General features: G+C 41.3%; 1 protein-coding gene and 3 long non-coding RNA genes across 7 annotated transcripts; all 4 read right to left on the reverse strand.

Moving 5' to 3' along the window:
- Nucleotides 1-1,381: 1,381 nt before the first annotated feature.
- On the reverse strand, nt 1,382-4,398 carry LOC311253711. The gene is made up of 8 exons (XR_014621827.1): nt 4,351-4,398; nt 4,096-4,223; nt 3,856-3,951; nt 3,632-3,729; nt 2,304-2,379; nt 1,935-2,089; nt 1,593-1,703; nt 1,382-1,455 (listed from the first exon to the last, which is right to left on the reverse strand). It is a non-coding gene; the product is annotated as an uncharacterized lncRNA (long non-coding RNA).
- A 274-nt stretch (nt 4,399-4,672) lies between these two features.
- Nucleotides 4,673-10,094, reverse strand: LOC311253706 (uncharacterized protein; the record flags this gene model as incomplete). Its single annotated transcript, XM_084384198.1, has 11 exons — nt 4,673-4,780; nt 4,885-5,001; nt 5,124-5,226; nt 5,325-5,389; nt 6,114-6,188; nt 6,285-6,377; nt 6,487-6,531; nt 6,712-6,870; nt 7,006-7,124; nt 9,756-9,956; nt 10,049-10,094. The coding sequence occupies 11 exons, from the start codon at nt 10,092-10,094 to the stop codon at nt 4,673-4,675; spliced, it is 1,131 nt and encodes a 376-aa protein (XP_084240324.1).
- Nucleotides 10,095-10,751: 657 nt separating this feature from the next.
- On the reverse strand, nt 10,752-12,425 carry LOC311253709. Its single transcript, XR_014621825.1, has 3 exons — nt 12,255-12,425; nt 12,010-12,126; nt 10,752-10,923 (listed from the first exon to the last, which is right to left on the reverse strand). It is a non-coding gene; the product is annotated as an uncharacterized lncRNA (long non-coding RNA).
- A 4,405-nt stretch (nt 12,426-16,830) lies between these two features.
- Nucleotides 16,831-58,599, reverse strand: LOC311253715. 4 transcript variants are annotated; one of them, XR_014621831.1, is made up of 8 exons: nt 58,518-58,599; nt 56,429-56,591; nt 55,103-55,210; nt 44,178-44,297; nt 40,980-41,136; nt 33,221-33,877; nt 32,576-32,704; nt 16,831-17,612 (listed from the first exon to the last, which is right to left on the reverse strand). It is a non-coding gene; the product is annotated as an uncharacterized lncRNA (long non-coding RNA). The 4 variants fall into 4 exon arrangements; XR_014621832.1 differs by having other exon boundaries at nt 44,178-44,300; XR_014621830.1 differs by lacking the exon at nt 44,178-44,297.
- Between the last annotated feature and the right edge of the window lie 13,490 nt (nt 58,600-72,089).

The raw sequence follows: 72,089 nt of genomic DNA on the forward strand, positions 1-72,089 counted from the left end.
TCAAACAACTGTTGGAAATTAATGTATTGGGGTATTTTCTATGATCCACCTTCAGATAGTCTGAAATGACAATCCACATATGTATTGTTTACACCACATATTACTGTTAATTCAAACATTCGCTTGAGAGTAAAGATTTAGTTACATAGACATACTAGTACATTACTAGTATATGAAATGTGTTTCTATGAGTATTTTAGGCTAATTGGACAGGGGTAAAATACATAACAAACATTAGAGGGTGTAGTCATTTTTTATTGTCAAAAACTCTCCATAACACAAACAGATAACCATTGTTGAACAGGTCAGGAACGATTAGTTGCTGGAGGGTGAATGGTTCAGCAGAGAGACCTGGTGAAAGTAGGAGGAGGAAGAGGAGAGAAATGAGAGAGAGTGAGGGGGGCAGAAAAAAACAGAGCTTGCAGAAAAGCTTGAAGAAAATTTACAAAAAAGTCTAGTTTGTTGCTTTCTTCTTGGCAGAACACAAATGAACCATTAGTACTACACTAGGGATGAGAGATTCATTAAGCCTGACAATGACACACTGAAAGGATAATGGTAACAGGTGTGAGGCATATTAAAAACAGTGACTTCAAACTACAAAAATATAGTCTAGAAATGGTTGTTTTGGTGTTAGAGGGTTATTGACACTGTGACTGATCTAACTATTAATCACAGTCATGGCCTGTGGGAAGTTTTGGGCCAATGAAAACCCTCATATGTGGACAAACAAAAATTCTGCTGCAGGCACAGGTTTGGAGAGGTGACCATGACCACTGGGCCGAACAGCGTGCATGCTATAGATAATGTGTGAAACATCAACCGCTAAAAAGGCAACTCATACTGAGTAGCGTTTGAGAAGAATGCTTAGTATTTTTACTTAAGTATGATTTTTTTGCAGTTGGCTGCAGACTGCAGTTGGCCTCACAAACAATGCCCGGGTCCCCCACTGACACTGACACTGAAAACGACTCTTACCTCTTGCTTGACCCACACTGACACCATATCTCTTTCACTTTGTTATCACTTATGGTTCTGTCTGTCTCGTTATCATGTTGTCTATTTATTGTTTATTGTTTGGCACATGTAGCTTCGAGACCAAAACAAATTCCTTGTATGTGAAAACCTACTTGGCAATAAACTTCTTTCTCATTCTGATTCTGATTTTAAGACCAGAAGTTGTAATTGAGTAATATTTTAGTAATGTAACTGTATTCATACTTTAACACAGATTTTCAGTACTCTTTCTACCACTGGGTTTCTCGTACAGAGCTCATAGCGCTTACCAGAGGGGAGGAGTTTGAACAGGTTGTGTCCAGTTGTGCACAAATGTTTCCTACCCGTTTTAATCGCCTGGTTCCTCTGTCGGAGCGCAGGTATAGCTACAGAACGCTGGGTGAGGTGGCTCACTGTAGTACCCACGACTCTCTCCTCTCCTCCCTTGCCCAATATATCCTTGAAGAAGAAGAGAGATATGAACAGTTTAGGTTGACATTACAACACAAGTGTTTGCTGATATGAAATGTAGCTCAACAAAGCCAAAAAACTGCAACCGAGCGCACTGTTATGAATCAGAAAACTGGCATTTATACCTCCAGGGAAGGATTTGTATAGCAATCCACAGGCAGTGCAAGGTTCAATAGTGTACATGCTTTTGAGTTCTTCTTGAAAAGCAGAAGAAAACTTTTGAAGATTCACAACACCTATTGAGAAAAAAACAAGACATTAATACATAATTAAAACACAGAAGGAGGCTAGTGAGGGAGGCCACCAAGACACCTATGACTACTCTGAAGGAGTTAAAAGCTTCAGCAGCTGAAATGGGAGAGACTCTGTATACAACAACTGTTGCCCGGGTTCTTCACCAGCCAAAGCTTATGGGAATACTTTTTATAGGCACTGTATATACATTTGCTTACGTTATTGTTACTTACTTTGTAGCCATCTGTAATGTGCTCTCTTCCGGAACCATTTACTTTGATACAATGTCCCTAAACCTCTTGCATACAAGTGCAATCTTTGCGATGGCCATGTCTCCTTCCATGAGGACGACTTCCAGAAACACCTCCACAAGAAGTTCATCAGAAAGCTGTGCAGACAAATTCAAATAAAATTTTAAAAATTACTGCACCAAAACTTTACTTGAGTATTTATCCAAATTAGAACACTGATGTACTTTGTACCTTTTGGCATATATGTGGATGTGTTGGGTTGCACAAAATGTCAGTGAATGATGATGATCGCTTATGACTGGTAATTACTATGCAAGTAAAAATTGTAGTTATCATTGAATAATAAAGTACCTCCTCAAAGTGCGTTGTGTGAGGCCCTCCTGTTGTCTGCACACATTTGGCACCTGGGGCAGTTCCACTTTCCAACCTGCCAAGTCATGGAAAAGGCATTAAGTTTATTTGTGGAAGCTTGAATATGTAACTGCAGCACTTGAACTCTTTCGTGATTAGTTGAAAAACAGTGGTGTGATGATACACCCAGCTCATGACAGAGACACTACATGATTTTGGGTTCACGAGAATGAGACGTTTTTTGAACACTATTTGCAAAGACAACTTTGAATAATACTAAAAAATAGTGTTTGCACAAAATGCAAAACAATGCTGATCCATCGTGAAATGTTTTAAATAGTTCTTATCTTGTAATGAACGTCATTTCAGTTCTAATGTGTGACCTTGTTACTGAACTCCTTTCCATAAATTCAAATGAGAAATGAATAGATAATAATAATAATAATAATAATAATAATAATAATAGTCTCTCAATACTTAAAGTGCAAACATAGACTGACAAATTTTTTGTTCAAGCGTGATAAAGACAGCTGGCTACAACTACAACGACAATTCGCGTAAATTGTCGGTCACAGTAGCAACACCATGGTTTAGCATCTAAAGCTCGCAGTCACTCGCAGATGCTTGTAAAACTTCGGCTATGCTATCTGTGGGTGTCTTGGCATAGTGCTCATGTTAGCCGCAGTGTACGGCACTATTTTGTAGTATTAGTGCTTATAATAGTGCTTACATGTTGTTCCCGTCTTGTCTGTCACCGTGTGCCGCTTATTGCTTCCACCAAGCACTCTAAATGTTGCCAGTTGAACGTCAGACTCTGTTATACGAGCTGCCGCTCTGCATTTGTTCTGTAGCTACTCATATCGCAAGACAGCTTTTAACCTCCACGAAAAATAGCTTAACGATTTTATATCGCGAGACCTCGTGGTACGGGATGATTGTTGATCACTATACTAATTTGTGACATTTGTGATGCTGCAATAATGTCATTGCTTAATGTATTAGAAAATGACATAGACTTTATTTTCTTCAAAATTGCTCTGGGGGCTTCTGTTAGAAATTCAAAATGTTTTTTATTTTGAGATGTGTATTTTTGTGCCATTTTTAGACGTTCTATTGTTTTAAAAAAATATATTGACACTTTTACACAGTAAATGTTTTTATACAAAAATGGACTACTGTTATCAAATATCCACTTGATTTGACAAATTTGGATGGGTAACGCTATATAAATAGAAGACAGACTTGAAATATTGCCCTATGCTTTACCACTCACTACAATCTTTGTTTCACTTACTTGCAAATACTATTTCTTAATGTTAATACATTACCATTCCATCTTGTTCCACAAAAAGGTGGTACTTAGCAGAATACATTCTGCTTCATACCGGCAGATACTGAACCGCTGTGTCAGCCACTCGATGACTACCTGGAACAATTTTTTTTTTTATTTGTCATTGTGGTTTTATTGTCACAATTCATTTAATCCCCTGGGCAAGAAATAATTAACTTTTTATTTGTCTAACTTGGACACAAAAGTATATGTTGTACTTACCTCTGGCAAAATGACCTCATTTAAGTAGGCATCTCTTTCAGCAACAGCCACTTGTTTGGCAACAAGCCCTTCTAACCTGACAATGAGTTCTCCTGTCTGAAATATTGATAATGACAACATTAATATTTGCCTTTATTTTCATATTGTATGCGTTTCATACGTAGAGACACCATGAACTATTTTTTTCATTTGTAAGGTGTTTATTAATATATTAGCATTACATGCATGTATAATCTTTACCTTTATGTCGTCAAAAACAGACAGGTGGTCACATAGAATGCTTTCAGTGTTGGGTCGTATCCTGTGTTCCTGAACAGGTACATTCTGTTTGACAGAATGCGACCTGACAGAAGATCTATCTCCAAACACTGAGAATACAAAATAGTTTAATCAGTCCAAATACCTTTAAAAAGCAACATGTCAGGTTTGAAAAAGGATGTCATTATTCTTTCAAACCAAACCCCAAACCCAAAAAGGGAAATCTGTCAATAATACCTTGATCTCTTTGTCAGTCAAAATGCTGTCTGCCTGGGTGGATTCCACGATATCTTTATCCCTGCAAGAAGTAAAAGCATGAACTATGAGGTCGGCTTGTAATTGCCATATAGCAAAGACATGTATTTGAGAAAATGTTCCTAATTGACTTTTGAGCTGGAGGACAACACTTTAAAACATTGTAATTTCTTTGAAAGTCAGCTTGCTAAAGTACCGTACTACTAGCACAATTTAAAAACATCACTGTTCAACAAATTATGGTCATATTTCATACAGTAATGACAGAACGATAAAATTACAGCAAATTATTTGAGATATTTTCTTAGTTTTTAAAAAAAAAATTTTTTAGGTTATTTAATGGAACATGTTGCTGAATCCTGTCCTCCTCAAATTTTATTTTTTCCAGGTCTTCTTTGGTGAGTGGGAAAGTCTGTGTGAATGACAAAAAATAAAAAAATAAAAACATAAATAACATTACTCTGAATTCTCTTTGAGTAAACATTGGCTTTAAGCGAAAAGTTTAATATATCTGACCTGAACACTCAGGCCTTTTATCATCTCAGCCGCATTGTGTCTTCTTAGAGTTCGACACTGGTTGAGGGAGAGATCGTCATTGCTGACATCTCTGTTTTGGACCTCATTCTCAGCTGCCTTTTTTTGGGATAAAAACATAGTCACAAATGGCATACAAGACAGTTATTTCTTGTTGTCATCCTGTTTGTGTGTTTTACAAATGATGACAGCTCCTAACAAAGCTGAAACAGTTTACTTACCGAGCACACAAAGATCCCACAGTTATCATGGTCTCTCTGCCTCCACTGCTTTGGGAATGTGACCTTCCATCCCTTGAGCCCTCCGTGGTTTCTGAAGACATTACTTTGATAACAAAACATAAGGGGTCACATTTCTATGACAGTAATTCCCTTGCCTAAATTTTTGAACCATCCTCTGAATTTTGTGTCTTCACTTCTCACCTCATTGTTGTTTGAATCCTCAAAGAATCGTACAATCTCAATTCTTTGTTTGAGAAGTCTAGTACCTAAGTCATAAAGATACCAGAAGCACATATATCTGCAGTTACATCTTTTGTTTTGTCTAACAGAGAAAAAGTAATGCTTTTGATAGCCACAGTGATAACTTCTAACCAAGTTATCGGTGCATTTATACATTTATATATTGTCCATCAGTCTCTGTCTTATCACACCATTAAGGCTATACAAAATAACATATCAATTATACAGTACATCATTACAAATTAAACCTAATGTTCTATGACTTTTTTATTGCAGCATGTCCACTGTGTGAGACCTATATTTCTATGCTGGACTTGAGTAAATATGATTGTCTTCTTAAAAGATAAAAATGCACATTTACATGTCAAATATGAGCTCAACTACCATGGGGGAATGCAAAACTCCCCTTTAGTAACTGATGAAATGTCTCACATTACACTTATTATTTGTGTTATTTATTAATATTAGTGTTCAAAATTTCTTGCATAGTATTTCAAATATAGCATCATATGTTTATTGCATTCTTCATTCTGAATGCATGTTTGGGTGATAACTTTTATACTACTTTGGCTACTGTTTACCTGCTGTTCACTTTAATTCTTGAAGTAAAATTACACACAAATTTAACATGTTGCTAACACTGTGCTGCAGCAAACATGGTCCAAGCATCTCTTTTGAATAATTATATTGATATACATGTGTTTAACATCATTTTTATGACATGGTTGATGTGCTGTCATGTTGGCCTACCCAAAGGATGAAGTGGTTTCCAGTCTCAGGAGTGCTGTGACCCACAAACCTTGGCAGAAATATTCGGTCTGCAGTCTAGTGCAGTGGAGACAATAGCGATTTCAGTATTAAATGTCCATGTTAAAAAGACAGATTGTAAAGACATACATCTTTCAAGAATGGCAAACCCACCTTTAAGTGTTTGACAGTTTTGTCCTGGACATGGCCATTTCTTATCCAGTCCCGACTCCACAGAATGTTGTCAAAGTGAGCCAAACTCACAGACTGTGCAGTGGGGATAAAGATTTATAAGTGTTACTGTCTCCTACCTTTACTGAGGATGTTGTGTTTGTTCAGAATTGACAAAAGCATACACACAAGTACTTCATATTACCTTACTGCAGGCCCGTGTAATCTGTGCCACTCTGAAATTGACAGCCTGAATAAAAAAGATGGTGATATCAGTTTTTGCAGGATTTAGCACATAAAAATTGTCACCACACACTTGAGTGCACACTGACATGAGCCACAGCATTTATCTTTAGTCAGACTGCATGTCTGACTGTAAACATATACGTCTTAATAGATTTAATAATGTTAACAGTACTGTCATACTCACATCATCTGTCAGCCACGGCATCGTCCATGAGGTGTCGTCCAGTAAATCCAGAGGGCAAACACTCTTAATGTCTTTTATTGAAATCTGGAACTTTCTCCCGATTTTAGTCAAAACTTGATTTTCGTCCCGAGATCCAGTTAGAAGACTTTTCAAAGTGCTCTACAAACAGCAGTGTTTTCTATTAGCTTATACAATTCATAATCATTATGGAAGTACAAAATGAGAAAAGTTATGTTCACATTGTACGATTTTCAAACTGTTTTTATGTGAAAAACATCAGATGCAGCTACTAACCTTGTCCTCTTCAGATATGCAGTAGTTGCTGGCCTGAAAAGTGATGTCTTGGACCTTGTCTGCTGGAACAGCAATAGGTGGCGGTGGAAGTGGCAGTGTCCCACTGCCAGATGTTTTCACTGAAAATATACATATTGAAAGGCATATATTATTATTTGGTCTTTACACATGTATAAAGGCACTATTCCTTAACAGCGGTGTTATTTATAATGTAAGGGTGTATTGCATGTCCTCGGTTGTTAAATAATGGAAGAGCAATGCAATAGGTTGCATCCTGTGTGCTGTGATCACAGAAATACAGATACTTTTAGTTTTTCACTGTCATAGTTGTGCGGGTGGTTCATAGTGTCACAATGTTTTTTATAATACAACTCCTATATTTCTACTCCCATATACTAAACACACCACTTGAGTCTCCAGCTGGTCCAGAATGCTGCAGCACGTGTACTGACAGGAACTAAGAAAAGAGATCATATTACTCCTGTATTGGCCTCTCTGCACTGGCTCCCTGTAAAATCAAGAATAGAGTTTAAAATCCTTCTCCTCACTTACAAAGCTGTTAATGGTCAGGCACCATCATATCTCCAGGAGCTCATACTACCCTATTACCCAACTAGAGCATTACGCTCCCAGAACGCAGGCTTACTTGTAGTTCCTAAAGTCTCCAAAAGCAGAATGGGAGCCAGAGCCTTCAGTTATCAAGCTCCTCTTCTGTGGAACCATCTTCCTGTTTTGGTCCGGGAGGCAGACACCCTCTCTACCTTTAAGAGTAGACTTCAGACCTTCCTTTTCGATAGAGCTTATAGTTAGGGCTGGCCCAGGCCTGTCTTGGACCAGCTCTTAGTTATGCTGCTATAGGCCTAGTCCGGGGGACAAATGACACACTGAGCTTCTCTCTCCTCCTCTCCTCTCCATCTGTATACATTATGCCTGTATACATGCCCCATCTCTGCATGTCACTGACTTCACTTCTTCCCCGGAGTCCTTGTGCTCTCTAGTCCTACAGGCTCCCATGGATCCTGGCCGCGCCTGGGTCGTGGATCGTGGATGCGCCTACTGCTATGGCCCTGCCTGATCATGGATGTGCCTACTGCCATGGCCCTGCCTGACACCCACCACTACTGTCGCTAATATTAGTCATATCTCTGTTACATAAATCAAATCAAATCAAATCAAATCAAATTTTATTTGTATAGCCCAAATTCACAAATCACAGTTTGCCTCAGAGGGCTTTACAATCTGTACAGAGACGACACCCTCTGTCCTTCGACCCTCGATTCGAGTGAGGAAAAACTTGCCCCAAAAAAAAGGCCCTTTTAACAGGGAAAAAAATGCGGAAGAAACCTCAGGGAGAGCCACAGAGGAGGGATCCCTCTCCCAGGACGGACAGACGTGCAATAGATGTCGCATGTACAGAGCAGATCAACGAGATCACAATGTATTCAATTATAAGCGATGGTTGACAGGAGTGAAAGTACATAAAGATGTATTACAGCCTCTATTATATTAAGACATGGCATTGAATTTAGTGCCAGCGGTATAATTTCCTTAAATTTAGCTACAGCACTATCAGATAGACATCTAGTGAAGGAGTTTTTGCCTAATGGTGTGTAGTCCAGTAATAGAACTTCAAAAGTTATTAAGTGATGGTCTGATAAAAGAGGATTCTGTGGAGAAACTGTTAGATTTTCAATCTCGATACCATAAGCTAGAACAAGATCAAGGGTGTGGTCAAAACAGTGAGTTGGTTTATGTACACACTGAGAGAAGCCAATAGAGTCTAATAATGAGATAAATGCAGTACTAAGGCTATCATTGACAATGACATCCACATGAATATTAAAATCACCTACAATAATTACTTTATCTGATTTGAGGACTAGACTTGATAAAAACTCAGAGAATTCAGATAAAAATTCTGAGTAAGGACCAGATGCTCGATACACTACAACAAATAGAACTGGCTGTAAAGTGTTCCACGTTGGATGTGAAAGACTCAGAACAAGGCTTTCAAATGAGTTATAATTTAATTTAGGTTTAGGAATGATTGACAGACTTAAGTCATAAATAGCTGCAACACCACCTCCTCGGCCGGAGCCTCGAGGAATGTGAGTATTAATGTGACTGGGTGGAGTCGATTCATTCAGGCTGACATATTCTTCAGGATGCAGCCAAATTTCAGTAAGACAGAATAAATCAATATTACAGTCTGAAATTAAGTCATTTACTAATACAGCTTTCGATGACAGGGATCTGATATTTAGGAGTCCGCATTTAATACGTTCCACTACTATTATTGTAATGCATTACTACATACTATCCTAACCGTTAACCACTACTACTGTTATCACTAGTAATCACATTTCCATGTGCATTTCATTGTTGTTGCTGTGATGCCTGTTTATGTGCTTTCATTCCTGTCAACCATCCATTATAATTGTATACATTGTGATCTCGTTGATCTGCTCTGTACATGCGACATCTATTGCACGTCTGTCCGTCCTGGGAGAGGGATCCCTCCTCTGTGGCTCTTCCTGAGGTTTCTTCCGCATTTTTTTTTTCCCCTGTTAAAAAGGCTTTTTTTGGGGGCAAGTTTTTCCTCACTCGAATCGAGGGTCGAAGGACAGAGGGTGTCGTCTCTGTACAGATTGTAAAGCCCTCTGAGGCAAACTGTGATTTGTGAATTTGGGCTATACAAATAAAATTTGATTTGATTTGATTTGACCACTGTTGAAAACATGTAAACAAACCTGAAGACCTGAAGACCAGTGTGCCCAGCGGACCCAATGTCAGGGGCACGGATGACAGTTTTCTGATGTCATCAAGGAATTTGTTGTTAATGCAGCAGTTGTGCATCTCCAACAAAATCCTCACTGTCTGCTTGAAATGTACCTCGTTCATTTGGGTGAGCGAGTACCTGGTAGCTGCTAACTCGCGATTCAGCTGTTCTGCTACAGATTTGGAGCGTAAATTGGGGCACAAGTTCAAACTCCTTAAACTTTCCTCTGGTCTCTTCTGGTGGAAACTGTAGTACAATTCGTACCTCTCAGTGGTTTTGGTAACTGGATGGGGCAGTATCCATCGGTCATCGTTTTTTGTTGGTGGTTGTAAGGGGGAATGTGTACTGAGGTTTTTTACCCAGGCCATTTCAATTTGGAGTTTCTTTTCTGCTGCACTTGCCAAATTGTCTGTGGTTGGTGGACACAATTGCCCTGCTTCGATTGTTCATGTGTCTGGCAACTTGGCCAGACACATCTGAGATATAGCATGTTGGGAATGCTTTAAAACTAAGCAAACCATCAACATGGTCCCTAGCGGACTCAGTCCAGAACAAAAAGTTCAAATAGTAGACCAGTCCATGAGGGCAAGAGAAATGCAGTACTCCACCTGTAAATAATAAAAGAAAGCATAAACATAGAAAAAAAGACCAACGACACATAATCATTTTAAAGACATCTCATTTTGAAGTCTAACCTCCAGTCTTTTGCAGCTTCAAGAAAAGCTTCGGGTACACTTCCTTGAAGTTGACGAGCTCCTCCAACCTGTTCACGAGGTCAGTGACAGATCCCTCATCACTGACACCAAGTGCATTACAGGCCCCCTGCAGGTCTTTCTTTAGAGGCTGTGGGTGTTTTGGACAGTAGTAGTTTTTTTGTATTACATTGTTTAGACAATATAAATGACGAAAATAACTACTGACATTTTCAATATAACACACCTTCTTCAATTCAAGCAGGGACAGAATCGTGTCTTCATCCAACTGCTTTGCTGGCACTTTTGAATCTTCTTTTCTTTTTTTCATGCCTTTCTTTGCCTCTGTTTTTGGCAGCATGTCCCCCTTTCTAACATCCTCCCCCATCCAAGGAGCCAATGTTGAGTATGATGTCTTGGTCTCATATGGGTTTCTAGTTGATGTACCTGGGATATTTTTAAATGATAAAAATAACTTTCATTAACATTAACAACATACTCTATGTAATTTACAGATATGCAGGCCTGTGTACTGCGTGTGATATGTAAAATCAATCCAATTGTACTGTTTTCCGGTTACTCTGAATAACGTGTTTTTTCTTTAGCTCACTCACAGTCCTGGCTACCTTGACAAAACTTAAAATGCACAATAAGTGACTTTAAATGAGGGAAAACATACAAGTCCCCTCAAAGAAATAACAACACAGAAGACAGCACCTTGGTCCCAAAAATAAAATGTAAATCAGTACATGTGCAGTAAGCCAACAGAAAAGTCCTATATTCATTACTACAAAATATGAAATTGGGCTGATTTTAAATGAGCATTTCTAGCAAAAAGTGTACTGGAAGCATTCATGATCGTTGTTGTGGACTGATGGCTGTGATCTGTATGCACTTTTTATATCAAATGAATTATGTGAATAACAGTTTACTCTGGACAGAACTCACTTAAGGGTATACTCCCTCTTGTGGCATAAGCGAGCAACAATGTGGTAAACTTTTATAACAGGTATGTATAGTCCTGTCTAGCTTTGATTATAATTTTGGCCACAGGCAAGTGATGAGATGACAGTGTGAATTTTCTGTACAGGCCATTCAATTCTTTTGGATGCATACTTAGAAGAAAAATGAGGGTTGTGAGTGATAAAAAAAATTGAGTCTTATTCTACAAAATCTATGTTGTATTTTGTGAAAACGCGAGGATATCTCCCTTTTTCAAATTAGACGACAAACCATAATTAAAAGAACACTCTTTTTTCCAGTTTTCGTTTCAGAATAGGCAATTGATTGATATGAAGGTACACAGATAAGCTAATAATTACCTCACAAAAGTTCACTTGGAGCTTATAAAAACAAATCAAAGTTATGCCAAAAGTGTTTTCAATTTTCCGTACAAGAACAATGTAAATCAAATGTTAACAGTTTCTGTTTGACGAACCCATCCCCTTTCCTTGAGCCATTTTTGTCTTGTCATGTAAATGTGGTTATGGGGCCTAGGATAGGAACTTTAAATGTCTAATGCAATAAACTAACCTGATATAAACCCCTCGGCGATCATTTCCTTGTCTAGCTGTTCCCATGCGCTGTTGATGTTGATGCTGAGGTCTTCTTCTGTGAGAACCTCTGGATCAGGCCTCTTAAATGTAGAGACTGCAAAAAGTCATCATATTAGCAACAGCAGTGTAGAATGATATAAACAATAGCTGTTCTTGATAATTAGCATAATTGCAAACAACACTAAGTTTAGTTAGATGTTCATGTATACACTGCAGGCTCACCTGGTATGTCAAAGGCTACCTTCCAGTTTGCATCTGCGATAATAACTGGAGGGCAGTCCCCACACTGGTAACAACTGAACATGAATCTGAAGTCTGTCAATGACAGAAAGTGGTGTAAAGCTCTTCGAACCGTTTGGTGGTGGAAACGGTTGTCATTGAAGAATGACAGGGTTGACGGCATGCGACCAGGAGCGGTTTTGTTCTGAGAAATGCATAAAAACCTGAGTCAAAAAAATACATCCAATTGCTGTTGTCACACACAACAGTCCTGAGACATAACTTTTCTGTTACCAATAACCTCAACGACAACTTAAAATAGAGAGTAAGTACATTTAATGATGTCATAACACGTAAAGCATTATATAGTGTCTAATTTCAATGAAAAGTAGCTTAAAATAAAGACCAAAGGCCCCTGGCAGTAGTTCATCATTATTTGCATGACAGATGACGTTCAATAAAGATTTTCACTCTAAACATTAACACTTTGCAGAAAGCAGAAGTTCACATAACGGGAGGGTCAGGAAGACACGGTCATTGAAATTGTGGAACCCAGACTTGTAGTCCTGAAAACGCACATGGTTCTTGCATATGGGACACTGCTTGATGGCCACGGAGATACCTGTAGATCATTTAGGGTCAAATGAAAACAAGATGACAAACAAACACAGATGAAGACTTAATATGTACAGTATGTGTAACATAATGACTGACAGACAGACAGACAGACAGTCAGAAAGGACAGACAGAAACAGATGCATGTTTTTTAAACTATCAACATCACTTGCCTTTTTTAATGTATGTGTAGCCATAAACAGTTGCCTGAGTGGTAATGATGTTGTAGGGCAGTAGATCTGGTGGTGTGGGTCCCGGACAATATGGGCAAGTGGTCTCTTCTGGAAAGAAAACATTGGGGGGATCCTTCTCTTTACTTCTGAGATCCACTGGTAGCTCCTGGAGTGGTGGGATTTTCTTTTTAGTATACAAATAGTTGGTCATTTGACATACATTTCTGTCATTTTCGGCATACGCTGAAATTTCAGCTTCCAACATGTGTATTTCTGTTTCCAGATCGTCTATGTCATTTATCAGGATGTCTGAATTAGGCAGGAGAAGATCTGGGGATTCCTGAAAGATCTACCACATTGCCAGCATGCGGTGGAGACAACAATGTGATTTCCCAGTCCCTCTACACTGGCAGTTCCACTTACCAGACACTGAGTCAATGGTTACTCTAGTGCGCCCACATTTGCACCAGTTATCCATCTGGCCAGTGTATATAGAGAAGAACACCCATCTTTTGGAGTATCCCATGTCACCATAAAAGAGGGGGTATACTGTGTCCACTACATTTTCTAAGGCAGCTTTATGCATGCTCTCACACTGGTCAGACCACTCCTGTGATATTAATCTTTTTTTTCAGTTAGAGTAATTCCATTGCCAGTCTAGCATACTACTTAAATATTGTAAGGAATACTGTAAAATCATGGAAACCACTTTTTTTTTTCCTTGTGAGAGCTTGTATGCGAGCAAAACTTACCAGCCATGTCTTCAAGTCATCAGGTAAACACTGTCTCTGGTATCAAAGAGTGGTAGACGTACTGACCTCACGCAACACACTTGAACTATGGGTAATGGCTTAGCGCTGATCTACTTTGCTATAGCCTACATAGCCTATGATTCATATCGTTTGTGGTATGACGTAAGGCAATTGATATTGGGGGTTGTATAGAGGCGGTGGATGAGCTGTATACACTACCCAGCAAGCAACTTTCTGTGTAATAAACGCGTAATAGCCGTCAATTGCAAACCTGATGACTAGGCTAGAACAAGGCTAAATTTGGGTATGAGGATGTTGATTAAATCTTCACATATAGACCACATTTCACCAGTATTTGCAATACTGGCTTAGATGTGAGAAATTAGAAAAATGAGGATAAGATCTAATTTGCACATTTTCAAATCAAATCAAATCAAATCAAATCAAATCAAATCAAATCAAATTTTATTTGTATAGCCCAAATTCACAAATCACAGTTTGCCTCAGAGGGCTTTACAATCTGTACAGAGACGACACCCTCTGTCCTTCGACCCTCGATTCGAGTGAGGAAAAACTTGCTCCAAAAAAAAGGCCCTTTTAACAGGGAAAAAAAATGCGGAAGAAACCTCAGGGAGAGCCACAGAGGAGGGATCCCTCTCCCAGGACGGACAGACGTGCAATAGATGTCGCATGTACAGAGCAGATCAACGAGATCACAATGTATTCAATTATAAGCGATGGTTGACAGGAGTGAAAGTACACAAAGATGTATTACAGCAATAATGATGAAATGCACATGAAAATGTGATTACTAGTGATAACAGTAGTAGTGATCAATGGTAAGGATGGTATGTAGCAATGCAGTATGATAATAGTGGTGGAACGTATGTAACAGAGATGTGACTAATATTAGCGACAGTAGTGGTGGGTGTCAGGCAGGGTCATGGCAGTAGGTGCATCCACGATCAGGCAGGGCCATAGCAGTAGGCGCATCCACGATCAGGCAGGGCCATAGCAGTGGGCGCATCCACGATCAGGCAGGGCCATAGCAGTGGGCGCATCCACGATCCACGACCCGGGCGCGGCCAGGATCCAAGGGAGCCTGTAGGACTAGAAAGCACAAGGACTCCGGGGAAGAAGTAAGTCAGTGACATGCAGAGATGGGGCATGTATACAGGCATAATGTATACAGATGGAGAGGAGAGGAGAGGGGAGGAGAGAGAAGCTCAGTGTGTCATTGTCCCCCGGACTAGGCCTATAGCAGCATAACTAAGAGCTCGTCCAGGACAGGCCAGCCCTAACTATAAGCTCTATCGAAGAGGAAGGTCTTAAGTCTATTCTTAAAGGTAGAGAGGGTGTCCGCCTCCCGGACCAAAACAGGAAGATGGTTCCACAGAAGAGGAGCTTGATAACTGAAGGCTCTGGCTCCCATTCTACTTTTGGAGACTTTAGGAACTACAAGTAATCCTGCGTTCTGGGAGCGTAATGCTCTAGTTGGGTGATAGGGTAATATGAGCTCCTGGAGATATGATGGTGCCTGACCATTGACAGCTTTGTAAGTGAGGAGAAGGATTTTAAACTCTATTCTTGATTTTACAGGGAGCCAGTGCAGAGAGGCCAGTACAGGAGTAATATGATCTCTTTTCTTAGTTCCTGTCAGTACACGTGCTGCAGCATTCTGGACCAGCTGGAGACTCTTTAGAGACTTGTTAGGGCAGCCTGATAATAGAGAATTACAATAGTCCAGTCTGGAAGTAACAAATGCATGGACTAGCTTTTCTGCGTCTTTTTGAGACAGGATGGGCCTGATTTTTGCAATGTTACGTAGATGAAAAAATGCAGACCTTGAAATTTGTTTTATGTGGGAGTTGAAGGATAAAAGGTTTGTTTATGGCACAAAAGAAAGAGAAAGTTGCATAAAGCAGCCCCTTTGGATCAGCGGTCTCGTGCTTAGTATTCTCCTGGGCGGGTGGTCACGCTATCTAGTACGCCACTGAGTCGAGAATGGAAAGCATTGTACAATTCTTTCACTCGTGTATTTTGCTTCACAAGTACGGTCTCTGGCAATAAGTGCTCGTGTTTACAGTGTCTGCGCCTGCACTTTCCAGCAGGAAGCGCAATTGTTGTTTTACATTAATGTATGAAAATACTACCATGATCTCAGGGAAATGTGTGCTGAAGCAGGAGTGGTATATGTAACTATTATATATATATACATACATCTCTAGTTTCTGACACGATTGAGGTCATTCAACATCTCCCGGACTATGCTCAGGATGTTTTATGAGTCTGTGGTGGCCAGTGCTATACTATGCTGTTGTGCGCTGGGGCAGCAGGCTGAGGGTAGCGGACGCAAAAAGGTTGAACAGACTGATCCGCAAGGCCAGTGACGTTGTTGCGAGTGGAGCTGGACTCTCTGACGGCGGTGTCAGCGAGGAGGATGCTGTCCAAGTTACATGTCATCTTGAACAATGGCTCTCATCCACGCCATGACGTGGTGGTCAGCCACAGGAGTACATTCAACACTTTGTTCAACTCCTATTATTATTATTATTACTATTATTATTTTTATTATTATTATTATTATTTCTGCATATTCTGAATTTTGAATGGGAGCAATTTCCCCTCAGGGATTATAAACTATTTCTGAATCTGATTCTAATTCTGAACAAATGCTGCTGCATAGACATGTGTAGAATAGCATGATCCGATAGATGAAAGATAGGAGTAACAATTAAATTGAGACGCCACATTTTCAGCACTTTCTTTATCACAACTAGCCAGACTGTAAACAGGTCTAGGTTCAGTGGCTGTTAGACCATGAATGAAAACAAGTCATCAAATGTCTACAGTGCCACCCCCTGGCAGATATAGGAACCTGCATCTGGACATTGGCAGCAGTGAACTATTCCAGGCGTAGTCAATACATTTACACATTCTCATTTCTTAAGCTCATGAGAAAAACACCCCGATGTCTACAACAATCCTCCAGTGAGCATTTTTCTGTTAAACAGAAATCACTAGCAACACAACATTCGACTGGCTCAGAAGTGCAAATGTTTTATTGAGTATATGAAGACAACAATGACAAATTCACATTTAGACAATATTTCCACCAGGATTTGCAATACTGGCTTTCAACTAAGACATTTCAATGTGTTTTCTTAGTCAAGCTCCAAAATTAAGACATGCTCTTATTTGCACATTGTACAGGATAAAGGATGTCTTTATTGCAAAAGAGGAAAAAAAAAACAATGGATAAATAAAGTTCACATGATCAGTTCAAACTCCTTTCACTGCAAGGCCGCTGCACTACTTACTGCATCATAACAATGTTACTTACTACAAAGGTGGAAAGCATTGTATAGCTACATGTATTTAGCTTGTGCCTTGCACACAGTCACTTATAAACATCACGTCTCAGCCTAAACAAATGATCCAAATGAGTAAACAAATTTAATGGTGACTTGTGACACATTCATTTTGTACCCACATCTTCAAAACAATATTGAAATCCCAGTTGGTGGCCACTGGCATAAAAACGACATATTCCTCTGGATCATCAGTGGTATGTCTATAACTAAAGGCTTATACCTTTAATTATGGAGTAGTGGTATGTCCATGCCTAAAGGCTTATACCTCTGGAAGAGTAGTGGTATGTCGATGTTGAAAGGCTTATTCCACTGGATCAGTGTTATGTGATGCAGGACATCATATGGTGCTGAAGCAGGAGTGGTGTGTCGGTAGTAGGGGTGCAGTGTTGGCTGAAGACTTGTGATATTCAAGGACAAGAACATGTGTAGAATAGCATGGTCCGAGACCTAGATGAAACATAGGAGTAACAATTAAATTGAGACACAAAATTTCCAACACTTTATCACAATAAGCCAGAAGTATACAGTAAAAGTAGCATCATGTATTTTGAAGGGTTTGGGATTCAAGGCTTCAGATAATTTAAAATAAATGTAAGCAGACAGACAGAACTGGACTGATCAGAGCCAACACTCACAGCTCTACTACTTTACTCTGCAGACCACACTGTCCATATGACTGCATTAAATCAGTGTGTATGTGTGTGTTTGTGTCTGTGTGTGATAGTTTGGTCTATGACAGACGGGGCAGTCATAATATCCACATCAGTTTTATTTATATATATACATATACACACATACATATATACACACACATATATATATATATATATATATATATATACATACATATATATATATACATATATACATATATACATACATACATACATACATACACACATATATATACATACACATATATATACATACATACACACACATACATATATATACATACATATACATATATACATACACACACATGTATATATACATATATATGTATATATATACATATATATACATACACACACACACACACACACACACACACGTATATATACATATATGTGTGTGTATATATATACATACATACACATACATATACATACATATATATATACATACATATACATATAAATACATACATATATATATATATACACACATACATATATATATATACACATACACACACATATATATACACACATATATACATACATACATACACACACACACACACACACACACACACACACACACACACACACACACACACATATATACATACATACATACATACATACATACATACATACATACATTCAGTACAGACCAAAAGTTTGGACACACCTTCTCATTCAAAGAGTTTTCTTTATTTTCATGACTATGAAAATTGTAGATTCACACTGAAGGCATCAAAACTATGAATTAACACATGTGGAATTATATACTTAACAAAAAAGTGTGAAACAACTGAAAATATGTCTTATATTCTAGGTTCTTCAAAGTAGCCACCTTTTGCTTTGATTACTGCTTCGCACACTCTTGGCATTCTCTTGATGAGCTTCAAGAGGTAGTCACCTGAAATGGTCTTCCAACAGTCTTGAAGGAGTTCCCAGAGATGCTTAGCACTTGTTGGTCCTTTTGCCTTCACTCTGCGGTCCAGCTCACCCCAAACCATCTCGATTGGGTTCAGGTCCGGTGACTGTGGAGGCCAGGTCATCTGGCGCAGCACCCCATCACTCTCCTTCTTGGTCAAATAGCCCTTACACAGCCTGGAGGTGTGTTTGGGGTCATTGTCCTGTTGAAAAATAAATGATGGTCCAACTAAACGCAAACCAGATGGAATAGCATGCCGCTGCAAGATGCTGTGGTAGCCATGCTGGTCCAGTATGCCTTCAATTTAGAATAAATCCCCAACAGTGTCACCAGCAAAGCACCCCCACGCCATCACACCTCCTCCTCCATGCTTCACGGTGGGAACCAGGCATGTAGAGTCCATCCGTTCACCTTTTCTGCGTCGCACAAAGACACGGTGGTTGGAACCAAAGATCTCAAATTTGGACTCATCAGACCAAAGCACAGATTTCCACTGGTCTAATGTCCATTCCTTGTGTTCTTTAGCCCAAACAAGTCTCTTCTGCTTGTTGCCTGTCCTTAGCAGTGGTTTCCTAGCAGCTATTCTACCATGAAGGCCTGATTCACACAGTCTCCTCTTAACAGTTGTTCTAGAGATGTGTCTGCTGCTAGAACTCTGTGTGGCATTGACCTGGTCTCTAATCTGAGCTGCTGTTAACCTGCGATTTCTGAGGCTGGTGACTCGGATGAACTTATCCTCCGCAGCAGAGGTGACTCTTGGTCTTCCTTTCCTGGGGCGGTCCTCATGTGAGCCAGTTTCTTTGTAGCGCTTGATGGTTTTTGCGACTGCACTGGGGGACACTTTCAAAGTTTTCCCAATTTTTCGGACTGACTGACCTTCATTTCTTAAAGTAATGATGGCCACTCGTTTTTCTTTACTTAGCTGCTTTTTTCTTGCCATAATACAAATTCTAACAGTCTATTCAGAAGGACTATCAGCTGTGTATCCACCTGACTTCTGCACAACACAACTGATGGTCCCAACCCCATTTATAAGGCAAGAAATCCCACTTATTAAACCTGACAGGGCACACCTGTGAAGTGAAAACCATTTCAGGTGACTACCTCTTGAAGCTCATCAAGAGAATGCAGAGTGTGTGCAAAGCAGTAATCAGAGCAAAAGGTGGCTACTTTGAAAAAACTAGAATATAAGGCGTATTTTCAGTTGTTTTACACTTTTTTGTTAAGTACATATTTCCACGTGTTAATTCATAGTTTTGATGCCTTCAGTGTGAATCTACAATGTCAATAGTCATGAAAAGAAAGGAAACTCATTGAATAAGAAGGTGTGTCCAAACTTTTGGTCTGTACTGTATATATATATATATATATATATATATATATATATATATATATATATATATATATATATATACACATACACACACACACACACACACACACACACACACACACACACACACACATATATATATATACATATACACATATATACATATATATGTATATACACATACATATACATATATATACATATATATGTGTGTGTGTGTGTGTTTGTGTGTATATATAACTGATATCATATATATATATAGCCTACATACACATAGGCTACACACACACACACACACATACACACACAAAGACACACACACATTGATTGACAATAGTTAAAACATATCTCAATGTACAATGAACATGATACATAATATGCCACAATGGTTAATGTTCGTCGAAGTAGATTTTATACAAAGTAATGTATTCTTGTGTTCTCCTAGTAAAGGAAGCCTGTCAGTAAGTATTGTTTAGTTGGTTGGCTCAAAGTTTCTGCTATCGATTAGTCAGACTGGCTACGGTGGCTGGGCTAACAGTAGCCATGTTAGCTAAGGCTATCGCTTTCATTAGCTTTAAGTAGTGTATAGGCCCAAATTTAGACATATTACTTTGCTATCATATCGCAAGAATCCCAAGTGTAATTACTGTCTATATGCCTACATCCCACCAACATAACATCCAAAAGAAACACATAGCCTACGTTCCTTTATTTACGGCAATGTGTTAAGTTAGCATTGTCAAAAAAGACTACAACAATGTATACATTTACGGCAGCACTTGTCGTAAAACCAGCCCAGTGGCATTACATTTGCATATCCATCAGGGGACGGTACCCATCCAACAGTCTCTCAGAAGCATAACGCTCTCTAGCGGCACACACCGTCATGTGTCGGCGGAATATCAGCGGCACACCACTCCGAGGAACGGTATAAGAGTCTGGGGATCGGTAAAAGCCGCTGAGCAGCAATCGACATAACTTTGGCCACCTCTCCGAGGAACGGCATAAGGCTAGGCATCGGTATAAGCCGCTGAGCAGCAATCTACATAACTTTGGCCACCTCTCCGAGGAACGGCATAGGACTCTAGGCATCGGTATAAGCCGCTTAGCAGCAATCGACATAAATTTGGCCACCTCTCCGAGGAACGGCATAAAGCTAGGCATAGGTATAAGCCGCTGAGCAGCAATAGACATAACTTTGGCCACCTCTCCGTGGAACGGCATAAGACTCTAGGCATCGGTATAAGCCGCTGAGCGGCAATCAACATACCTTTGGCCACTTTTCGATCTCGGCGTCACTCACATGTGATGTGCAAATTTTGTCAAACACAGCTGTCATTTCATGGCAGCACTACAGCCATGCATGAGCACCTGAAACGTAAGCACCCTGGAGCTGTGGTGGCATGTACGCCAGAAGGGTAAATTCACGAGTTGAACCGATAAAAGTTATTTGTCTTCGTTATCAGTGACTTACAGCCGTAGCCTATCTGTTTTGTAGTGGTTTGTAGCATATCGTCGCTGTCAAGCAGAAGCCTCCTATCTTCAATATATGGTATTAAATTTACGTGTCACTGTACAGTGGGTACTAGTTTCATTTGGAGAATTTCACGCGTGAGTCACGGGAGAGTCACACAGATTTTTTTTTTGGAGGAGTAATTGTGTTTTCACCAGAAGCTGCAATGTGCCCAAACAACCGCCAGGTGGCATCTGTGAGCAGCAGGACGCCTCCATAAGACAGCAGCACGGAGCAGTGAACACAAATGGGGAATGCAATATAATAATAATACAGCATGGGCGAGCGGTCTTAATAAGCTATAAATGCAGTGCATGCCCAAGCCCTTCAATAAAAATAATTGAAAATATTAATCTGGCAGTGTGTTCAATTATACAATACCTTAGTTCTACTGTTTTGGTCTTAAATCCGTGCCTAATCTGTCCCGTTTTGCTTGCGAAAAGCTGGAAAGCTTGTTCGCGCGTGCGCACTGTGACACAGAGTAGTACAGTTACTGCTAGAGGCTGTGTTTACTGTAGATGAGCATTTTGAATGGCAAAAAAGCTGTCAGTGAAGCAGCTTATCTGCCAACGCGCATGCGCAAAACTGACTTGTTTGAATTGTTCAGCGGGAAACTGTCAGTGGTTCATTTCATCGTGTAGCCCGGTCAAAATGAGTGAAAATATTAATTCTATTCAGTCTTTGCGTTCAGTGCCGTTTTCGCGGAGAACTTTTGAGGAAAAGAAAACTATAATTTCAAGTGGACGGCCTACTCCTGAAGTAAATATCACAAAAACTGGCCGACCCCCCCTCCCGTCAAACGATCCGGTCTGACAGTGACATATTGCCTGTTATTTCATGAAAACCATCTCGAAACACTCTGTCAAACAAGTGTCAGATCTGTCAATCTGCAGCGCTACTAGCCTAGTTCGCTCATTTTAAAAACACACCGGCAGCAGCGCCTACTGATCTGAGACGTGTCACGTGAGTTACTGTAAATGCTGTGTGGAAAACCAGCTGTGGTCTGTGATTGAGGTGCAGAAGGGTGAGTTTGGAGCTGACGAGAGGATCGCGCTGACGACCGTTTCATTACATTTTTCTCATTGAAAAACTATACAACTGGCATTTAGATTATGTTCTGCACAAAAAAATAAGTGAAATAATAACAATTCGGTTTTAGCAATCAACCGCTTATAGTGATCAAATGTACTCTGGACCAACGTGATCACTATAAGCGGTTTCCACTGTAGTAGTTAAAAACCATATTATATTTTTTATTAATAAATAAATACCCCCCTTACGGGCGCGCATGGTATTGACACTTCAGCATGACCACAGTAAAAGGTCACCGCTCGCCACTGTAATACAGTATAGTTTTTCAATGAGACAAATGTAACGACGGCAGCTACAGTATACGTCTCACTCTCTTTTTTCGGTCCTCAGTCTCGTCAGCTCGAAACACACCCGTCTGTGTTTTTAAAATGAGCGAACTACTGTACAGTAGTGCCGCAGATTTCTCATTCCCCACCTTGTTTGATTGAGTGTGTTGCTGGATGATTTCTCATGAATGAACGGGCAATAGCCTGTGTCACTTTTTTTAATTTCAAGTCAAGCGGGGAGGGGGGGATCCTTGTACCTGGGTTACTGTTACCAAGGATACGGAAATAAAAGTAGCGAAGCTCCGGACAGAGTTGCGGTGATTGTATCCACTTTATGATAGGCTACTGTAGATTATGAAAACACATGAGTCTATCACAACAAGGATTGGATTATCCATACGAGAGGTAGACTGCCGGTTCTCATGGCCCGGACTCCTGCCAATAGTTTTTTTTTTTTTTTGGAGGGTGTGTGTGTGCCGAGCGGACCCCTTTAGAGAGACACGCGTCTGTATGGGACAGGCTTTTATTTAATTTAGAACAAACCTTATGCTCAGCAAAAATTTCTTAGGTCGCCGGATCTGAACCCGATCGAGTTAGTCTGGGCTTCAATGAAACGCTACATTCGCTGTGAGGCCAAACCCAAAAACAGAGATGAACTGATCTCCGCAATAGAGTCATTTTGGAAATATAAGCTCACCAAAGAGGCCTGCAACAAATACATAGATCACTTGGACAAAGTCATTGAACAGGTCATAGCATTAAAGGGAGGACCGACTGGCATGTGACTGCATGGCAGACGGCGAAAAATGCCCAGGGCCGAAGGATCTCCTGCTGAAAGACTGATGCGCACACTACGCAGATCTGAGGACACACTCTGCTTTAAATTACCTACTGTATATCATACTGCACTGTTCTGTATACCTGTCGTTTTTTTAAATAAAAATGTTTTATTTGAAGCACGTAGGCTACCATGTATATATCTTATATTTTTGGGAAGTCTGAATTCCAGTCACTATACATCTTATGAACGTGATGTAAAGTAATAACTTTATTTTTTTATATATATTTTTTTTAAATGCAGCCTCTAAAACTAGAATGAAAAATATTTTCCTATGTTCCACCTTCTCGGCTCTATTGAAAGTAATGAGCTTAATAGACATATTAGCGCCTCCATTTATCTCTGACCAATAGGTGTGCTTGTAATAATTGCTGTGACGACAGCTGGACACAATGTAACACATTAGCATCCTCCATTTATCTCTGACTGTTGGAGCCATTTTGTATATTACACATAAGGTGATAAATAATTTAGATTTGTTGGATTTATTCTGATTTTGTATATTTGAGGTTATAAGAGTGCCTATTAGTTAATAACAACTGCGCTCTTCTTATTGGCTGAGATGTGCGTAACGTGATGCGTGCGTACTTTGGTTCAGTGATGATTATGGAGGCGAGGAGAGCACACTAGTTTTTGACCGTGCTAATGATTATTGCCTGATTTTGGATTGCTACACAGTTTTATTTTTTGTTGTAACTTGAATAAAGGTTTCAATAAACCCACGTGAGAAAGAAGAACTGTGGAGTTTTTGTGGCCTAAGACACGCGTCAACTACATGCTCACACTCCATAATTTTAGTGTGTGTTTAAAAAGTAAAAAGAGATGGAGTCACACTTACACTGACCAAGGGGTGTGTTTGTGGATACTTCACTCAAGTACATTGTCAGACAAAAGTCCTGCCCCCCACAGTACTTCACACAGCTGTTTGCTTTGAACAGAAAAACCGGTTCCTACAGTAGCTCTCCTCACACTTTTCAGTTCATAAGTGAAGAAATTTCGTCGTGTTTCATGTAATAAATTTCACATGTAAGGGGAGCTGAACATACAGCCTCCATTCAGAACTCCAAGACACATGTGCCAGATGCACAGAGGCATGCGTAAAACACAGATTGAGACCACTTCATGATGTTTAGTTATTTTTTTTAGTTCATTTTCGTTTCTTTTGGATTTTTGTGCGTATTACTGAGCTGTTTTGGTCCATGTTTGTAAGCCTTTTTTCCCCTGGATTATATTTTCTAAAGTTGCAACAATATAGTAATATAATATATATTGTTTTCGTTTCATTTCGTTAAGTATAAATCAATCAATCCATTTTCTTTGAAACTATGAGATTGTAGAGCACCTAAAAACCAAAGCACCAGTTCACTGTAGCGATTTTCATACACACACCCAGTCTCGCTTTCAATAAAACACACTCGCATTCTATTACAATCGGTGAAATATATGAAAACACAATTTAAAAAATGACAGTTGTTGCTCTAGTTTTTTGTTTGGGTAAGCTTCATATTTAAAAGCGCAATGTTCAGCTGTCAGAAATTAAAAGCAGCCTCCTCTTGTTATATTTGCAGCAACACTGTTGCTTCAGGCTGTGATCAGCTTTTTTGTATCGCTCATAGCCTACTTTCCATTAAAACAACCTGCTGCTCTTGGCTGAAATCAGCCCGTTGTGGCTCCATTCTACGATTAAAGCAGTATCAACAAAGTCACTGTTAACAAAATTAACATCTAATCTGTCCCTTCAAATTGTGTGTTTGGAGCAGCTGCAGACAGATGTGCATTAATGCTCCGCTCGTGAGTCCAGCTGCATCGGGTCCAGGCTGCTGGCACGACCGAAGAAGCTTAGAAGCTAGCGCTCTGGGCCTGTCCTGGCCCAGCCCTAACTATAAGCTCTTATCGAAGAGGAAGGTCTTAAGTCTATTCTTAAAGGTAGAGAGGGTGTCCGCCTCCCGGACCAAAACAGGAAGATGGTTCCACAGAAGAGGAGCTTGATAACTGAAGGCTCTGGCTCCCATTCTACTTTTGGAGACTTTAAGAACTACAAGTAATCCTGCGTTCTGGGAGCGTAATGCTCTAGTTTGGTGATAGGGTAGTATGAGCTCCTGGAGATATGATGGTGCCTGACCATTAACAGCTTTGTAAGTGAGGAGAAGGATTTTAAACTCTATTCTTGATTTTACAGGGAGCCAGTGCAGAGAGGCCAATACAGGAGTAATATGATCTCTTTTCTTAGTTCCTGTCAGTACACGTGCTGCAGCATTCTGGACCAGCTGGAGACTCTTTAGAGACTTGTTAGGGCAGCCTGATAATAGAGAATTACAATAGTCCAGCCTGGACGTAACAAATGCATGGACTAGCTTTTCTGCGTCTTTTTGAGACAGGATGGGCCTGATTTTTGCAATGTTACATAGATGAAAAAATGCAGACCTTGAAATTTGTTTTATGTGGGAGTTGAAGGACATATCTTGATCAAAGATAACTCCCAGATTCCTGACGGTGGTGCTGGAGGCCAAGTTAATGCCATCCAAACTCGCTATATCATTAGATAATGCATCTCTAAGGTGTTTAGGACCAAGTACTATAACTTCGGTTTTATCTGAGTTTAACAGCAGAAAATTGCAGGTCATCCAGGTCTTAATGTCCTTGAGACATGCATGGAGGTTAGTAAGCTGATTAGTTTCATTTGGCTTTATTGATAGGTATAACTGTGTATCATCTGCATAACAATGAAAGTTTATGGAGTGTTTCCGAATTATATTTCCTAGAGGGAGCATATATGAGGTGAATAGTATGGGTCCAAGCACGGAGCCTTGAGGAACACCATGACTAACCTTGGTATACAGGGATGACTCATCATTAACATGTACAAACTGAAATTGATCCGATAAATAGGACATAAACCAGTTTAATGCGGGTCCTTTAATGCCAATTAAGTGTTCCAGTCTCTGTAGTAGAATGTGATGATCAATGGTATCAAATGCAGCACTAAGATCTAGTAAGACCAGGACAGAGACAAGTCCTTCGTCAGAAGCGATGAGGAGGTCATTTGTAACTTTCACCAGTGCCGTCTCTGTGCTATGATGTGCTCTAAAACCTGATTGAAAATCCTCATATAAACTATTTTTATGAAGAAAGTCACATAGCTGGTTGGCGACCGCTTTCTCAAGGATCTTGGAGAGGAAAGGGAGGTTGGATATAGGTCTATAGTTGGCTAAAGCTTCTGGGTCAAGATTAGGCTTTTTAAGGAGCGGTCTAATTACAGCTAGTTTAAAGGATTGTGGTACGTATCCTGTTAATAGAGACAGGTTGATCATTTCTAGTAGAGATGTGCTAATTAAAGGTAAGGTTTCTTTCAGCAACCTAGTTGGGATGGGGTCTAGGAGACAAGTTGTTGGTCTAGATGAAGAAACCATCGAAGTTAGTTGGTGGAGGTCGATGGGAGAGAAGCAGTCTAAATATAAGTCAGAATTTACAACTGTTTCTGAGGTTCCTGTGTTTAAAGATACAATAGTGCCAGTTGAGGGCAAGCGATGATGGATTTTGTCTCTAATAGTTAAAATTTTATCATTAAAGAAGCTCATGAAGTCATTACTACTGAGCGTTGTAGGAATACATGGTTCAGTAGAGCTGTGACTTTCTGTCAGCCTGGCTACAGTGCTGAAAAGAAACCTGGTGTTGTTTTTGTTTTCCTCTATTAATGACGAGTAATAGCTTGCTCTGGCATTGCGGAGGGCCTTCCTATATATTTTAAGGCTATCTTTCCAGGCTAAGCGGGATTCTTCCAAGTTGGTGGAACGCCATTTCCTTTCAAATTTCCGTGATGTTTGCTTCAATTTGCGGGTATCCGAGTTATACCAGGGTGCTAACCTCCTGTGCTTTATAGGTTTCCTTTTCAGGGGGGCAATAGAGTCCAGTGTTGTTCGCAATGAGCCTGCAGTGCTATCAACAAGATGATCGATTTGTGAGGAACTGAGGTTAGCGGAGGAGTCCTCTATTATATTAAGACATGGCATTGAATTTAGTGCCAGCGGTATAATTTCCTTAAATTTAGCTACAGCACTATCAGATAGACATCTAGTGAAAGAGTTTTTGCCTAATGGTGTGTAGTCCAGTAATAGAACTTCAAAAGTTATTAAGTGATGGTCTGATAAAAGAGGATTCTGTGGAGAAACTGTTAGATTTTCAATCTCGATACCATAAGCTAGAACAAGGTCAAGAGTGTGGTCAAAACAGTGAGTTGGTTTATGTACACACTGAGAGAAGCCAATGGAGTCTAATAATGAGATAAATGCAGTACTAAGGCTATCATTAACGACATCCACATGAATATTAAAATCACCTACAATAATTACTTTATCTGATTTGAGGACTAGACTTGATAAAAACTCAGAGAATTCAGATAAAAATTCTGAGTAAGGACCAGGTGCTCGATACACTACAACAAATAGAACTGGCTGTAAAGTTTTCCACGTTGGATGTGAAAGACTCAGAACAAGGCTTTCAAATGAGTTATAATTTAATTTAGGTTTAGGAATGATTGACAGACTTAAGTCATAAATAGCTGCAACACCACCTCCTCGGCCGGAGCCTCGAGGAATGTGAGTATTAATATGACTGGGTGGAGTGGATTCATTCAGGCTGACATATTCTTCAGGATGCAGCCAAGTTTCAGTAAGACAGAATAAATCAATATTACAGTCTGAAATTAAGTCATTTACTAGTACAGCTTTCGATGACAGGGATCTGATATTTAGGAGTCCGCATTTAATTCTCTTGTCTTGTTTTGAGATTGCAGAGTTGCTGTTAATTTTTATTAGATTTTCATGCACAACTCCTCTTCTGTGGACTTTTGATTTGATTAATTTAATTAATTTTGGTGGTCGGGGGGCAGACACAGTCTCAATGGAGTTTTGGGTGTGCAACTGATCTAATGGAAGCTCAGAGAAGCGTGTAAGACTGCAGCTCTGCCTCCTGGTCTCAACTCTGGGTTGTCAGGCTGGTTGTTGGCTAATGAAATGGGTTAAATTTCTAGAGATGAGAGCCGCTCCGTCCAAAGTGGGATGGATGCCGTCTCTCCTAATGAGACCAGGTTTTCCCCAGAAAGTCCGCCAATTATCAACAAAGCCCACATCGTTTGCTGGACACCACCTTGACAGCCAGCGGTTGAATGATGACATGCGGCTGAACATGTCATCACTGGTTAGGTTTGGCAGGGGCCCGGAGAAAACTACGGAGTCCGACATTGTTTTGGCATAGTTACACACCGACTCAACATTAATCTATCTTATAGACGTCCTTAAATCAACTAAGAGCAAGATTGCCCTGACAGCTGATGCCTGGACCAGTATTGCCACAGAGGCATATTTTGGCATCACTTGTCACTTTAAGTGATGACTGGGAACTCACTAGCTTCTGCCTCACCACCATGCCACTGGAAGAACGACACACTGGAGTTAACATTGCTGCATGGATTGAGTATGCCATGGCAAGGTTTGAGGTCCCTGCTAGCAAGATTGTGGCTGTTGTCCATGACAATGGCTCCAATGTTGACACAGTGCTGGCTGCAAACATTTTGAAAGAAAAGCATGGGTGGAATTCAGTCCGCTGTGCAGGCCACACTTGGCCACAATAGGTGATCGGTCATGCTCTGAAACATCCTCAGATCACTAAAACACTAGGAGCAGCGAGGTGTCTTGTAGAGCACTTCAAAAGAAGTGAACTAGCCTCAAGCAAGCTGAAGACCAAATAGAAACAAATGGGAATCCCAGAGAAGAAATTTATCCAAGATGTCTCTACTAGGTGGAATAGCACCTTTTACATGGTGACTCGTCTGCTAGAACAGAGATGGCCGCTGACTGCAACATTGTCTAACCCAAACAGTAACACAGAAAGGGAAACAGCATCTCGACCTGAAACCAGACCAGTGGGCCTTGCTTGAGGAACTGGCAAAAGCTCTTCAGGCCTTTGAAAGTGCCACTGTCTACCTGAGTGGTGAAACCTATGCTACCGCCTCTGCCCTGCCTCCTCTGGTCAGAGGGCTTCAGAAGTCCACTCAGACCACCTATGATACAGCTTCTGTTTCTGGCATTCCAGGCAGCTGCTTCACAGGAGACAACTGCACGCTGGTCCAGAGAAGTCACTGTCAAAGATGACAACACAAACACACAGATCATTGCAGCTGCACTGGACCCGCGTTTTCAGAAACTGAACACTGAACCTGGTGTCAGAAATTTCAAAGTAAAGTCCAATCTCTTGCCTTACAGTCCATGCAAGAAGAAACTGCAAAGAGGCAGTGTGCCAGTGAGAATGAGGAAGCCATTACATGTGCTAAGAGAACTTCAAATGGGTCTCTTGATTCACTGTTTGGATGTGACTCCTCAACAGATACTGACAGTGAGACTGCTGAACAGGATGCTCACAACCAAGCTATCACCAACGAGGCAAGATTTATGTGTTTAAATAAGAACAGTTCTTATTAATTAACATTTAACATCAACTGTAACATGCCATACTTTTTCACAAGCCTAATTTTCATCTGTTGTCCCATTGCAGGTACTGATGTACTTTAATCCCCTATCTTGGTGGAAGTCAAATGAAGCAAAATATCCAAGTCTTGCATCATTAGCCTGGTCATTCTTGTGCATTCCTGCCACTTCTACTCCTTCTGAGCGACTGTTCTCAGCTGCTGGGAACATAACCTCCAAGAAGAGAGCCAGCCTCACACCTGAGTATGTTGATATGCTCACATTCCTGCATTGCAATTTGAAGAATTTGTGAATTATACAGTCATTTGTACTGGATTTTTTTTATTTTATTTACATTTACTAGTTTTATTTGAAATTTTGGACTTGGCAGCAATATTTCAAAAAGGTATAGTTATAGTATAGTAAAGTTATTTGTACATTATGTTTTTGTTATCACAACTTGCACTTTAATGTATTATTTTGTTAATTTATGTTTCATTAAAATAACAATTTAAAAATGCAGTTGTTTCAAAATATTATGTTTTCAAATACATGTTTCATGGGTTTTTAATTTGCTCTGAGAATATGAGGTAATAATAATAATAATAATTGTGACTAATCGAAAAAATAATCGTTAGATTAGTCGACAACCAAAATAATCGTTAGTTGCAGCCCTAGTGTTGGCCTTGTATGGCTATTTCCTGGGTTAAAATCCCAGGTGGCGTTGTTGACGACACCCACTACACATACACACGCTCACACAAACACACACTCACACCCGCTCTCGCCACAGTGGCATTAGCATTAGCATCTAGCTGCTCAGGTGATGGCTGGGGCCTGTCGCAGCCTGTTTTAGAAGCATCATTTCTCCCTCGGCCTGCCATCATAGAGTGTCCGCAAGTAAAAAAATAAGTTTACCTATAGTAAAAGGCTGCAGTATTAAGGCTTAAAGCTGGCAGAAAAAATACAAAAGTGTAATATAAAAGTGTAAAAAAAAAAAATATCATTCCAGCGGAGCCTCTGTGAAACGTGTCTTACATCTTCCTCGTTCCACCAGGGGTCCCCCCCACTGTTGAAATTTGACCGCCGCTGCTAAGGAGAGGAGAGGAGGAGAGGGGAGAGTGCATAGAGGGCTGTGTTTTACCTCAGACATTTATTCTATTAATTATTTTGCATTATGGACGTTTCTGAAGGGGCTATGCCCATAATGAGTCTTAGTGTGATCAGCACTCTACAGAAAATATCAGTTGAACAGGCGGTGCTTCAATCTGGTCCAGGACACATGTGCTTACACAGTGCTAAAAGAATGTGGTCACGTGTGGCCAAGACCACCACTGACTGCGGTCTGAGTCATCAAATCCTAAGGCATTCACACCTGTACTTGGAGCTGTCCACTTATGAACAGGCGCTCACAACAAATAATACCAGGCCTGACCAGCTTGTTTGTTTTAGTGCTGCATCACTAGACTAACAAGAAGCTTCTTTCCACAGGCTGTGAGACTCGATTCATCCTCAGCACTCCACCATGAAAAATAGTTTCCATTTTATGACTAATCTAACCAGATAACAGAAATTCTGACCCGATGACCGGCATTAAGAATGATTACAATAACGTAAAGGTAGGATTTTGTAATATTTTGTTTAGGACAGCAACCGATGGTTATTTTCATGCTGGTTGTTTTCTCCATTAATCCTTTGATCGGTAAAAATATTGAGAACTGTGGTCACAGTAAGCCAGAGGCCCAAGTGACACCTTCACAATGTCCAGTCCAAACCTGAACATTATAAATACATTGAAATGATTTAAAGGAAACGCAGCAAATGTCATACCAGCTGTAAAGCGGCAACCACATGATTTTACTGGAAAAATAACTGAAACCACTATCAAAATTGTTATCAATTAATTTTCTGTCAATCAACTGATTAATCAAATATAAGCAATATATGTAAAAACTGATGAATACTTGAATTTATAACAAACCATATTGTATAAGCCCTTCATTTTTGTGCAAAAAAATAATAATTTCCAGTGTAACTGGTAATAACTATAGCTGTCAGATAAATGTAGTGGAGAAAAAAGTGCAATATTTGCTTCTAAGATGTAGTAAAGTGGAACTTTAAAAGTAATATGAAAAGAAAAGGCTAAATTTAAGTACAAGTATCTCAAATTTGTAATTAAATACATTACTTGACTAAATGTACTAGGGTGCCACCAGACTGAGGCGTGCGTTTTTTAAATTTATTTTACACACCCAGATCTACTTATGTTACTCCAAATAAATGAAAATGTTTCAAAATTCACTTTTGGAAGAAGGTTTCCTGGCACCGACTCCAGATGCTCCATCCTCTGCTGATGGTTGTTTGCGTCTCTTGTGTGTTGGTGGGATGTTATCCCCCTCATCAGCTGCAATAGTTTACTCTGCTGATGCTTCTATGAAATACAAAATATTCAGTCAGACATGTGAGAATGACCACAATTACGGCTGGATGGTACAGCAAAAAACTATCCACAGGCAGGTTTAAGGTGGGTCACAGAGGTGGTTCTTTATTCCTCCACCTCAGCAAACAGCATAACACATCAGTACCACCTCCCCCAGGTTGTTAAAATGGCCCCCATTTATAGGGTGTCACAGCTAATGACCCTGGAAGATTCCATCCACAGGGATCCACTGCCTATCAACATGTTTAACCCACCATTTTTATTCCTATATTTACACCACCTTATCAGTAACAAATACACACCCTCATTTGCCTCCCCTAACAACAAAAATACACATCCCACTTTGTCTTTTTTCCTGGGGGAAGCCTTTTGCCTGCACACCCTGAAGACAAACACTGGTGAGTAAACAATACACTTGACTTCTTCACTGCATGCACTTATTGAGCAACACAATACACATTCTTAGCTTAGCTCCTTGTTGAAGCAATTAACACATTTAATATGCACCTTTAACCCTCTGTCCCGCTGCTCTAGGTGGAGCTGCGTGGCCCACACATCACCCACCTGTAAAACCAAGACCCGACCAAGGACAATAAACGTTCAATAAATACGATAAACATATCCATACAAATGTGCAAAAAACAGTGTTAAAATGTATTGTGCAAATCTCCAATAAAGTGCTGTTGCTCCTCTGCATATGTAGTCACACTCAGTCCATAGTGCGTGGTGCCATGTGTGCAAAGCCTGGTGACGATGTGCTCTTCGTCACATTTCCTCCTCCCTCTCCCCAAAGAGAACAGTACCTCATTCCTCTGACATTCTGGACAGACAGTCCGCCACCACATTTGACTTCCCTGACCTGTAGTGCACCGTGAAGTCATAGGGCTGCAGGGCCAGGTACCACCTTAGCGATGCGCATGTTGGCATCCCTCATGCGATAAAGCCACTGCAAAGACCGATGATCAGTTTCCAGAAAGAAGTGCCGCCCCAGCAGATAATATCTGAGGGTGTCGATGGCCCACTTCATCGCCAAGCACTCCTTTTCCACTGTAGAGTACCTTTGTCTCTCTGTCCAGCAGCTTCCAACTCTCCTTCCACCACCACCTCCTCTCCTTCCACCTCCTGCAGAAACACTGCTCCCAGGCCCACTCCAAAAGTGTCCGTCTGAATGAATGAATGAATGAATGAATGAATGAATGAATCTTTTATTGTCATTATACTGGGTGTACAATGAAACTTTGTTAGACTATTCTCGGTAAAAGACAACAATTAGTTAGACAATATAAAACATATATTAAAAAAAATTAAAAAACATAAAAGGCACACATGGAGATCAACAAAACAAGACAAGAGCAGCAGTATATATAAAATAAAATGTCTGTGCAGCAGAAAGGTATCAGTGCAGCTTCAAATAATGATAATAATAATAATAATAATAATAATAATAATAAGTGATAGCAGCAGCATGTATAACATGCGTGTGTATAACAGTGACTGTTATGATAGAAGTGGGATGATGTAGGCAACAGCTCTGGGGTAGAAGCTGTTTCTTAGTCTGTTTGTTTTGGTTCTGATTGTCCTGAACCTTCTGCCAGATGGTAACAGCTCAAACATGGAGTGACCGGGTGTGGGGTGTCTCTAAGGATGCTGAGGGCTTTCTTGTTGAGCCTTTTTGTGTAAATGGTGTCCAGTTCGGGGAGCTTCAACCTGATGACGCGCTGAGCCGCCTTCACCACACGATAGAGACTGTAGCGTTCTGCGGCTGTACAGCTGGCGTACCACACTGTGGCGCTGGTGGTCAGGATGGACTCGATGGTGCTTCTGTAGAAGTTGAGGAGTAGTTTGGCCCGCTTCAGTTTCCTCAGGAAAAAGAGTCTCTGTTGAGCTTTATTGACCAGCTGCATGGTGTTGTTCGTCCATGCCAGCTGGTTCGACAGTGTGACTCCCAGAAACTTCAGCTTTTCTACATCCTCCACCGTCTCCCCATTTATGTGGAGGGGTGCGTACGGTTCCACCTTAGTCCTACAGAAGTCAACGATCATCTCCTTGGTTTTAGAGGTGTTGAGGATGAGGTCGTTTGCTCCGCACCACTGTATGAGATGATCCACCTCATGCCTTGTAAGCTGTCTCATCCTCCTCTGAGATCAAGCCAACTACAGTCGTGTCATCGGCAAACTTAATGACAGTGTCTGAGGGGTAGATGGGGGTGCAGTCATGTGTGAATAGTGTGAAGAGCATTGGGCTCAGCACACAGCCCTGAGGGGTTCCAGTCCTGAGAGTGAGGGTGGAGGAGATGTTTTTGCCCACTGATGAGCAGGATGAAAGGCTTCTCAATGTCAGGACTGTGGAGGACTGGGTGAATGCAGATGGCTTCCTTGAGGTCCCTGAAGACTCTGTCACACTCATCAGTCCATTGAATCTTGTTTGGAGCAGAGGCTTTGGTTAGATCATTCAACACAACAGCTTTATCTGCAAAATGAGGCACAAACTTATAATACCAACCCAGCAGACCAAGGAATCCCCTCAGTCTCTTTCTGGTGGTGGGAACAGGAAAGGATTGGATGGCCTCCACTCTCCCCAGCTGTGGTTTAATCTGTCCAAATCCAATGACGTAACCCAAGTATTCCATTTCTCTTTGGGCAACAGCACACTTGTGAGGGTTAATGGTGAGGCCAGCTGCCTCCATTTTCTGCAGCACCTGTTGCAGGTGCACCATATGCTCCTCCCATGATTGGCTGAAAATAACTACATCATCCAAATATGCAGCCACACAGTCAGATAAATCCCTCAAAACATGGTCCATTAGTCTTTAAAACGTGGCTGGCGCCCCCTGGAGACCAAATGGCATGACCTTAAACTGATACATACCAAATGGTGTTCTGAAAGCTGTCATCCCCTTGGCATCTGGTGCTAAGGCAACCTGCCAGTAGCCCTTGCTGAGGTCCAGTGTGGTGATGTACCGAAAGTTGCACACTGTATTCAGGTATCTGAAATCAATACAAAATCTGAGAGTACCATCTTTCTTTGGGACCAATACAATGGGCCTGCCACTCACTGTTATTCCCAGCTCTAACATCAGCCTAATTTCCTTTTGCAGCAGAGGAATCAACCGCTCAGGAATCCTGTAGCTTTTCTACTGCACTGGGGCATCTCCCTTCAGCCGAATCCTGTGCCGCACCAGTCAGGTGAAAGCTGGTGTCTCCCTGAAGAGTTCTGGGTCAAGCAGGGGCTTCGCCTCTGCTTGTTGGGTGAGAGACAGATGTGACAGGTCCACTTCTGGGCCCTCTGCTGTTGTGGTGGTAGTTGGGAAGAACTTGTCAACAGTATCCTCCTCCTGCACCGCACGGACCAAATGCTGCTGGTGCACAGGCTCTGAACGCACCTGGACCTCCTTAAGCAGGTTAACATGAAAAGTCTGGTATCTTTTAAACCTGTCCGGCATAAAAAGTTCATGTGTGACCTTACCCGCACGTTTGCTGATTTCATATGGTCCATGCCACTTAGTCAGCAACTTGCTTTCACTGGTTGGCAACAACAACAACAACAACAGTACTTTTTGGCCTGGATGAAAGACCCGCTCTCTGGCCTTTTGATCATACCACACCTTCTGGTTTTGTTGAGCCGACTCCATGTGTTCATGTACAAGCGCCATCATCTTCTCCAGTCTCTCCCTCATTTTTACCACATATGCCACCACATTTTCTCCTTCTGGCTTCGAACTCTCCCAGTAATCTTTCAGCAGGTCCAGCGGTCTTCTCACCTGGCGCCCATACAACAGTTCAAACGGAGAGAAGCCCGTAGATGCTTATGGGACCTCTCTGTACGCAAACAGCAGGTATGGCAGCCAGCAGTCCCAATCCGAACCTGTGTGAGACACAAACTTGCGCAGCATGTTTTTCAGTGTCTGGTTATAGCGCTCCATCAGCCCATCCGTCCCACAGTCTGTTAAAATCTCCTTGGGTATGCCTACTCTAGAAAAAAGTTGTAAAAGGCAATCTGCTACTTGTCTAGCTTTGAAAGACCTGAGAGGGAAGGCTTCAGGGTGCCGTGTGGCATAGTCGCACATGACCAAAATGTAAAGGTGGCCTGAGGAACTTTTCTCAAATGGGCCTACAATGTCCATGCCTATCCTCTCAAAAGGTGTATCAATGATGGGCAAAGACTGTAATTGGGTACGTGTAACTCCTTTAGCAGAGGTTAGTTGGCAGGTTTCACAGGAAGCACAGCACTGAGAGACTTGAGTGTTCATCCCTGGCCAAACAAAGCAGCTTCCAATCCTGTTCAGAGTTTTCTGGAAAGCCAGGTGACCTGCCCATAGAATAGAATGCCCCATCTCCATAACTCTCTGTCTGAACTGTTGTGGCAGTGCTAAAGTCTCAGTTTTTCCCCTTTTCTGATAGAGAAGACCCTCCTTCACCATGTAGGTGTCATCATCTAAACAGCTTGGGTTATTTTGTTGAACACCCTCCACATCTGTCACCTTTTCAAACTACTGCTTCAGTGTCACATCTTGTTTTTGCAGTGAGCTCAGATCTGGGGGAAACTCAAAATCAAGCAGTTCTGGTGGTTAAGGAGAGCTTTGTGCTCCTTGTCTAAGTGAACCCTTTAGCTTCTCCCGTCTTCTCTGTGCTTGTGACTTGTGAGGTTTAACTGGCCCTGCTTCCCAGTCTACCCCAAAGAAAGGCAGCTCTCTGAGGACTCCCTCTGCACTCTGGTGGTGACACAGGCAATGTGACTGAATCACTCAATGGCTCACTGAAATCGGCTACTGAACTCTGATCCTCCTCACTGCTCGCGTCAGGTTTGCATATTGGCGGGGTCATAAGGTCATAGAGTGTGGGTACATCATCGCCTAGAGCAGCCATTTCTTAACCTCGGGGTCCTGACCCCAATTGGGGTCGCGAGATGATTTCTGGGGGTCGCCAAATCATTTTGGAAAAATATAAATGCGCAAAATAATGAGCGTCCAACCGGATGTTACAAGGACGACGAGCGGTTGGTCTCAAACAGGCATTTTATTACTCAAAACCAGTTGCATGTCTGCCCTTCTCATTCACACATACAGACACGGCTCTCTCTCTACCCCGCCTCTCACCATGGGGGGAAATAAAAACAAAGAAAAAGAGAGAGAAAAAAGGCGCGTTGTTGTTTTAGCCACAGCTGCAGCAAGTTTGCTAGCTGGAAAAATGGAGCGATGGCTTAAAAGAAAAAGTGTTCCAGCACAAGACAGTCAGCAGCAGCAGCAGGGGTCCCAAGATCAGCCACCAGAACCACCACCTGAGAAACGTATGGCACTGAGAGCTTGAAGCCAGCAAAACTAAAAAGACATTTAGAGACAAAACACAGCAGCTTAACTTATAAGCCAATTGATTTTTTTCAGCGCAGGGAGCAAGAACTAAAAAGGCAAAAAACAGTGGTGAGTGAATATTCTACAGTCCCTGCTAAGGCCCTGGCAGCTTCATATGAGGTCGCATATCTGGTGGCTCAATCGAAAAAGGCTCACACGATTGCGGAGAGTCTCATCCGTCCCGCAGCTGTAGCAATCACAAGAGCAATGCATGGGGAGAAAATATCTAACACTCTTTAACCATTCCCATGTCAAATGACACCGTGGGGCGCCGCATTCAGGACATAGCAAATGACATTAAAGAGCAACTCATTGACAGAGTGAGGAAGAGCAAATTGATGAATGCACAGATGTGTCAGGAGATGCGCAGCTGCTGGCCTTTGTGAGGTACAGCTACGAGGACATGTTGTTTTGCTCATCAATGGAGGGAACATGCACTGGACGGGACATTTTCAACAAGCTCAACAGTAACATACAAAAAGAGAGACTGAGATGGGAGAGCTGTGTCTCTGTGTGCACAGATGGAGCTGGAGCTATGCAGGGGGCAAGAAAAGGTTTGAGGGCCTGCGTGTTAGAGGTAGCCCCCATGTGAAATTTCTGCACTGTATGATCCACAGGGAAGCACTTGCTGGCAGGTGTCCTCCAAACATCAGTTAAGATTGTCAATTTCATTAAATCACGGCCACTGCAAAGCAGACTCTTTGCCACACTTTGTCATGAAATGGGATCAGACCACGAAGCACTCCTCTTTCACACAGAGGTCAGGTGGCTTTCTCACAGCAAAGTTTTAACGAGGCTCTTTGAACTGCGTGAGGAGGTCCGCATATTTTTATCAGACTGTAGTTCTCCCCTTGCTGACTATCTGACTGACCCAAAGTGGGTCACGAGCCTTGCATATTTAGCCAGCATTTTTGACAAACTAAACAGCTTAAACTTGTCCCTACAAGGCCCAAACACAAATGTCCTTATTCTCTCTGAAAAGGTCATGGCATTTAAGAGAAAGCTGAAGTGGTGGGCTGTGCAAGTGTTGAAATGTTCCCTGAGCTTGATGACTTTATGGAGAGTTACGACATAACCATTCAAACTATGAAAGGAATTATTGCCTCTCACCTCAGAAGCCTGCTTGAAAGTTTCAATAAGTACTTCCCAAATGATGACACGCCGGAAAAGTACGACTGGATACGCCAGCCTTTCACCAGCTCCACCGCACATCACCTGCCATCAGAGCTGCAGGACGCCCTGCTAGATCTCTCCTCTGACCGCACGTTACAGACTGCTATCTCGGCATGCGCACTGGAAGAGTCCTGGTTGTCAAGTAGCAACAAAGTACGCAGCACTGTCAAAAGCTGCAACCGATGTACTATTTCCATTTGCATCCACATATCTGTGTGAAAAGACCTTTTCTGCACTGACAACAAAAAACAGATGAAAATACTGAAAAACAAATACAGATCACGACTCCTCAGAGTTGAGAGTGATCTTCGCGTGGCCGTGTCTAACATAAAGCCAAGAATGCAGCTGCTCTGTTCAAACAAGAGGCAAACAAAAGGCCCAGCCATCACATTACATAGTGGTTGCAGCTATTTGGCTTTGTGAAGAAAAAAAAAGAAGACAACGTTTATAGAGTTAGGAGTTTGTTTTAACAAAACTTGTTAAGTTGTTGTTATGACACAATGTTATGACGTTCTTTTTCATGTTTAAGCTCTCAGCAACATAGATGTTTAAAATGAAACATGGGCAGTTTTTCTCCCCAGTGTGTTTTGTTATGGCTTCCTAATTAGCATGTGCTGGTTATCATTTTATTTCATTAAAAAGAAAAAAAGTTTGCGTTAATTGTTTACATTTTAACCGGCTCAACTACCAGCAATATGATGGGATGTAGCGACCATCGTCGGTCTGTAACTCACGTGAAAAGTCAGACTCTTGATGCTGCTTTATCTTTTTCAAAATATTCAAAAGTGTTTCAAAATAAAATGATAAAGAAACTAATAGCTGAAGTGTGATCATAAGTGCTTGTCTGATTTGTAAATTCGACGTAGCCTACGGTGTATTGATTGTGTGTGTGTGGGTGGGGGGGGGGGGGGTGGGGGGGGGGGGGGTCAAATCAAATCAAATTTTATTTGTATAGCCCAAATTCACAAATCACAGTTTGCCTCAGAGGGCTTTACAATCTGTACAGAGATGACACCCTCTGTCCTTCGACCCTCGATTCGAGTGAGGAAAAACTTGCCCCAAAAAAAGGCCCTTTTAACAGGGAAAAAAAAATGCGGAAGAAACCTCAGGGAGAGCCACAGAGGAGGGATCCCTCTCCCAGGACGGACAGACGTGCAATAGATGTCGCATGTACAGAGCAGATCAACGAGATCACAATGTATTCAACTGCGGACAGCAGTGCATATTGAATTGGGGGTCGCGACTTAAAAAGGTTGAGAACCACTGGCCTGGAGTGTATGGCAATGTTGGAGCTAATGCCACAGGCAACATTAAAGTCTGCCCCCCCCCACAGTCAGATAAACTTCAGCTGTAGGATAAACATGCTCATCTCCATGAATACAGCTTATCCGTGATCTGTCTTTACTCCATTTATCTCTGGGGACCAAACCGGACAAAACTACAGTCTGAAAACCTGCAGAGTCAAGTAATGCTATTTCACGCTTTCAATTGATCAGAACTGGGGCTGCATGGCCTGCGTCCCTCACTGTACCCACTGTAGCTGGCCTTGGAGCAGAACAAAGGAAAGATGGTTTAGTGTGGCTCAAAGCTGGGCAAAATGGTTTTCTATGCCCTAAACCATTACAGTGGTAACACCTGACATCGACTTTTAGCATAGCTTGTGGCCTGGGGAGTAAACTGCCCATCACTTGAAAACCATCTACCTCGTGACTTGACCAAGCCCCTGTTTACCCCCAGAGGACTTACTTGAATGGACCTGGTGGTTCTCCCAGCCAAAGGTGGCAGCTCAGCTTCCTTTTCTGGCTGATGTGACGACGCCGGCCAGGCGTGCAGCTTCCTCTGCTGTCTTGGGGTCATGCTCTCTGATCCAGATCTCCAGCTCTGCATGGACCATCCTCAGGAACTGTTCAAGAATAATAGTGTCAACTAGTTCTTTAACTGTTGATTTCTCTGGCTTAACCCATTTGCAAAAAAGGTCTTTTAGATGCACATACAGCTCTCTTGGAGCTTCACCAGGCTCAAACTTGAGGGACTGGAATCTTCTGCAGTAAGTATCAGGTGTAATTTAATATTTTGCTAGAATTGCTGCTTTAACTTTGAATAGAATAGAATAGTCTTTATTGTCATTGTCGAGGCAATGACATTTTGTTGGAGTAGCCTTCCAGCTGCCTTGTACATATAAATAAATATAAAAATATAAAAGAAAACAATCAATATATACACAATAGTTCACAATAACAATAATTAAAATGTGTGCAAAGAAGTCCAAGCCTTAAAGGGACCAGTAGTGCAGTGTGTGTGTGTAAGTGTGTGTTGATGGGGGGGGGGAGGATCAGTGTGGGAGGGGGGTGGAGTTCAGTAGTGTAACAGCTCTGTGGTAAAAGGCGTTTTTTAGTCTTGTTGTGGGGGCGCTCAGTGTTCTGTAGCGCCTTCCTGAGGGCAGCGGGGCAAAGAAGCAGTGACCAGGGTGTGTGCTGTCTCTGGTAATTCTCTTAGCCTTCCGGATGCAGCGGGTCTGGAAGATGTCCTCTTGTCTGGGGAGCTTTTTCATATCTTTCAGATTCTTTCATGTCCATCAGAACACAAGCACTGCGGGCTTTGCCGGTGAGCAGAGGGACCAGACGCACAGCCCATCCATCTTTAGGCCAGTGACAAACCTGGGCCATTCTCTCAAATGTTGTTAAGAAATGCTCAATGTCATCATCTGGACATAATGGCAGTAGCTTGAGTTCCCTCTGTTTGACAACCCAACTTGCCTGGCTCATCATTTCATCTGGGTCATCAAAATCACCATAATTTTCGTCATTTATTTGTGGGCGCTGACTCTCATCCATAGTGTCCGGCTCTGTTCTTTGTTCTTCTCTCCTCATGTTAACTTGTTGCTGCATTTGGGAGACTTGATACTGCATGCGTCTCCATCGCTGTTCTTGAAGTGAGGACTCTTTCTCTCTTTGCTGGTCTCTCTCCGTTTGTGCTCGCATGAGTGATTTCACCATACCTGCTAATTCATCCAGCTTGTCTTCTGTTTTAGCATCCGTCATGGTGTCTGGAGCACCTGCTCCGCAGGGCCCCTCATCTGGTTCTTCTTGGCCATTTTTCTTCCCCTGCCTTGGCATCCTTTGCTGTAACGTGGGCCCCAGCTTCTGACACCACTTGTGAGAATGACCACAATTACGGCTGGATGGTGCAGCAAAAAATGATCCACAGGCAGGTTTAAGGTGGGTCACAGAGGTGGTTCTTTATTCCTCCATCTCAGCAAACAGCATAAACACATCAGTACGACAGCTGGTGTCACAGCTAATGACCCTGGAAGATTCCATCCACAGGGATCCACTGCCTATCAACATGTTTAATCCACCATTTTTATTCCTATATTTACACTACCTAATCAGTAACCTATATACACACCCTCATTTGCCTCCCCTAACAAAAAAAATACACATCCCACTTCATATTACATTTACTAAAATACAATACACACATCCACTACCCCCACACCAATTTACACTTGGTTACCCTTTTACTGGGGGAAGCCTTTTGACTGCACACCCTGAAGACAAGACTGGTGAGTACACAACACACTTGACTTCTTCACTGCATGCACTTATTGAGCAACACAATACACATTCTTAGCTTAGCTCCTTGTTGAAGCAATTAACACAATTATTATGCACTGTTAACCCTCTGTCCCTCTGCTCTAGGTGGAGCTGCGTGGCAAACACAGCACCCACCTGCAATACCAAGACCCGACCAAGGACAATAAACGTTCAATAAATACGATAAACATATCCATACAAATGTGCAAAAAATAGTGTTAAAATGTATTGTGCAAATCTCCAATAAAGTGCTGGTGCTCCTCTTAAAGTGTCTGTGCAATTATTAAACTGTAGTCCAAAGTGCGTGGTGCCATGTGTGCAAAGCAAGGTGACGATGTCCTCTTCGTCACAAGACAATACTTCAATTGTGCTGTAACAATGCGGACCATAAAAAAAAAATTGTGTCAAAACATTTCAGTGCTATAAAAGATTCAAGTTTTAAAATTCTGTATTTGCATTCATCATTTGCAAATGCATTTGAATGTTGTAGAACTGATTTACAATCAACTTCTTCACTGTCACTGAATTACATCCAGTATTTACCTGAAAAAAGGCTCAATTAACCAATCTTTTAAACACTGTTTAATCTATTGAAGCTCACAGGGACTCAAGCTCTTATTTAGTCTGACGTGTTAATGTTGCTTACAAAAGGCATGTACATGTACATGCTGCACTGACTTTGGTTTATTACCGCAATCAATTTCGCCACCATATCAGACTGGGCAAGACTGGCCTGTAAATGTATATAAGTAAAGCTTACAGAGCTTTTTATGATTAAAAAGCACTATAACATTTGAATTTCTCAACTAATTTCAATGAGCCATTTTTATATTCAATGGTTTAATACTATTTTTTTACTACTCTCAAAACCAGTTGAGAAATTACAATGCTATAGCACTTTTCACCCAGAAAAACCACAGTTCCCTTGTTTATTTGTATTCGTGTACAGGCGAGTCTTTGCCAGGTCAAATATGGCGGCGACGTTGAGGTACAATCCAGCAGCCAATGCAGTGTCTATATTTCTATATTTTTGGTTGAAGTGGTGGGCGTAGTATTCTGATCTTTTACTTTACCTATACTTAAAGTAAAATAAATAATATCACACTTACAAGGAAATATCTTTCACTGCAAATGTTACTGAAGAATTTAAGCAGAATTGGGATAATGTAATTCAAATATTTTCAGTAAAAGTAATGGTTGCAGTAAACTATACCAGGTTGTGACTGTTTTATTCTACCTGATCATCAACAATGCCTCTGCACCCCCAAACTCAGGGTTGAAAAGATGGAAGGAATCTTTTGTTTATTTTCAAACGCTTTTCATCTACTGATCTTGTGTAAAAATTCACCTTTGCAAGAAGGTCTTACAGCACCATCTCCAGAATATGCGCCATCCTCTGCTGATGGTTGTTTGCGTCTCTTGCGTGTTAGTGGGATGTTATCCCCCTCATTACCTGCAACATTATTTTCTGCTGAAATACATAATTTAGTCAGACATGTTCTTCAGTTGTGCTGTAACAATGCTGACCATAAAGTGTCAAAACACTTCAGTGCCATAAAAGATTAAAGTTTTAAAATTCTATATTTGTGTTAATTTGCAAATGTATTTGAACGTTGTGAGGAAATGTACCATAAAAGACGTCATCTTGAATATGAGACAAAAATAAATGGTACAACAACCTACTTAAAAACTAAATAAAAAATACCATCAATAGAAGGTGAATGGTTTCCTTCCTCTCTGCACCCATCTTTATCAACACTACCCAGAACTTTGTCTGCAGGAGACATACCAAGCTTATAAATCTGGTCAAACAAAAAGAATGGTAGACAAAGGAAAATGGAAATCAAACATACTATTTGGATCAATTGTGTTTTCATTCAAATTCTTGTCATGGAACTCGACCAATCTTTCCTGCTCAAGTGCCATAAAAACTTTGCTGATCTTCGCGAGTTGCAGCGTCTTCTCAGCGAGTCGATAGAACTCACGATGTAGTCTGATGTCGTGGAAAGTTGGCCAGTTGGTCCATCTCCATGTCTGTCTTGTTCAGGACTGTTGAAAGGGTCGCAGAATGCTTTCACAGTTTGGTTGATGTCAATGCCTTGGGACACTTTGCACCACACGCATTTGCAAAGCCACGAATGCAGTCTGAACCATGGAAGTGTGACATAGCTGCAGGTCTCGCAAACATGTAACAATTGTCTTTAAGAACCCCTCAAGCCTCTCAAGGATGTCTAATGCACAGAGCATTTTTTAAGTCAGAAGAATTGGAACTGGTCTGCCTCGCTTTCCTCTGATGATAATCGTTGAGAAATGTCTGCAGAGCTTTTTTCCACCTCAGACAGTGCCCAGTTCAAATCCTCATGGGGCTCAGATGTGTCCCTTGACAAAAATGCATCCTTCCCTGCATCTGTTGAATAGCAGGGTTTGTTTTAAACAGACCTTTGCCAGATCTATCCAGGCCTTTGTAGAAGGACGTTCGGACAGCGCACCACTGCATTCACCTTGGAAGTCATTTAGAAACCGGTGCGTTTTTTGAATTTCTTCAGTAAAAGGGAATTAGAGTTGGTGCATTCCACTTGGCTTCAACAATGTTCCTCAGTGCTGTTGCAGAAACCATTGCATTCCACTTTTCACTGTGCACTTGCTGGAATTCTGTGGCATGCTTCACAAGTTCCTGATCATTGGATATTAGCGCCTGAGCTTTGATGAGCTTACTGACTTTTACCAGAGAGTTTCCAAGTTTAGTTGCAAGTAACGGAATGGCAAAAGTGTTTGTGCTGCTCTCATAGCCACATGTCACTTTGACAGCTCTGACCAACTCTAGGTATAATTAATAAAATCCTCCATCTTTGTTATTGTAAATTGTGTAATGTAAATATGTAAATTTCCTGGCATTAGCCAGCAGTCGTCCCAGTTCACACATTTTTTCTCGAGTGCACTGTTGATTTTTTGCTGTCATCCCACCTTTATTGAGCATGTGCTCTCCAAACTCAGTAATTACGCGGTCATTTTTTTGTAATTTCTTTGACAGGACTGGGATTCATAGCACTGACAACTTCCCACAAGTGCCTGTTCATATGCAAAAGCACAAGACCTGTGTATGTACACAGAGCCTGAACACGGTTCTTTCCGGGCTTTGGTTTGATTGACCCAGGCTTGAGTTTACAAATTTGCACATGTCGCCACAGAACCTCTCTTGTAAAGAGTCCTTGGCAGTACGCACAGCTCATGATATCAGTTGCCTGCACTTCTTTTGGTGGCTGTTTCAATGGGACAAGTTGTCCCTTCCCCGACTCCATGACAGCAGCATTATGAACATAGTTGCCTCTGTGACGAATATATTCTAGCTGTTGTTTTCTCTCTTTGGATCCCTTTGGAAAGCTAAGAGCTCTTGACACATCCATTTTATCTTGGTGTGCACTTTCAAGATGCCTTGCAATTTTGGCATATGGCTTACTGCAATGGACACAGAAGTGTCTCTTATTGTAGACTCTTTTGCCATTTTTTTTTGGAAAGCACCAACAACTACGCTGCCATTGGGGTCCTGACTTGAGCAGGGTTCTTCTTCAATAGTGGTGACAGATGCGATGTAGTTGATGTCCAAGTCAGGTGTTGTGCCGTCACATATGGTGGGACTCTCCATACCGCAGTCATCCAGTACAACATAAAGAAAGTATTTTCTTTGTTTGGGATCATGGCTTTCATCACTGTCTTAAGGGGGGGGGGTGGATACGGTACGGCACAGTGTCGCTGCACACAGTCTGTCAATCCGTGAGAGCGCGCGCACACACGCACACACACAGCCTTATGGTACATGTATGTATAATGTGTGATGTGGTTAACACGGTTAAGTCCACTTCTGTGTGGCCCTATGAGCCTATCATGCCACTACAGCTGCAGAATGGTTTAAGCTACAGATTCTGTAGAGAACAACATCAGACCTTATAGAGCAGAAGTGTATTTTCTGTTAAGATTGGTTTCATTTCTTATCAGCAGCAATACACATGAGTTAGTTGGCTGACAGGAGGAGCAGGCATAGTGCTGCAGTTATGCAAAAAGATAAAGTCAAATACAGAGATGATCTGTTAATGTGTCATACTGGATTGGATTTAGGTTTCATAATGCAAAGACCTGATGTTTAGACTTGTGAGAAATTAAATAGTTTTCCATTGAGTAAGAAATATACTGTAAACACCATATCAGGATGTGAGAGCAAAAGGGGAGAAACCCCTTTTGCCGTAAGTGTCAGAGTCAGACGAGAGACAATTGCCTCTCGTCTGGGGTGTTACAGGAAGATAGATGGTAGATGAAATTTACATTCTAATGAAGTATCAAAAGGGTCACTGTCCTGGGAAAGAGACGATCCACCAAACATCAAGGGGTCATTGTTCTGGGAAGAAATGTTGTAACCCCCCACTCTGTTTTGTGTTTAAGTCAGAAACATTTGGAAGACGGGAGAGAACACTTCAGGTCTTCTCTCCATGCTGCATGTATTAAAGAGATCCGATTCATCACGCTGAGTCTACAATTCTTCTGAGATTTAGCAACTCTCAACCTCACAAAGGAGAATTTCCCTTACAGACTGTACACTTAATTTTCATATCACTTGCAAGACAGTTGGTTGTGGTTGAATATGAACAGATGTCTTACAGATGTCTCTTTCCCTATTTTGCAGGTACTTGGAGTACAATGCAGGACCTGCATCACTGGCAATGGCAGACACCACACAGCAGACAATACCTTCCTTCGCGCAAAGAATCCACTTATATGCCCATTCATCCAGGCAACAGGCCATTACACAAGCCATCCTCCAGGACCATGTCATTGGATGCTCTCTGCCCCTGTCTCTAGTAGAAAATCCAAATTTTAGACACTTGCTTTCTGTCATAGACTGCAAATACACTCCTGTGTCTAGGACCAGCTTGACAGAGAAGCAGATACCTTATCTAGTCAGTAAGGTTAAGGATGACATCATCAAAGCGGTGGAAGCTCAGGCAAGTGTTGCACTTACAACCGACCTCTGGTCTGACAGGAGGCTTCGCTCCTTCCTTGGGGTTACTGCGCATATTGCCTGCGAAGGCAAGGACTCCTACAGTTAAAAATCCTTTCTGCTGGATTGTCGGCGTTTCACAGGGAAGCACTGTGGTGAACGAATCACCTCAGAATTTGATGAAATTGTTGAGGAGTATGGCATTAGCAACAAAATAAGCTTCATTCTGACGGATAACATATCCAACATGAAGCGGGCCCTTAAAGTGAGATTGCCAGACTCAGAGCAACCTGAAAGTGACAGTGATGACCTTGATGATGAAATGATGTGGGAGGACGTAGAAGACTTTGAACAGCCGTGGTCATCAGGTGAACGCTTGTCTTGCTTCGCACACTCGCTCCAACTGGTCGTCAGTGATGGCATGAAAGAAGTGAAGGTAATTGCAAGAGCCATTGCTAAGGCCACCAAGTTCACAACCCTGCTTCACAGCAGTTCTAAGGTCAGAGACATGTTTGAGACCCACTTTGGGGCTAATAAATCTATCCCGGCAGCTAACAATACACGCTGGAATAGCACCTTAAGACAGTTAAAAGCTCTCACCAGACTTGACCACCGGGCTGTCACAGAAATGTGCAGGAATGTGATACAGATAATATTGCGTTTTCAGTCCGAGAATGGGCCCAGCTGAAAGACCTTTTTACTTTGCTTGAGCCTTTTTCTGAGGCAACAGACCTCACAGAAGGGGATATTGTGGTTACCATCAGCATGTTGGTCCCCACCGTCCTGGAACTTACCTCAACAAGATGCAGCTGCCGCAGATTGTGACAATAGTTAGAGCACTAAAAAAGTCTTTAGAGAAGAGGTTCTCAGGGATCTTCAGAAGGATCAACATGGAGCAGGGGGATCCCGAGGAGCCATTTAATCATCGGATCTTCTTCCTTGCCGCCACCGGCATAACTTTTTTAAATGATGATGACCCTTGCTGCTATTGTGTCACGTGATTTGATTGGCTGGTTTCGCACGCAGACGGCACGTTACATTTGACCTTTTGACGTTGCTTGGCGTAGGCTATTAACCGCCAGCTTGCGAGTTAGCATCATGGACCGATTTACTTTCGTTATCCCAAAAAAACGAGTGAGAGTGGACGATGGCGGTTGCGGCGATTCACACACACATTCCAGCGCCAGCGTGGAGGATAGAGTGATGGTGCCAAACGTGGAGAATGAGAATGAAGGGGAGGATGAAGACAAGGAAGAGGCATTAACTGGAACGGCGTCAGCGGAATCAGCGGCGACTGCTGCATCCGCAGAGGGTTTATTTCCAACAACAACAGACTCTGACTCTGAGACCGGAGGTAATGCTAACAGACACGAAAATGAGAACGGTGCCGAGAGTGAAGGGCGTGCTTCAACGAGCGGTGAAGCTGTGGTCACGGGCGGCAGGAATCTTGGTGGCCCTGTGGATTTGAGCCAAGACCCAGCAGAGGGACCGAGGCGGCCTCAACTCCAGCCATACACGCGTCAGAGATTTGGATCCCATTCCCAGCCAACTTTAAGGAGTTTAAACTACTTGTGGTTCAAACAGTATTCGTGGCTGCAATACTCGCTGTCAATTGATGAGGCCATTTGCTATGCCTGTAGGCATTTTTTCCACCACCTTGGCCATGGGCCGAGTCACACAGAAAAGAGCTTCACTCATGCCGGGTTCACAAACTGGAGAAAAGGAGCAGAGAAACTGGCTCAGCACAATGCAAGTGCTTCTCACAGACTAGCCATGGAAGGATGGTGTGAGTTTAAGGAAAAACAGAAAAGCGGGACGAGGATTTTGACGCACCTTGATACTGGACATAGCAAGATTGTACAAGAAAACAGGCAGTACATGCAAGCAGTGGTGGAGTCACTGCAGTTTACAGCTTGTCAACGATTGGACAGAGGGGGCACAGAGAGGATGAGCAGTCCACCAACAGAGGTAATTTCCTTGAACTGTTAAATCTGCTGGGGAAATTTGACAGTACTGTGTCAAAGAAATTATCTAGTGGACCCGGTAATGCTAAATATGTGCACCATGATATTCAAAATGAGCTGATTGATATTATGTCCAGCATGGTGAGAGAACAAGTAAGCAACGAGGTTAAGCTAGGAGAGCACTTTGCTCTAATGGTGGATGAAACAAAAGATGTGAGCAAGAAAGAGCAGATATCCGTTGTTCTGCGTTACCTAAATAATGTCAACATTCATGAGGAGTTTCTGGACTTTATCCCTGCAGATGGCTTGGATGCACAGTCTTTACTCAAGTCAGTTAAACAGACATTGGCTAAGTGCAACATAGACAAAAATGCATGCATTGCACAGTGCTATGACGGGGCATCTGTCATGTCCGGGTGCAACAACGGTGTCCATGAAAAATTTTGCCAAGAAGTGCCACATGCACTTTACATCCATTGCGAAGCGCACAGACTAAACTTAGTTTTAGTTGACTGTGTGCATAATGTGAAACCAGTTGCAGAATGCTTTGCAACAGTCCAGATGCTGTACAACTTTTTTTCTGGGGCAGTGACACACAAGGTGTTCATGGAGAAACAGCAAGAACTCGAGCCCACTAAACGAACAGCAGAACTGAAAAGACTATCAGATACCAGATGGGCCTGCCAATATTCTACACTGTGGGCAATAAAAAGAACAATCCCTTCTATCTTAGCAACTCTTGTGGATGTGAGCAACCAGACGAATGCTCATAGAGCTACTGAAGCGAAATCACTGATTGGACTTATTGATGCACAGTTTGTTCTGCACATCTATATGCTGGAGAGCATATTTAGTCTCACAAAAACCTTATCTGATCATCTACAGGCCACAGATTTGGAGCTGGCATCTGCCATTGACCTGGTCTTTGCAGTTGTTGATGCCCTCAATGACAAACGCAATGCTGAAACATGGACAAAAATCTGGGACTGTGCCAGTGACATGTGTGAGTCACTTAGCATTGACATGCAGCGCCCACAAGTGAGGAGAAAAAAACAGCCCCGCCACCTGCTGGAGTTTGTGGTGAAGAGCCAAACAGGATCAAAAGAGCCACTGGAAACTTCAGATGACTATTGCAAGCACTGCTTTTTCCCCAGTAATCGACAGATTAATCAGTGAATTGAACAGGCGATTTTCTTCTGAAAGCTGCCACATTCTGAAAGGAGCAGCAGCTGTTAACCCCAAACACAAGACATTCATGGACAAAAATGCTCTTTTGCCCATGGCTAAACACTATAGAGTCTTGGAGGAAAACCTTGGAGCAGAACTTCACCAGGTAAAAAGACTTATTGTGAGGAAAAAACAAAGTGGGGACGTTGTCAGCACCACCCATGATGTGCTGGTGCTATTGAGGACATACAAGGATGCTTTTGTCGACCTGTGCAAACTTGTGTGCATCTCCATGACACTGCCCATCACATCAGCTGCATGTGAGAGGAGTTTTTCCTGCTTACGGCGTTTAAAAACCTACCTCAGGAACAGAAGTGGAGATGCCCGAACCAGCAATCTGGGTGTGCTGGCAATCAGCTCCAAAAAGGACCAAAGAACTGGATGTGGATGCAGTCATTGACCGCTTCGCAGCTAATCACAACAACAGGCGGATCATTCTCTTATGACTAGTGAGTACACAATTCTTTTTTGACAGGTCTGAATTATGCTACTTATTGTTTGTTAGTTTCCTAAAAGGAGGGGAGAACAGAGGAGGATGGGAGTGGAGAGGAGTTTATAGGACACACAAGAGGAGTGACACACAAGTTATGTAGCCTGTAACAGTTTATTTTGTTAGATGGCTTTGTATATTTAACTATATACTGTGCTACATTTGTTGCTGCTCACAGTTGCACTATTTTGTAAATCTACAGATGTTCTCTGTGGTGCTTGTTAAAATAATTCACAGTGCTTATGATGTTACATGTTACAGCCTGAAACACAAGTCGGACAAGATCTGGAACCCTTTCTATTTAGTTTTGGAGTGATGGTGATCAGCTGCTGTTTTTGTTTTGTGCCGTCATGTTATTTGGTTAGGGGACATAAATACTGGGTTGATTGTATGATTGTTTTGATAATTGAAGTAAAGCAAAACACAAAACCCTTATGTACAGTATATTAACCTGGGATCAATAAATCTTATTATTAAGATAATTTTTTTGGTGTTTGTTGTGTCAGAATTCACTAGCACCTCCTATAAACAATCCGGCCCCCCCCCATGGACCCCCCAGTAATAAATCTCTGGAGCCGCCACTACTTGTCCCCAGTTTGGTTTGAGCTGGGTAGATTTAGATGTCCATAATGGGGACATCTGTCTGGTAGCTGAAGTCCGTGGTATAAAGTGTGACGAGGAAAGGAGAGAGGACAGTCCCTTGTGGAGCCCCGGTGTTGCTGACCACAGCATCTGACACACAGTTCCGCAAGCGCACGTACTGTTGTCGGCCAGTGAGGTAATCCACAATCCAGGACACAAGGGGGGGATCCACCAGCATCGCCGTCAGCTTGTCACCCAGTAGAGCAGGCCTGATGGTATTGAAAGCACTGGAGAAGTCAAAGAAGGTGACCCTCACAGTGCTCCCCGGCATGTCCAGGTGGGCGTGGACACGGTTCAGCAGGAAGATAATGGCATCCCCGACTCCAATCCGGGGCCGGTAGGCGAACTGGAGGGGATCCAGGTGCGGCCTGACCATAGGCCTGAGCTCCTCCAGGACGAGTCTCTCAAGGGTCTTCATGATATGTGACGTCAGTGCCACCGGTCCGAGAAACCACTGGGCTGCGGCGTCTTTGGCACTGGAACGAGGCAGGACGTCTTCCATATCACAGGGACCTTCTGGAGGCTAAGGCTCATGTTGAAGACACGATGAAGCACTCCACAGAGCTGTTCGGCGCAGGCTCTGAGAACCCGTGGGCTGAAACCGTCAGGGCCTGCAGCCTTACCGGCGGGGAGTTTGCTCAGCTGTCTCCTGACATGAAGCGGTGTAAACAGTGCAGGTCGAGGAGGGGGAGAGTTGGAGTCCACAATGAGAGGAGGCCAGGTAGCATGGGAACCAGAGTAGGTGTGAGGAGTGGGGGATGGGTGTGAGGTGCTCAAGAAGTTGGATGGGGTGCTAGCAGGAGGAGGAGGGGGGGTCTGAAGCTGTGGTGGCTGGAGACAGTCAACAGGAGAGCCAGCAGGGGCCAGGGCTGCAGTGTCAAATCTATTGAAGAATAGATTTAACTCATTGGCCCTAGCCACACTACCATCAGCTCCACCGCTAGTTGGTCTGAAGCCGGTAATGGTCCTCATACCACTCCAGACCTCCCTCATGTTATTCTGCTGGAGTTTCCACTCCAGCTTCCTTCTGTAGCCGTCCTTAGCCTCTTTGATCTTGACATTCAGGTCCCTCTGAATGTCCCTCAGCTCCTCCTCTTTTGTAAGTCAAGGCTTGTTGTTTGGGTAACAGCGCACAGTCCTTGCTGGGACAATGCCCTCCACACAGAAATTAATGTAGTCCGTAATGCACTCAGTAAGGCCATCAATGTCCTCTCTGTGTGGCTCACAGAGTACATTCCAGTCAGTCACCTCAAAGCAGCCCTGCAGTGCCTCATAGCAGTCCTCTGACCATGTCCTCACTGTGTTTGTGGTCACAGGCAGCCTCTTCACTAGAGGCACATAGCAGGGGGTGAGAAGCACCAGGTTGTGATCTGATCTTCCCAGTGGGGGGAGAGACGTGGAGGTGTATGCGTCCTTTACATTAGCATACAGCAGGTCCAGGGTCTTCTCCTCTATGGTTTTACAGGTCACATACTGGGTGAATTTCGGGAGTGTTTTTTTAATGGAGACATGGTTGAAGTCACCCGAGATTATAATGAGAGCACTCGGGTGAGCAGTCTGTAGTCCGGCTATTGTCGAGTGGATGACGTCACATGCCGACGTCGGGTTAGTGGACGGTGGAATATACACAGCCACGACAATAGCATGTGAGAATTCATGGGGTGCATAGTAGGGACGGAGAGCCACAGCTAACAGTTCAATATCCGGGCTGCAGATGCGGTCTTTGATAGTAATGTGACCAGGATTGCACCACCTGTTGTTCACATAAACAGCAAGCCCCCCTCCTTTGCGCTTACCGCTCATAGTGCAGTCCCTGTCAGCCTGGACAGTGTGGAAACCCTCCATGGAAACATTGTGAAAACATTGTGAAACATTGTGCTTATAATGGCCTTTGAATAAATATATGGCATCATTGGCCTTTGAATAATATTTGCATATCGTTGTGATTGATTAAGCATTAGGCCTATGCCATTTCAGTGATGCTGATATTATACGGTGTAATTTGGCTACTATAATTGGAAATAATGCAATTTCAAGTTGATAATTGTGTGTATCTTTTATATTTAAAATTCACGTTTCATCTACAAATTAAGTACAATTTAAATCATATTTAATTTAAATCATAACATATTTCTCATAGACTTTTTTTGAGGTGCAGGGTGGTGTTGGAGGCTTGTTATTTTGTTAGATGACTTTGGGACTATAGTCATGTCAGTCCTTAACAGCACTCAAGAAGTCAATCCTCAAATAGTGTAGAAATAGCGGTCATGCAATTGCTACACATATTTGATGCATTATGATACATGCACTGTCTCTGTATTATTGTGCCTGTAGTTGAAATAATACAATCTCATATTTATACTAAGCAGCTGAACCCAATATGGTGCTTATGTTCTACAACTCATGCAAAATGGCAAAAAAAAATAGCTTTCTTTTGGTCTCGGTCTTGAGCTGAACTAGTCTTGGTCTTGACTTGGTCTGCCTTGGTCTTGGTACTCGATACTCTCTGGTCTTGGTAGTGTCTTGGTCTCGGTTTAGGCAGTCTTGACTAAAAGTCTAGTTGTCACACATCTTGAGAACAAGAAGCTTAGTGGGGACATTTCACACACCCCGTTGTCATCATTTATGGGGACCAGTTGTCTCCAGGTCATCAGAAACCTCACACAAAGTTTGTACTCGTACACCAGAGTAAAAGTGCATTGTGGGGACGTCATGAATTTCCCTGATTAGAGCAATATTTCTGTCCAAGGAAAATGTCTACTAAAGTTCAGATCTATCCTAAATGTCCCTTAAATCATCTGCCTTATGGGTGCAGTAGATCAAACTGTATGGCTCACCTGATTCACAATAGATTTCCCTCATAATGACCTTACTTGTTGCATTTACTTGCTTAAAGATAACAACAGCACTAAAAGAAGACTCACAGAGACTCCAGAAGTTAACATCAACTATGAACGTACCTGTTGATAAGTGTCCTGTGGACAAGAAGCATCAGTTATCTCCATCTCTGTAACGACAGCATGGTTGGAGCCTGTGACAGGAGGAACATCCCTTGTGGTTGTGGTCGTCTGCAATGATTTCATGGAAGAAAAAAAATAAAAAATATGTTAAGCAATTGGTCAATTTGATGTTAACACTAATAATATTCAATTAGAGTAATACATTTCCTTAAGGACGTAGCTCTAAAGATAAAGACATGCCTACACACCAGACTTCAGAGGAAAACAAACACCCAATTCTACTGCATTTTTCCTACAATTACTTCAGCTATTGTGTGCTGTCACACATCTTGAAAACAAGAAGCTTAGTGGGGACATTTCACACACCACGTTGTCATCATTTATGGGGACCAGTTGTCTCCAGGTCATCAGAAACAAAAAAAGTTTGTACTCGTACACCAGAGTAAAAGTGCACTGTGGGGACGTTGTGAATGTCCCCGATTAGAGTAATATTTCTGCCAAAGGAAAACATGTCTATTAAAGTTCAGATCTGTCCTAAATGTCAAATTCGTGAAAGTATTCATACACAGATTGATTAGATTTCATTTATTTTTCAAATGACGCTACATTCAACCACCATGTTATTCTGAGACAATAAACCCTACACACTTAAACACTGTGCAGTTGTGACACAAACTTGCATTCGCCATGGGCAGTCATCTCCTCCATAGTCATATGTAATTTCCTCACCTTCCTTTATGTCACATAAGTGTGGTCTTCCTTCCACATCAATTTTTTTCATCTTACAATTTGGATGTCTGTGTTCATTTTTATTTATTTATTTATCTATTTGATTAGGACAATGCATATTAATCAACATATCAGCGAAAAGCATCAATGTAAATATGCCGGAGTTAGCACAGTTGCTAAATTTTATCCGTTGTCCTAAGGCAGGATAAAACATGTAGAAATCTTACAAAAAATAAGTCTTGCTTCACATCAAAGTTAAAAGTCCATACACAAAGTAGAAAAGAAGAAGTGGTTACCCATGAGAGCATCATCATTAACTAAACACCCAAATAAACCGTCTTCTCTGGGGCATCAATACTTAAAAAGGATAAAAAAACAAGTAAAGGGAGGGGGAAAATATTACAGAAATGAAAATAGTCTCCTACAGGTCCTATACAATTATTTGTTTTAACTTTGATACATTTCGAAATGTATTTCATTTACATTGCAGGATCATATTAGCAGATGGCAAAATGGCGATCACTGATTGTGCAAGCCTGTATGTCAAATTTAACAATGTATATAACTATAAAGCAGTATAGTAACTGAAAATCTTACCACCATGTTTTCCCTCTCCACTTGAATGCAAACAAAAATGCAGAGCATGAGGAGTGGTAAGAGCTTCTTCTCCTCTGGGCTTTGTCATCATCAATCAAATCTCCCCTGTATTCAACTACAAAGTCTCCTTTGCAGAATGAACCTTGGGTGAATAAACCACGTCCTGAAAGAAAAAAATAAGACAAAAAAAAAATTATGTCCACTACAATTGTTTTTTGATCTGTTGCTTAATGTATTAAAAAATACACACTGTAGATAAAGAGCGAGAATAATGACTAATTTGAATTTATGAAAAAGTGGTAGTGGTGTGCTCATGCCCTGTCTTTATACTGTCAAACTCAAGAAAATGCTGGGGCTCTTAAAGAAAAGGGTCAACATGAGAAAAAAATGTTTTCAGCCACGAAGCTGCTGCTGAGGTGATACATGCAGGCAGTGCATCACCTCAGCAGAGGGAGGAGGACAGGGTGAATGGCTGTTACTGACTGACGTCTGTATTCTTTATCCTTTCTAAACTTCACTCAATATTATGATTTTAAGGAATATGTATTTATGTTCACCTACATTTTGACTCATTTCCAGTGATATATTAGTTTATATAGTGATGTTCCTGCTGTTTACTGTTGCTGCTCTAGAAACAATAAATAATAATAGATAAAAAATTCTTATTATCTGTTTAGCACATAAACAAAAACACGAGTTCACTCAAGCAATACAGGCAAAAGGCACCGAAGCAACAAACACTCGTGGATACTTTCCAAAGGAAAAAGAAATATCCTCGAGTCAGCGACATGGCAACAAATATTACAGAGGTCATTGAATTCATCGCTCTGGATAACCAGCCCACCTCTGTGGTAGAGGATCAGGGTTTACTTACTGACTTTGTTTACTTGTTGTTTTTGTTAAACTAATGAAAACCAATGTTGCAATAGGGTATGCAGAATAAGAAAGAGCCATATGAAAGTATTTACTTTGTTTCAACAAAATAAAAAAAAGCTATTAAGAACAGCTTGGATGCAGGTGTTTTTTTTCGTAATGCAGCTGTATTATCTAAGAAAATATTGGGCTAAGTATCGGATCGGGACTTGGTATCGGCAGATACTAAATATTAAATGACTCAGATTGGGATCAAACTGCAAAGAAATTAATAAAAAATGAGATAGCTTAGGCATCAGTTCTAGTAAAATAAGGTTACAGGGTTTTAAACAATATGTTACCCAAGTAGCATATGGACTCTTCCCCTTAGCAAACTGAAAAACAGCAAGCGTAAACATTCCATTTTTACCATCTCTTTTTTTTTTAATTGTGCTATTCCAGCTCAATTTCTGTTAAATCCAGCTTGAACTTAGTTGTGAAATATTGAGTTTATTGTGTAATGAAATCAATCAGTACAGTGGGGGCCCCAAATCCTTCATTTAACATATTGTTCATTTATTATTTTCTTCTATGAGATATATATATATATATATATATATATATATATATATATATATATATACATATATTCTCTGAATTTGATTTCCACTGGCATGATTTAGGTTACACGTCCACTATATTCTAAGCAAAACCTGGCTTGCTACACTGTTTAATGACTATAACCAACCAACACTAAATCTTCGATATTAACTGCGCCTCGTCCTCGTCGCCCACTTCAATATGGTTGGATTATCGTAGCCCACATAAGCATGACTTCAGGTCAAATTGCGATCAAGTCAAGTGCATTGTGCTGCGAAACCAACCACCCATCCCCCCACACCAGGTGTGATGGACTCAGTGAATATAGCCGCTACATTCCTACCGTGGCAAACATAAAATATAAAAAATAAATAAAATAACTGACACCCGAACATACAAATGACCTTAATTTTAACGAGTCAGTCCACCCTGGTGACCGAAAACTCTGATAACTGTCTTAAGCTGACTGTGAGTGTTAGCAAGTGCTAATTTATGATACACCTGTGTTCGGCAAGCGACCTTTAAACAAGAAAGCCGACAGTTTTAGTAAATAAAAAATGGCTACACAACGCATCAAACTGTCATGGCTTGTCATGGTTACGCTACTGTATATTTTAATGAAATACTTAGTACTTACTGAACACGCTGCTTGTTATACCCTGTTTCATCGACTTCAGCGGTGGCACGGCGCTGTAACGCTGGCGGTTGTATGATAGTCCACTTCCTGTTAGATTTCACATTAAAAGCCTACCGGCGGAAGTGACAATGTAATGGCGATTTAATGAAGGGAAGGTAACGTGCTACTCAGCGAATTAAACGGGTTTCCTAGTCTGGTCTGCAGGGGCTTTGTCACAAATCATTTTGCTTGCCATAAGAGCAGATATTGAGATCTCATATCTCAATTAACATGCTTTTCATTGCTTTTAGAAATGGAATCATGGACAATATAGAAAATATATACAAAACAAAAATATATAACAAAAAAAACCTCTTCAGTGTCAAAGTGAAAACAGATTTCTACAAATTGATGTAAATTAACTGAATATATATAATGTAAAATAAGTGACTGCATAAGTATTTGCCCCTTAAAGTCAGTATTTAGTAGATGCACCTTTGGCCTCAATACAATCACCGAGTCTGTGTGTGTGTGGATAGATCTTAATCAGGCCTGCACATCTGGACACTGCAATTTTACTCCATTCTTCTTTGCAAAACTGCTCAAGCTCTGTGAGGTTGAATGGGGGTCGGGTGTGAACAGCCCTTTTCAAGTCCAGCCACAAATTCTCTATTGGACTGAGGTCTAGGCTTTGACTGGGCCACTCCAGAACATTCACCTTGTTGTCTTTAAACCATTTCTGTGCTGCATTAGCTGTTTGCTTCAGGTCATTGTCTTTCTGGAAAATAAATCTTCTCCCAAGTAGTAGTTGCAGACTGCATCAGGATGTCCTCCAGGATTTCCCTATATTTTGCTTCATTCATTAAACCCTCTCCCCACAGCATGATGCTGCCACCACCATGCTTCACAGGGGGGATGGTATGTTTGTGGTGATGTTCAGTGTTTGGTGTCTGCAAAACATAGCATCTAGTCTGATTCATTTTGGTCTCATCAGACCAAAGAAACTTCTTCCAGTTGACCTTGGAGTCTCCCGCATGCCTTTGGGTGAACACTAGTTGGGGTTTAATGGAGGATGTAACTACAGGTGTGTATCTATCGCGAGTCTCGTTGATTTTGTTTGGCACGGCTTCCGTAGTGCAAACGCTGTGAGGGAGACTCGCGTGAACGCGGGAGCATGCCTCCAAACAAATATAGTATAGTGACTGTTTAGGCTAGAAAAATGTACTAAATGACGTTGTTTTGAGTAAACTCTGGATGTCACCACTTCAGGACACTTGGATTGCAGCGGAAGAGCAGTATGGAGGAATATTACAAAGTTTTTCTGTAGTTTTATGGACCTTTTCATTTTAGACGCCATTAACGCTCGTTATATGGATTATTGCTGCCGGAGGGTACCCCCGCGGGTCTCCAGCTGCACTTTGAGGAATAAGAAACTACACCGGACTTAGAGTGAACTTTTCCTTTAAAGGTTTCAGTAAAAAGAAAGGAATATTTTTATCATCTCCCTAGTTTGTCAATGGACACACCATAATTAATAACTCATTAAACTGCTAGTATGGATATACGTTTGATTTTGTGATTTTCTCCCTAAATCTCCTAAAAAAGTTGGAAAATGGAAAATAACCGCAGAGTCTGACACTTAATTGCTCGACAATCTGCTCTAGGATTGTTGGACAAATGAAGACGAGCATACTGTGTATTTAACACTGAAACCATGCTTAACTGTAGCCATCATCCTTTGCAAAGTGTTGTGGTGCTCACATCACATGAGGCACCATAATATAGTGCTTCATGCAAGAGTTTTGGGTTAAATTTGGCTATCAATAATAATTAATGATTATCAGGGACAATTATTAATTATGATTACTAATAAGATCCAATTAACATTAGATCACCTTGGGGCACCACCCTTGAAGAAGGGAAAATATAGCCAATTCACCAAATCAGTCTCAGGAAAGGTACTAAACTGTTTGTAACTCTGATTAATAATTAATTTAATAACTACAACCAATATCACCATAACAGCTAGTAATGGTCGAAGGATTTTGGAGCTCTTGACAGAGTAGAGGTTGGCAACATTCACTCTTGTACAATATTAAATAGACAACATGTGGGTTAAAAAGTCTTTTATTCAACACAAAGATGAAAACACACTAACTAACATGTACTATATACAGGTGTGTGTGTATGTGTATGTGTGTGTGTGAGTGTGTGTCTGGCAGAACAAAGAAACAATGGTGGTCACTGATATCACATGTGGGTGTGATATGCTCCAGGCTTAAGGAATGTGTGTGTGTGTGTGTGTGTGTGTGTGTGTGTGTGTGTGTGTGTGTGTGTGACGTGATGCCAGGTTATAGAAGATGGTTTGTTGCATGCAAAGACCCTGAGTCTGTGTGAAGCATCATTCGACTAATGTCAAATTAGCCGTCTAGGAAAGCAAACTACCAATAACCTGACCTGAGATCACAATAGCACTCAAACAGTGGACACACATAAATTGCATTACATCAACCAGAGTTTAAAGTCCTGTGCTTAGCCGTGCTATGCTATGCTATCTAAGCCCAGTTCAACGTTACCAGTCTTTGAAGAAAAGGTGCTGGTGGTTGCAGGAGAACGTTGGGATTCCATTGTTGAATGTTGTTCTTGCTGTGCAAGGACTGATGAAAGTCGGCAGAGGAGGAAACGGTTCGCTCCTTTCCTTTGCAGGGATAGCGGCTCAGTGCTAACTTGCTTGATGTTCCTCAGATTGTGAAGTTAGCTGGCAAGCTTTGCGTCGCAGCTGCTGGTGCTAACTGATCAGGAATACTGGCAGGACCTCGTGTCGCTGCAGTGAGGAGAAGTTCTTTGGGCCTGCTGCAAATGAAGCTTGCAGCTCTCCGCAGCTGTTAGGCCCAGAAGAGATCTTGAGGGCAGGCAGCCCCGTGGGGGGGGGGAGATGGAGAGGAGCCCTTGAGGATAAGAAGTTGGAGGAGAAGAGAGGCGCGAGGAGAAGAGAGCTTGTGGAGAAGAGAGAGAACAAAGGAAGGCGCTGGAGTTTTGACTCTCTGATCAGAGGGGGGTCTGTCACCCTGACCAATAGTAGCTCAAAGCTGAATTTTGCACCTAGGTGTGAAGAATGGGGAATTCTGGGACACTGAGTTCAGTTCAGAGTCCATTTTGAAATCCACAATGAATGACTTCATCTGTGGGTCCCAACAGTGTTTATGCAAGTATCTGTGCATTCTTAACTAAATTTGTTATTGCTGTTAAACATAAACATAGCATAAACATATAATTGTTCATGTAATGGGTCATATAGTCTTACTACGCCTCCTGCCCCTCTCTCTCTCTTCATAATACCTAACACCCTGTTGATGATACTGCACAAACTAACAAAGTCAAGCCTGTGCTTAATATGCTTAATACGAAGTGACAATAGAGAGGATTTCTTTTCCTCCTTATTCATCCTATCTCACCACCTCTCTCTCCAGAGCTTCCTGAAAATCCTTCTCTCTCCGCTCCTGGTACAGCTGCTTTCTGAACAGGCGTCACAGCCCTGACTGCTGCCAGAAAGAGCAAAGTCTCCAGGCAAGGGCTGACCACTGGAATAAAAAAGATTCTAATCAAACATAATGTCATGTTTCTAATGTATGATTGTAAATATTGCTATAAAACTCCTTAAACTAAATTAAAAAAATACATAATTCTACTTAAATGTTAACATGGAAATGTTTTTTTCTCTTTCGCCTTGATGAGGAAGCAAAGCCATAAGTAACCAGTTTCTTCCTGTTCATCTCAAACTGGGCTATTTAAGTCTGGACCATCTGCATGGACAAAGTGGACAGACTTTACAATAATAACAGCAAGACAAACAAACTCATGTCACTCATTTGTTTTCTTCTTTGTTTGACATGTGAAACAACTGTGCTGGGAGAAAAGTTTGTTAAACTTTAGTCAAATTAATCAATTTAGAGGGCCATCAGTTGGAATTCCAATTACATCCTGACAGAGAAAGTGACTCAGAAACAAAATCCCCTCTGTGAACAATGACAGGTGTTGAGCAATAACAAACTTGAACTTCTGCTTGCCTAGATTTAAGGTCCAATGTCAGTGAGCATTAGCCTACAAAACACCGTATATCTCTGTCATCAAGGCAAAAAATATAAACGATCAATATTTAATGTGGATCACACCTGAGCTTCTTGTGCTAAGCGTTGCTTCTGATGGTGACGCCTCTCTCGGTTGAGCTGTGAGGTGTACAGAGGAGGCTTGGGAACCTGGACAAGAGTGGCCTGGTTACAAGTCATGATGTCATTGTGCTTCCAGTGGCACACCTGCAGCTGCAACATACACACTTTCCAATTGTTGGTATGAGCTTTACTAATTCCATCATCATTATCTGTGGTTCAAGTGTAGGTTTATCACTCAGTACTGGTCCAGTATTATTATACTGGTTATACTTATTATTATTTTATTTTATCAATTACTGTATACAGATATCTTTCTCTAGGAAATTACAATTTCAAGGCCTTTCGGCATTCTGAGCACAACGTCATATGAAATATAATGACTAACAGGAATACACTACAAAACTCCACTTGTAGAAAAAGTAAAGAAAAACAACAACACAGTAGTCAATTGATCTTCTACACTCTGTGCTACACTAAAACTTTCAGGGTGATGTTCAGTTGAATAAATAACAATGTGGGATATAACAGTATATTTGAATTTAGATTATTTATATCAAACAGTTTATGATACCATGGAGTTATAAACTATGTTAGTGACAGAGGAGCAGCTTCAGGCTTTACAACTAAATAATACTGTTTGGGGAAACAAAACAACCTTTCCATAGAAGAATGGCACAACACAGGAGGGCCAACTCCTCAGGTCCAGACTCTGCTGTCCACTTACATCTGAAGGAGAAAAATCATTCCTTTGAGGACAACAATGTAAACATCCTGTCCAGAGAAGACAGATGTTTTGAAAGAGGAGTAAAAGAGTCCATCTATGTCAAACTGGAACAACCATCTTTGAACAGAGGAGGTGGTCTACGACATTACCTATCACCCACCTACAATGCAGTTCTGAGTTCCCTCCCTAGACAGCTTAACAACCGTTCACAGCAGAAGTGCATCCCATTTCACCTAAATTGCCAGCGCCGCCCCTCCCTAAACGCAGAACACGCGCTGTGCGTAGGGCCCCATGATCCGTGGGGGGCCCCATTTTGCACAAGGGGGCGCATTCTCTGCAAATGTGCAAAGGATGCGCATCGCTGCCATGAGGCACATAGAGCACCGAGTCAGCCCGAGGCAGGAGAGAAAAAAAAGAGACGAGTAATCTGACATGGCGCACGTTGCCGCAACGATTGACAGCACGCAGCATCTTACCAATCAGCGGTCAGATGCTCCAACAGGCAGTTGTATGCAGGTGGAGAGATGGCCTCCAAATGGCAATATGAATCGGGAGCAAGCAAAAGAAAGACAAAGTCTAAACAAGAGGAGGCTCGTGCTTCACTTGAAGGTGGGTATGTTGTTGAAATAAAAAAGAAAACTTTGTGGCATAAACACCCCAGCTGCTAGCATGCTAATCATGAGACAGAAGAGAGGATAATTCAAATCAAATCAAATCAAATCAAATCAAATTTTATTTGTATAGCCCAAATTCACAAATCACAGTTTGCCTCAGAGGGCTTTACAATCTGTACAGAGACGACACCCTCTGTCCTTCGACCCTCGATTCGAGTGAGGAAAAACTTGCCCCAAAAAAAGGCCCTTTTAACAGGGAAAAAAAATGCGGAAGAAACCTCAGGGAGAGCCACAGAGGAGGGATCCCTCTCCCAGGACGGACAGACGTGCAATAGATGTCGCATGTACAGAGCAGATCAACGAGATCACAATGTATTCAATTATAAGCGATGGTTGACAGGAGTGAAAGTACACAAAGATGTATTACAGCAATAATGATGAAATGCACATGGAAATGTGATTACTAGTGATAACAGTAGTAGTGATCAATGGCAAGGATGGTATGTAGCAATGCAGTACGATAATAGTAGTGTAATGTATGTAACAGAGATGTGACTAATATTAGCGACAGTAGTGGTGGGTGTCAGGCAGGGTCATGGCAGTAGGTGCATCCACGATCAGGCAGGGCCATAGCAGTTGGCGCGTCCACGATCAGGCAGGGCCATGGCAGTGGGCGCATCCACGATCAGGCAGGGCCATAGCAGTGGGCGCATCCATGATCCACGACCCGGGCGCGGCCAGGATCCAAGGGAGCCTGTAGGACTAGAAAGCACAAGGACTCCGGGGAAGAAGTAAGTCAGTGACATGCAGAGATGGGGCATGTATACAGGCATAATGTATACAGATGGAGAGGAGAGGAGAGGGGAGGAGAGAGAAGCTCAGTGTGTCATTGTCCCCCGGACTAGGCCTATAGCAGCATAACTAAGAGCTGGTCCAGGACAGGCCTGGGCCTGTCCTGGACCAGCCCTAACTATAAGCTCTATCGAAGAGGAAAGTCTTAAGTCTACTCTTAAAGGTAGAGAGGGTGTCCGCCTCCCGGACCAAAACAGGAAGATGGTTCCACATCTGTCTAGATGTGGACTGGAGATTAAATTTTCCAGCGGCCCTGATTATCATTCATTGAATGTCTTGTTAACTGCATCTACATTCACCTCTGTTGAAAAAGGAGCGGTTAATTGACCAGTTGGTGGTCATATGTTGGCTCAGGTTTATAGCCTATCAATCTATGCTATCAGTAGAAGTTTTGGGCTGTTTTTATGGAGGTAAAATGTCGCCATCTCTTGGTGAATTTAATTCATAACAGTATAAGATTAGATAAAATAAGATAAATTAAGATAATCCTTTATTTGACCCACAATGGAGAAATTTAAAGCGTTACAGCAGCAAACAGCAGTGTGAATATAGAACCTAATTACTAAATGTATAAATAAGTACATAAAAATATTTAAATATAGAAATATCATCAAATCAAATCATAATGCATATTATTATTAGTTGTAGTCGTATTTGCATTAATTGCATTTGGCTAGCACCATTGCAGTAACTCTCCCTGTTACAGTTGCCTTTGCTGAGCAAAAACTGAAGCTCATCAATGGCGCAAGAACGCTTGAGTGGCCTGGCTATCATAAGCATCAACTCAGAAGTGGCACAGCAGCTGTCATATGATGACCTCATTGATGACTTTGCATCCAGAAAATGCAGACGTGTGCATCTGTAAAAGGCTTGTTCCATTGTTGAAAGAGTCATTTTGTAATGGGGAGGGGGGGCCTCAAAATAAAATTCTGCTTAGGGCCCCAATTTGGCCAGTAAATTGCATCCACGTTTCACTCACTTGCGTCCTTTCTTGCGTCCTTTCCTTGTGTCTTAGTCCAGCCCCCAAGGATTCAGGGAGAGACCCGAGGAAACCACAGGAGGAGAGAGGACCAAAGAAATCTGTTTGAATACAAGTGAGACGTCCTTTCATCTGCAGCGTCACGTGAAGCAATGTCCGTTTCTGATGACGGCTGTTTTATGACCTCGACAGCCCAACACCGATTTCCTGCGGTGTCCATGGATATGGCCTACCTGTGATCAAATAGTAGTGACAATAGTGATAAAAGCAAACACGTGTCTGCAATTTAAGTGTAATCAGTTCAGACATTTATGTGATTAAATATATAGTGAATATAGTTTAGGCCTACTGTTGTGACCCTGAGTCATGATTGTGTTTTGTTTTTTTTTCATTTGCTGCTGATCTTAATCTCCTCCTCAGTGTTGTGTGTGAGCAGTCTCTGTGTGATTGTGTGTGTTTCTGATTGAGAGCAGGTTGGACCTGCTGATTGGCTTGCTCAGCTTGATTGCTGACATGGGATTGGTCAGAGGGAGGAGAGCAGCCCTTTTTAAACCACCGGCTTACTGCAATCTCCCTTTCCACCAATCTTCCACTTCCAACATGGACCAGTGTCTGGTTTGACCAGTGTTTTGTTTGTGACGTAAACCAGTTGTAAGTAACTCGGCTGCACTACAATCTGGCATTTCAGGGTGAAAACTGGCTTATGTCAATTTTGAGCGTTTTAGAGCAAGAGAAGCCTCTTTTTGCACTGTACAGTAGCATAAGCTGCATTTGACTGAAAAAAGGTTTTTCAAGCAAGTGGCCTGAACTGGTTGAATTTGGATCCATTTCATGACAAACAAGGTTTTACCTGTCCTTTAATTCATTAAGGGTGAAAACTGGCTTATGTCAATTTTGAGCGTTTCAGAGCAAGAGAAGTCTCTTTTTGCACTGTACAGTAGCATAAGCTGTATTTGACTGAAAAAAGGTTTTTCAAGCAAGTTTCCTGGCATGAACTGGTTGAATTTGGATCTTTCATTGCAAACAAGGTTTTACCTGTCCTTGAATTCATTAAGGGTGAAAACAGGCTTATGTCAATTTTGAGTGATTCAGAGCGAGAGAAGTCTTTTTGCACTGTTCAGTAGCATAAGCTGCATTTGACTGAAAAAAGGTTTTTCAAGCAAGTTTCCTGGCCTGAATGTTGAATTTGGATCCATTTCATGACAAACAAGGTTTTACTTGTCCTTTAATTCATTAAGGGTGAAAACTGGCTTATGTCAATTTTGAGCGAGAGAAGTCTCTTTTTGCACTGTACAGTAGCATAAGCTGTATTTGACTGAAAAAAGGTTTTTCAAGGTTTTTCAAGGTGTTTCATAGCCTGAACTGGTTGAATTTGGTTTTACCTGTCCTTTTTAATTCATTAATAGACTACTTGTGTGTTAGCATAGTAGGAGGGAGAAGCCTTTTTCTTCTGATAACCCATTTTTCTCCTGTTTATACTGATTTAGGAGTGAGGGAAGATTTTGTCTTTATATTTTTGATTTGAGGCAGGAAGTTAGGGTAAACGGATTTTGTTTGTTGTATTAGCCTTGTTCTCCCTCTGAAGCAAAATAAATGCTTCTTTAATGTGACTCCTCTGTGACACTGACTTTTGGAGTGAAAAGAATGGGTAGATTCCCATCCAGTTATGTCCTGGGTTCCCCTAGACCAGGGGCATAACATTGCACTTGGAAATCAACTTGATTCAGGGATGGCTTAAAATATGATTTATTTTCCAGTTAGTACTTTGCATTATTTCAGCTACTGTCCTACATTACAATCCTGTTCTTTATACCCGTTTTTAAAAATCTTTGAAAAGACGACAAAGTTTTGCTTGACTGTTGTGCTTGCTGTGTATTTTGTGCTGCAGTCTGCATATTGTGTGCTATGTGCTGTGGGCTGTGTATTTTGTGCTGTGGACTTAATAGCAGCATAAGCTGTATTTGACTGAAAAAAAGGTTTTTCAAGCAAGTTTCCTGGCATGAATGTTGAATTTGGATCAATTTCATGACAAACAAGGTTTTACCTGTCCTTTAATTCATTAAGGGTGAAAACTGGCTTATGTCAATTTTGAGTGAGAAGTCTCTTTTTGCACTGTACAGTAGCATAAGCTGTATTTGACTGAAAAAAGGTTTTTCAAGCAAGTTTCCTGGCATGAACTGGTTGAATTTGGATCTTTCATTGCAACCAAGGTTTTACCTGTCCTTTAATTCATTAAGGGTGAAAACTGGCTTATGTCAATTTTGAGTGTTTCAGAGCGAGAGAAGTCTTTTTCCACTGTTCAGTAGCATAAGCTGCATTGGACTGAAAAAAGGTTTTTCAAGCAAGTTTCCTGGCCTGAATGTTGAATTTGGATCAATTTCATAACAAACAAGGTTTTACCTGTCCTTTAATTCATTAAGGGTGAAAACTGGCTTATGTCAATTTTGAGCATTTCAGAGCAAGAGAAGTCTCTTTTTGCACTGTACAGTAGCATAAGCTGCATTTGACTGAAAAAAGGTTTTTCAAGCAAGTTTCCTGGCATGAATGTTGGATTTGGATCAATTTCATGACAAACAAGGTTTTACCTGTCCTTTAATTCATTAAGGGTGAAAACTGGCTTATGTCAATTTTGAGTGAGAAGTCTCTTTTTGCACTGTACAGTAGCATAAGCTGTATTTGACTGAAAAAAAGGTTTTTCAAGCAAGTTTCCTGGCATGAACTGGTTGAATTTGGATCTTTCATTGCAACCAAGGTTTTACCTGTCCTTTAATTCATTAAGGGTGAAAACAGGCTTATGTCAATTTTGAGTGATTCAGAGCGAGAGAAGTCTTTTTGCACTGTTCAGTAGCATAAGCTGCATTTGACTGAAAAAAGGTTTTTCAAGCAAGTTTCCTGGCCTGAATGTTGAATTTGGATCCATTTCATGACAAACAAGGTTTTACCTGTCCTTTAATTCATTAAGGGTGAAAACTGGCTTATGTCAATTTTGAGCGAGAGAAGTCTCTTTTTGCACTGTACAGTAGCATAAGCTGTATTTGACTGAAAAAAGGTTTTTCAAGGTGTTTCATAGCCTGAACTGGTTGAATTTGGTTTTACCTGTCCTTTTTAATTCATTAATAGACTACTTGTGTGTTAGCATAGTAGGAGGGAGAAGCCTTTTTCTTTTGATAACCCATTTTTCTCCTGTTTATACTGATTTAGGAGTGAGGGAAGATTTTGTCTTTATATTTTTGATTTGAGGCAGGAAGTTTGTTTTGTTTGTTGTGTTAGCCTTGTTCTCCCTCTGAAGCAAAATAAATGCTTCTTTAATGTGACTCCTCTGTGACACTGACTTTTGGAGTGAAAAGAATGGGTAGATTCCCATCCAGTTATGTCCTGGGTTCCCCTAGACCAGGGGCATAACATTGCACTTGGAAATCAACTTGATTCAGGGATGGCTTAAAATATGATTTATTTTCCAGTTAGTACTTTGCATTATTTCAGCTACTGTCCTACATTACAATCCTGTTCTTTATACCCGTTTTTAAAAATCTTTGAAAAGACGACAAAGTTTTGCTTGACTGTTGTGCTTGCTGTGTATTTTGTGCTGCAGTCTGCATATTGTGTGCTATGTGCTGTGGGCTGTGTATTTTGTGCTGTGGACTTAATAGCAGCATAAGCTGTATTTGACTGAAAAAAAGGTTTTTCAAGCAAGTTTCCTGGCATGAATGTTGAATTTGGATCAATTTCATGACAAACAAGGTTTTACCTGTCCTTTAATTCATTAAGGGTGAAAACTGGCTTATGTCAATTTTGAGTGAGAAGTCTCTTTTTGCACTGTACAGTAGCATAAGCTGTATTTGACTGAAAAAAGGTTTTTCAAGCAAGTTTCCTGGCATGAACTGGTTGAATTTGGATCTTTCATTGCAAACAAGGTTTTACCTGTCCTTTAATTCATTAAGGGTGAAAACTGGCTTATGTCAATTTTGAGTGTTTCAGAGCGAGAGAAGTCTTTTTCCACTGTTCAGTAGCATAAGCTGCATTGGACTGAAAAAAGGTTTTTCAAGCAAGTTTCCTGGCATGAACTGGTTGAATTTGGATCTTTCATTGCAAACAAGGTTTTACCTGTCCTTTAATTCATTAAGGGTGAAAACTGGCTTATGTCAATTTTGAGCGTTTCAGAGCAAGAGAAGTCTCTTTTTGCACTGTACAGTAGCATAAGCTGTATTTGACTGAAAAAAGGTTTTTCAAGCAAGTTTCCTGGCCTGAATGTTGAATTTGGATCCATTTCATGACAAACAAGGTTTTACCTGTCCTTTAATTCATTAAGGGTGAAAACTGGCTTATGTCAATTTTGAGCGAGAGAAGTCTCTTTTTGCACTGTACAGTAGCATAAGCTGTATTTGACTGAAAAAAGGTTTTTCAAGGTTTTTCAAGGTGTTTCATAGCCTGAACTGGTTGAATTTGGTTTTACCTGTCCTTTTTAATTCATTAATAGACTACTTGTGTGTTAGCATAGTAGGAGGGAGAAGCCTTTTTCTTTTGATAACCCATTTTTCTCCTGTTTATACTGATTTAGGAGTGAGGGAAGATTTTGTCTTTATATTTTTGATTTGAGGCAGGAAGTTAGGGTAAACGGATTTTGTTTGTTGTATTAGCCTTGTTCTCCCTCTGAAGCAAAATAAATGCTTCTTTAATGTGACTCCTCTGTGACACTGACTTTTGGAGTGAAAAGAATGGGTAGATTCCCATCCAGTTATGTCCTGGGTTCCCCTAGACCAGGGGCATAACATTGCACTTGGAAATCAACTTGATTCAGGGATGGCTTAAAATATGATTTATTTTCCAGTTAGTACTTTGCATTATTTCAGCTACTGTCCTACATTACAATCCTGTTCTTTATACCCGTTTTTAAAAATCTTTGAAAAGACGACAAAGTTTTGCTTGACTGTTGTGCTTGCTGTGTATTTTGTGCTGCAGTCTGCATATTGTGTGCTATGTGCTGTGGGCTGTGTATTTTGTGCTGTGGACTTAATAGCAGCATAAGCTGTATTTGACTGAAAAAAAGGTTTTTCAAGCAAGTTTCCTGGCCTGAATGTTGAATTTGGATCAATTTCATAACAAACAAGGTTTTACCTGTCCTTTAATTCATTAAGGGTGAAAACTGGCTTATGTCAATTTTGAGCATTTCAGAGCAAGAGAAGTCTCTTTTTGCACTGTACAGTAGCATAAGCTGCATTTGACTGAAAAAAGGTTTTTCAAGCAAGTTTCCTGGCATGAATGTTGGATTTGGATCAATTTCATGACAAACAAGGTTTTACCTGTCCTTTAATTCATTAAGGGTGAAAACTGGCTTATGTCAATTTTGAGTGAGAAGTCTCTTTTTGCACTGTACAGTAGCATAAGCTGTATTTGACTGAAAAAAGGTTTTTCAAGCAAGTTTCCTGGCATGAACTGGTTGAATTTGGATCTTTCATTGCAAACAAGGTTTTACCTGTCCTTTAATTCATTAAGGGTGAAAACTGGCTTATGTCAATTTTGAGTGTTTCAGAGCGAGAGAAGTCTTTTTCCACTGTTCAGTAGCATAAGCTGCATTGGACTGAAAAAATGTTTTTCAAGCAAGTTTCCTGGCATGAACTGGTTGAATTTGGATCTTTCATTGCAAACAAGGTTTTACCTGTCCTTTAATTCATTAAGGGTGAAAACTGGCTTATGTCAATTTTGAGCGTTTCAGAGCAAGAGAAGTCTCTTTTTGCACTGTACAGTAGCATAAGCTGTATTTGACTGAAAAAAGGTTTTTCAAGCAAGTTTCCTGGCCTGAATGTTGAATTTGGATCCATTTCATGACAAACAAGGTTTTACCTGTCCTTTAATTCATTAAGGGTGAAAACTGGCTTATGTCAATTTTGAGCGAGAGAAGTCTCTTTTTGCACTGTACAGTAGCATAAGCTGTATTTGACTGAAAAAAGGTTTTTCAAGGTTTTTCAAGGTGTTTCATAGCCTGAACTGGTTGAATTTGGTTTTACCTGTCCTTTTTAATTCATTAATAGACTACTTGTGTGTTAGCATAGTAGGAGGGAGAAGCCTTTTTCTTTTGATAACCCATTTTTCTCCTGTTTATACTGATTTAGGAGTGAGGGAAGATTTTGTCTTTATATTTTTGATTTGAGGCAGGAAGTTAGGGTAAACGGATTTTGTTTGTTGTATTAGCCTTGTTCTCCCTCTGAAGCAAAATAAATGCTTCTTTAATGTGACTCCTCTGTGACACTGACTTTT

Source organism: Pagrus pagrus, assembly GCF_965226575.1.
Source record: "Pagrus pagrus genome assembly, contig: HAP1_SCAFFOLD_36, whole genome shotgun sequence".
Lineage (NCBI taxonomy): Eukaryota > Metazoa > Chordata > Actinopteri > Spariformes > Sparidae > Pagrus > Pagrus pagrus.